This window comes from Gymnodraco acuticeps, unplaced genomic scaffold, assembly GCF_902827175.1.
Source record: "Gymnodraco acuticeps unplaced genomic scaffold, fGymAcu1.1, whole genome shotgun sequence".
NCBI lineage: Eukaryota > Metazoa > Chordata > Actinopteri > Perciformes > Bathydraconidae > Gymnodraco > Gymnodraco acuticeps.
Genome location: NW_022990116.1, coordinates 9,523 through 81,611, shown reverse-complemented (window position 1 = coordinate 81,611; position 72,089 = coordinate 9,523). Strand labels below are relative to the sequence as shown.

At 41.1% G+C, this 72,089-nt stretch overlaps 1 protein-coding gene across 1 annotated transcript; it reads right to left on the bottom strand.

The window, feature by feature from the left end:
• Positions 1-45,005: 45,005 nt before the first annotated feature.
• LOC117546349 (netrin receptor DCC-like) lies at positions 45,006-65,507 on the bottom strand. Its single transcript, XM_034216559.1, has 6 exons — positions 65,435-65,507; positions 64,317-64,479; positions 62,711-62,934; positions 62,311-62,427; positions 50,499-50,647; positions 45,006-45,139 (listed from the first exon to the last, which is right to left on the bottom strand). The coding sequence occupies exons 1-5, from the start codon at positions 65,505-65,507 to the stop codon at positions 50,547-50,549; spliced, it is 678 nt and encodes a 225-aa protein (XP_034072450.1). The 3' UTR covers positions 45,006-45,139; positions 50,499-50,546.
• Between the last annotated feature and the right edge of the window lie 6,582 nt (positions 65,508-72,089).

Below are 72,089 nucleotides of genomic sequence, written 5' to 3'. Positions count from 1 at the left end.
CCGGGCAAAGCGATGCACCTGACTGCTGGACAACGGACCAGGTGCAATATTTTTGCAAGACCAATGCATGGCTCCTTCTTAAAGATAAGAAGCTAGGATGTCGGATATGCAGAGATGTCAAATCTTTGGGAATACACACTGGACAAGGACTGAAACTGTCAACTGAATGGGGTGAGTGTGCAGTGTCTCATTTCGGTGTTGACAAGGGCAAACAACAAGCTAGCCTGAGAAAAAAAATCAAAGAACATAAAGAATCACAAGCCCATGTAAAAGCTGCTGACATCCTTACATCTGCTTCACGTGAAACTATTCAACATCAAGTGCAGTCTATGCATAAATCTGAATTAGACACCACTATCAGAGTTTTTCGAACGGCATATAAAATTGGCAAACATTGCCGGCCATTCACAGACATGCCAATTGATTTGAATGTACAGAAACTGAATGGGCTGAACGTGGGCAGGGTTTTGCACTCCAATAAAACCTGTGGCGAAATCATCAACCACATAGCTCATGAGCTGAAGAAAAAAATGGCAAAAGACATTACAGAAAACCAAAGAAAACTCTGTGTTTTAGTCGATGAATCTACCACTATTAGTGGTAAAACGGTGCTTGTTGTGTGTCTACGCTCAGCATTAGCTGATGCTGAGCCCGAAACGTTTTTTTGGGAGCTGATCGAGTTGGATGGAACAACGGCTGATGACATCACAAAGGCGTTAATGGAGTGTCTTGGAAGATATTTTAACGAGGACTTTTTAGGTCAGTGTTTCGTTTCTTTTGCATGTGATGGGGCTTCAGTCATGCTAGGGAAGAGAACAGGCGTTGCTACCTAGTTGTGTAGTAAATTCCCAAGCCTGTTTGTGTGGCACTGCTCCAATCATCGTCTAGAGCTGGCAGTTGGGGATGTGGTCAAGGAGGTCTCAGGGCTCAATCATTTCCAGATCTTTTTTGACAAACTCTATTCCTTGTTCCATGCCTCCCCCAAAAATCAGAGGCAGTTAGCGCAGTGTGCGCAAGCAGTCGGACAGCGTCTCCTGGTGATAGGGCGTGTTTTGTCCATCCGCTGGGTGGCTTCAAGTGAAAGGAGCGTCAGAGCAGTCTGGGAAAACTACCGAGTGCTTCATGATCACTTCACAAATGCTGCAAACGACACGAGCAGGGATTCCAGAGACAGAGCAAAGTACAAGGGCCTGGATGATGTGCTCACATCTGCAACGTTTGTCAGCAATCTGGGACTGATGTACGATGCGCTCACAGAGCTCAGCGACCTCTCTCGGCAACTCCAAAAAAGAGAGATGACACTGCCTACAGCAGATAGGCTCTTAACTCGAGAAATACGAGTTTTTGAATCCATGGTCACCATGCCTGGCCCACACATGACTACAGTTCATACAGCTCTAGCTGAGAAGTCCTTCAAGGGTGTTGCCCTGCGTGAGAATGGCAGGCTTGTACAGATTCATGCAGGTCAGTTTTTCCGCAGTATGGTAGAGAATCTGAGACACAGAATGACTTCCACAACCTCCTCTCATGTCAGCACAAGAGAAATCCCATTACATGGCCGGGAGGCCCGGGACAATCAGCTAATCCAGGACATGAAAGTTATCCATCCTGGAAGTTGGCCTGAAGAGGAGTTAGACGTACAGTATGGGGACGTAGAGGTGCTACGTTTGTGCGAAGTGCTGAAAGTGGACAGAAGAGAGACTGTTCAGGGCTTTGGCGAATACAAGGAAACCAGGGCATCCCGTACACCTGCTGCCATGGAGCCTCTACTGAAAGCAGTCCGAACCATCGCTGTCTCCACTAGTGAGTGTGAGCGGGCATTCAGCTGCATGAACGATATCCTTACTGCAAAAAGGAATGCTCTCTCTGTCAGCCGACTGTCCAGCCTGGTTTTCATTAAATGTAATGGACCATCACTAGGACAGTTCAATCCGGAACAGTATGTGAGGTCCTGGCTGGCAAAGGGAAGGAGAAGTGCTGATGAAAGAGCCTGTCCAGCTCCAGCCCCTGATACTGATGTCCCCAAGGCCTTCTGGAGCCTTTTCTAACAATGTGAAGTATATTGCAAAGCAGCTCACCCAGTGAGAAGACTTTTGGCATAATGTGCCGATTTGTACAGATCCTGGAGATAGAAGGACTTCAGACCAACCAGGGAGTTATCTGATCAGCTTGGTGTTCAATGTAACTCTTTACCATGGCTCAGACTTTGTTACTTGCAGTTACAGTTTCTCATTTTAGATTGTGCAAATGTTGCATTTGTTTTTACATGTTCTTTGTTCATGCTCTTTATCATTTTTCTGAGTTGGAAAGTTAGATTGCATCATAGTTTACTTTATACATATTTGTATTCTTCAGTGGTGAAGTATATTGCAAAGCAGCTCAGCCATGACTTTTGGCACTTATTTTCGTTTTTCGTTTTCTGAGTTGGAAAATTAGATTGCATTCAAAATGTACAGAAATACTTAATTTTGTTAAAGCTTTTTATAAAAAATGCTTCTGACCAGAGCTTTGTTTCCTTGTCATTAATGTTGAACACCACCAGAGGGGCTCTCACCTGAAAGGTCTCTGCTTCATGTGTCTTCAGCAGAAGATCTAGACTTTGATTGCTATATTTTCAGTTAATATTGACCTTACTGAGCTTTAGCCATATCCGCTGCCTATCATAAAAAATGTTAAGTACAGTGAACCTTTCTAAAATATACAGTAGTAAAGAGACAAACCCACCAGCATTATAGTAGCCAAATTCTTGTTTGTGGGCTGTATATATAAAATTGACTTGAAAAAGTTGCTGATTTTAGAGTACTGGCACCTTTTTCATTCCAATTCAAGCACTGGACATTAGTACTATGTTGTTTCAAACATTGCAACAGCATTATGTTTTAAATCAATAACATATTAATTCTTAATCAAACAAAATAAATGCACAGAAATACAGGACAGGATAAACACATTTCATGAATCTAATGAACATGAACAGCCCAGCTGCTGGGGCAAAGGCAGGAACACGTGGTCAAAGGCTGTTTCCACGGCTGGATCATGTTCTCTCTTTAACATGACACCGGTCCACTGCTGACATCATGAAGAGGTGATCTATCTAATACATCTAACATTTTATATAATAATAATAATTATAATATTAATAATAATGATCAGATTAAAGCAATGGGAAGGTTTGGAAGTGCCACCTCATTGTGTTCATAATAAATACGCTGTTCAGTGATCTTCCTCACTGTCACACACTCTGACGTCGGAGAGCATTCTGTGTGTGAACCCCTGACCCCACATACACACACACGGTGGACGGAGAGATGGGAGTTTAGAGGGCACTGCATCCTGATCTTATCTCTACTCGTCTTCTCTTCCTGTTGGTCCAGAGGCCAGACTTGAGCTCAGGATGTTCACAGAAGTTTTCAGTGTGGTCAGTGGGTTACATGGTGACATGAAGACGCCCTGAGAGTGAGACAGGCCACGTCTGAATGATCAGAAACACAGAGAAGAAACTGGGGTGTTGAAGCTGCAGTTTGTTTCACCAGTTTCAGAGATCAGGAATCGAAAGACATTCTATATGTGTTCTGTCATCCAGCGAAAAGACCAACACAAACGATATATCCCCCCACTGAGTGTGTATCAAAGCCTGATATGGCTTATGTTCTGTCCCAGTTACATGAAAATAATACAGAAAAAGACCCCAGGAAGTTTCCAGTAAATGTCCACATCCTTTATGTTATTGTCCGTGAAGTATTCATATATATCAAAGCCATATGTTATCTTATAACTATGTGCCATTGAGCCCCACGTTTTGTTTAAGCGTATCAATGAGCCTCACTAGATGAAATGCTCTTTCATGACCATGAACACACACACTGAACAAAGTCTTACTTGAGTAATGGATAAATGGCTGCCCTGCCTCTCTGGATGATTCAGCCAACACAAATATGAAAGACTCCTCCCACCCTGAACAACCATCCTCTGCTTCCTGGAAGACATTATGTCTATCACAAATTGAACAAACAGACTAAAAAACAGTTTTTCCCCAAGAGCAATAAGAGAACTGAATAACTTGAGAACACTAAACTAGCTCAACAGCGCATACAAACACACATTTATTTCTGTATTCATTTATAGAATGGAAATCAACTCACTCAGTATGCAAATGTGACTACCTGTCTGTATCTGAACACTGTGATTTGAACTCATACTAATGTATGTATGCTTTAATGTCAAAGTCAACTTTATTGTCAATATCTCTGATTGTCCTGGATCCTCTATCCTGAGTCCTGGATACTCTATCCTGAGTCCTGGATCCTTAGTCCTGGATCCTCTATCCTGAGTCCTGGATCCTCTATCCTGAGTCCTGGATCCTGAGTCCTGGATCCTCTATCCTGAGTTCTGGATCCTTAGTCCTGGAACCTCTATCCTGAGTCCTGGATCCTCTATCCTGAGTCCTGGATCCTTAGTCCTGGATCCTCTATCCTGAGTCCTGGATCCTCTATCCTGAGTCCTGGATCCTTAGTCCTGGATCCTCTATCCTGAGTCCTGGATCCTTAGTCCTGAGCCCTGGATCCTTTATCCTGAGTTCTGGATCCTTAGTCCTGGATCCTCTATCCTGAGTCCTGGATCCTTAGTCCTGGATCCTCTATCCTGAGTCCTGGATCCTTAGTCCTGAGTCCTGGATCCTCTATCCTGAGTTCTGGATCCTTAGTCCTGGATCCTCTATCCTGAGTCCTGGATCCTTAGTCCTGGATCCTCTATTCTGAGTTCTGGATCCTTAGTCCTGGATCCTCTATTCTGAGTTCTGGATCCTTAGTCCTGGATCCTCTATTCTGAGTTCTGGATCCTTAGTCCTGGATCATGGATCCTTAGTCCTGGATCCTCTATCCTGAGTTCTGGATCCTTAGTCCTGAGTTCTGGATCTGAGTCCTGGATCCTCTATCCTGAGTCCTGGATCCTTAGTCCTGGATCCTCTATTCTGAGTTCTGGATCCTTAGTCCTGGATCCTCTATTCTGAGTTCTGGATCCTTAGTCCTGGATCCTCTATTCTGAGTTATGGATCCTTAGTCCTGGATCCTGGATCCTCTATCCTGAGTTCTGGATCCTTAGTCCTGAGTTCTGGATCTGAGTCCTGGATCCTTAGTCCTGGATCCTCTATCCTGAGTCCTGGATCCTTAGTCCTGGATCCTCTATTCTGAGTTCTGGATCCTTAGTCCTGGATCCTCTATTCTGAGTTCTGGATCCTTAGTCCTGGATCCTCTATCCTGAGTCCTGGATCCTTAGTCCTGGATCCTCTATTCTGAGTTCTGGATCCTTAGTCCTGGATCCTCTATTCTGAGTTCTGGATCCTTAGTCCTGGATCCTCTATATTCTGAGTTCTGGATCCTTAGTCCTGGATCCTCTATCCTGAGTTCTGGATTTGAGTCCAGGGCTGCAGTCGAATAGTCCATTTAGCTTAGGAACCTTCCTAACGGAGTGAAATGACCCGGAAGTCCCTCACTGGCAGCCATGATAAGTGCCGTTCCAATTCTCCAAATGAAAGGAAAGGAGGTTTCAAACTTCCTTTATAACCTCCTTTAGCTTAGGAACCACTGGACCTCCCTAACCGAAAGGAGAGGAGAAAATGCTGCCCCACAATGCCTTGCAGCCGCAGCATTTGCCGTCACACAACAGTCGGCCGTTCACGGAAACAACCGATTATGACGGAGAAATTATATCATGAAAGTTACGGTGCTGATTAAGCTTTTTAAGTTGCCAAAGTGCTTTGTTTTGAACGTTCATCAGTATTATAATCAAAAAGAGAAATATGAACGTTAGTTTTTACTGAAATGATCAAATAAAGTCAACATTGCACAGTCTTTACTGAGCTGTGTGGAGTTTGTTCAACTTTTAAAAGATGTTTGAATGGTGATATACACAGTGATAGATGTTAAGGACTAACGTTTATAATAAATACATTTGTATTGATTTTAAGATATTTTCATCAATCATACGTATTGGGATCATTTGTATTAATGTGGACCGGAGGGACGTGTTGTCCACGTTCATAAAGCATAAAGCAACAGCATCAGAGCATGGTGCAGAGTCTCTAGATGAGTTTACAGTAGTCCCTAGTTCTTATCCAACACGTTCTCACTCCCAACCCGTCACATGTTGACGGTCGGTCAGGGCCCCTCCCCGTCACTCTATTACATACAGGGTACCCCTTGAGAGTCAGTTGTCAACGGGCAGGGCGTCCCATAGATCTTCATAGACCTCCCATAGCGTTGATAATAGACGCCATGAGAACGCTCCCCGACGGTCGGTTGTTATTGTCAATATTAATATAATAACTATTTATTTTTTAATGGTCACACTCGATTTCGCCAATTTTCTTGTTGCCCCAGCTGGTTGACACCTCTTTTAGCAGAAACAAAGGCTACATTAATGTATTAAATCGATGTTAATCCATGTGTGTGGTTGTGGAATTAATGGACGCCGTTGTGCGATTGCGTTGACAGGCAACGCAATTTACTACACACTTTACACACTACAACCCTAATTATATTTAAATACATTTTAGAAGGCCTTACGAAATACTTTAATGTACATTTAAATGTAAATGTGAAGGGATGTGTGTAATGTGGTGATTGACATTATTCACCCACGGATCAATGGGTATTGTTTAAAATACCCATAGATGTTAAACATTTTTTTTTACAAATAATACTTTATTCCGAGTGTGCTTGCTTTTCTCTTTGAAAGTCATCACATAACGGCATTGTAATACACGGTTCGGCTGCATTAAATATTTTACATATCTGCCGTAGTTCTCTATTTATAGAGCCCTGATGAGAAGACTTCTAGACAAACAGGAAGAACTGCCTCCAACACTGAAAACGTGACGTGGATCATAAATATATCAGCAATTAAACAAAATCTTCAATTTCTCTTCACAATATAAGTCTCCTTGCAGTATCAACACTAATTCGGCTGACTTTTATATTTGATCCAATCGGTATATTGGTATATTTACACCATAACGGTGCACAGCTGATAGAAAGGGACACCTGGTGGTTAAAGCACGTTATTGAAATGTATTCTTTTTATTATTAGATATTAATAGGAGACACAGACAGACAAACTAATAAGGCTTTATTTAAACATTAAATAATACTTTAGGTTAAGGTCTTATTTTGAAAAAGAAAAAAGCTTTGGGGGTATAAATATTAAGCCTGACAAAGTACTAATATATTGCTTTCCTGCAATGTTAACTACTGTATGTTTAAGCACTTATTTTAACTGATCTTATACATATGTATTATACTTTTATAAGATGTATGTAGATAGTATAATAAATGTGCAGAATAGGACAGTTTAATGGTGGAGGTACACACATATTGATAGATGTCTTGTAATGCACTGTTGAGGAACCTGCGACCCAAGTTGTTAATCTCCGACCTTGTCAGGTATTGAACAATCAATAAATAAAGAACACAGAATTATTAAATATAAAACACAGAATTTGTGTGATTATACTAAATGATTTACAAATAAACACCACTGCATATTTACAACTGTTACACATGCTGATTTAACGCAAATGTTTCCAACTTGGGATCAATAAAGTATATCTTATCTTGAGATGATCGATGGCTACTGCCATATTTGCAAAATGTGCCTCTGAACCTTGACAAGTGCATGTTTCAGGCTTATCAATTAACAACAGGAGGGGTCACAGACATAAGACCAGCTGTTAAACAAAGCTCTTCTGACCTTAACTGTCATGTGGGTATATATTAATGCTGCCCATTATGGGCACAAGCAATTTTCACCCATTTATTAATTATATGTTTTAAATGTGAGTGTTTCCTATCCCCTAAACCTCCAGGGATGTACACAGTTTAATACTGGCAACTTCTTATTATGGGAAATACGAAAACGTCTTTTAAAACTACAACTCCCAGTAGAGACGTGCCATAGAGCATGTTGCGAAACACACAATAGTGTGTAGTTACTACACAGTTACTACATGTGTAGTTCTGGGGACGGGGTGGGGGACGGGGTGGACCCGTTCAAATCCAGTTTAGGACAGTCTGCCGTGGTTCCATCCCATTTCAAAGTGCTGTTCGACGCTCGGCGTAACCCTCGGAGCACACTCAAACATCCAATCAGAGCTTGATGACTATCACGGGGTTTGTCAAGCGAAGCGGAGAGAATACTTACTTCCGGGTGTAAAATTCTCTAAAGCCCTGACGGACTCCAACTTGTGTTTATTAATCAAACAAATAAATAAACACAAGGATAATGATGTGTTATTGTTGAGTAAATAACAGTGTGGTTTAGAAAATAATACAAAATTAGAAGGAAAAAACGATGAAACAATACAGATTTCAGTTTTCTGAGCCCCTACTCTCCCCATAACTGACGGCAACAAAAGTCCTACATTATTCAATTAAAATAAAGAAGTAAACACAATAAGTTTGGCTTGACATTGAGTAAGAAAAAGGTTGATAAACGTTGTGAGAATGGATCTGCGGAGAGCATTTCGCCGCAATCCCAACTCGTCTATTACCAACGTTCAGGGAGCTCTATGCAAGTCAATGGGACGCCCTGCCCATTGAAAACTGACGCGCAAGGGGTACCCTGTACGTAATAAAGTGACGGGGAGGGGCCCTGACCGTCCGTCAACATGTGATGGGTTGGGAGTGAGAACGTGTTCTCATATTAAACATCCATGTTGTAGTCTGCTGTATAGAAAACTGTAGTTTCCAGTTTCCCCACAGCAGCAGACGCACATTCATGACGTCCGCTGGCGCATCATAAACACGTCGGATAGTGAAAGTGCAGTCGGATTCTCTAAAGTACCGCAGTCTCTTTTCCTAAGTCCTTTTGAATTCTCCTATCCACTTAACCCTGTGACGTTTCACTCAGAGGTCAAGGAATAGACAATAGGGTTAGACGTTAGGAGCTGATTTTTGGATTATCCGACCGCAGCCCTGGACTTCGAGTCGTGGCTGAACCTGTCTCTGCGGTCCTGCCAGACTCATCATACTACTTCCCTGATGGCTCCCACAGGATTGCTGACATCCTCGTGGATTCATCTTCTTATTATAGACACATGCATTTCCAAACATTTGGTCTACCTACGCTGTAAAATGTATTATCTCTTCGATTTACACACGGCATCTATTGCACGTCTGTCCGTCCTGGGAGAGGGATCCCTCCTCTGTTGCTCTCCCTGAGGTTTCTCCCATTTTCCCCTTTAAACTGTGGGTTTTCTCCGGAAGTTTTTCCTTGTACGATGTGAGGGTCTAAGGACAGAGGGTGTCGTATTGTCATACTGATATTCTGTACAAACTGTGAGGTCCACTGAGACAAATGTAACATTTGTGATATTGGGCTATATAAATAAACATTGATTGATTGATTGATTGTGTTACAAACAGGGTGAACAAAATACAGATATATATATATATATATATTAGTGCTGTCAAAATTATCGCGTTAACGGCGGTAATTCATTTTTTTAATTAATTGCGTTAAAATTAGGGCCGGGACTTTAACGCGTTAATTAAGATTAATTAATTACACAAAAATTAACGCGTTAAAAAAATTAACGCATTTTAATCGCACTTATTTTTGCACCGCGGAACTTTTCTCACTGGATGAGTTTCAGGCGTACCGATTATACTGGAGCACCAACTAACGTTCATGACTTCAGACAACAACAAACCACAGTGAACAACAGTGGGATATGTTGTTTTAAAAAACGGACGGATGGAAGCGTCGATAAGAGCACGGTTGTGTGCAAATTATGCAAAAAGGAATTCGCATATCACCGCAGCACATCAAGCCTCAAGTATCACCTCAATGCAAAACATATAGCAGCTAGCGTGGAAGCTAGCGTGGACGTTAGCCTCTTTTATCGCGTTCACACCAAAAAGAGCCGGTACTAAAATTAGTTCATGAGAACCTTTTTACCCCCACGAAAGTCCCTGCTAGAGAGCAGAGAGCTGCTAGAGAGCAGGGACTTTCGTACGGCTCTCTTGTGAGAAAAGAGCTATATTTCTGATTGGCTGGGCGGATTGCAAACCACGCCCCGTAAAACTCCCAAAAAGTTTTGTGAATTTTATTATCCTCGCATTAGCATTATTAGCATTAGCCCGGCGCAGAAACGCAGAGAGACTAATTTATGGCAACACAAAATAAAACATGGGAGCGGTGGAGATGAGGAGGTGTCGGCGTTCTGGCGATTTACTCGGAAGGCTGCTGGGACTCCCAGCAGCTTCTACTGAAGCCAGTCCCCAACTCCGGGGACTTTGGGCGGCAGTATACGCCGTGAAGTGGTTTGCGGCCTGCCAGTAAACCCAAAGCAGAAGAAGAAGAAGTGACGTCAGCGGCTTCATTTGCCTAATCCACCCCCAAATTCAAAGAGTTCTCATGAACCTTTGTGGGAAAAGTACTGCGGTGTGAATGTGCCTAATGGTATACTAAAATCCATGTGAAAAAAATTGCTTCTCACTGTTCTCAGGTCAAATATTTATATGTGATTAAAAATGCGATTAATTTCGATTAATTAATTACAAAGCCTCTAATTAATTAGATTAATTTTTTTAATCGAGTCCCGGCCCTAGTTAAAATATTTAACGCATTTAACGCATGTGCAGAATGGCCCGCCCCATACGTGCCACCAGTGGCAGCGCCAGGGTATGGCTGGGGTAGGCTACACCCATACCAAGAAATGGCTAAGCCCCACCATGAAAAATGATGTTAAAGGAAGCAAAATAAAGTCTGCCAACTCGCACGGAGTAAATTGCACAGACAGCAGTTAGTAAGATTGATTTCAGTAGCCACGGTTTTGAAAACTTTTGTCACGTAGTGATCGTCTTCTCAATAGAACATCTTTGATAACGGCGTGGTGTTGTTGCAGGAAGTCACGACGGAGAATACTTTTGCTGTAGTACAGGGGTGCACATAACTGGTACGCAGGTTATGTGCGTAATCTCTCTGAAATGCGTACCGTCACTTGTGTCACAAAGCGCATTTGCGTACCGACGTACTTGTGAAGCTTTTCCAGAAGGCGGTTAGATCACCGGACGACAGAGTCGGTCTCCGTGTGCACAGAAAGGGCTGCTGTTAACGTCGGTCTGTTAAACGGAATTGTTCCAAAACTACGCCAACCGGCTGCGGAGGGAGACTCCCCCCCCCTTCACTGCAGAACTGCGCTAAAACAGCTGATCACAACGTTCACACTCTGTGGTCACGAAGTACTCCACTAGCCCCCCCCTCTGTCGACTTTCCTGAAGTACTCCCCCGTTGATAGAAATCAACACGTAATGAATTAAGACCCCACGCTTTGATGATTGATAGGTGTGTGGGTTGTCTTTCATTTTGACACGCAGAAAAATGTTATAATAAACATAGATACTGTATGTTAAATGGATATATCCGCCTTCTTTCATTTATCTTTCCATTCCCACAACAATATACATAAAGAAATGGCATATTTTGGACATAGTTCGAATGGTGATTAATCATGATTAATTAATTTTTAAGCTGTGATTAATCTGATTAAAAATTGTAATCGTTTGACAGCCCTAATATATATATATATATATATATATATACAAACATACACAAAATGTATGCATGTAAATATTTTTTGTATTATTGCTTGTTGATATGTGGATATGCACTGACAGGATTGCCTTTTAATTTAGTTGTACCTGTACAATGACAATAAAGATATTCAGTTCAATCTCTGGCTTATATAGAGAGGCGAAGTCACGCCCATCTACTTCCGGTCCATGGGACCTTATTTCGGAAAAATAATGTATTGAAGTCAATGGAGAGAGAAAACGTATCTTTCGATCCCGTTTGAATTGTGCCATGAATTACACATATGATGTTTGTCAATCTTAAAAAATTATTTCCATGTCAAAAAAGTCACAGTTTGTCATAAAACTGTTGAAATATAAGACTATGAAAAATACGCAACTAGAAAGACTACAAATCCCAGAGTTGCGTAAGTGATGTCACAATTGTTTTCCTCCACTAAGAGATCGCTAAGATTAGCGCCATATAGATATAATTTATCTAGCAAATCAAATCAAGTTTTATTTATATAGCACATTTATAAACGATCGAGCCAAAGTGCTGTACATATAATAAAAATAGCCTACAGTAGAGACACTTTACAGCAAATACAACAGCACAGATTGTTCAGAATATCAGTATGAGAAAAACGACACCCTCTATCCTTAGATAGCTATATGGCGATGGCTAAAATAAGATAATTTTAACAATATGCCTGTGTGCTTAGTACCAGGTTGTTATCATACCAGCAATGGGTCTTGCTCGTTCTTTCGCTTACCGTCTGATGAAAGGACCAGAGGCCTGTACTACGAAGCTGGTTCAACCTAACCTGGATATGTTTGAGTTAGCCGGTTGGCCTAATCCAAAACATATGCGCTCTCGCTAAACGGTACTACGACACGGGTTATCAAGTGGATCGCTCAAGCCAGCCATGTCCTATCTAGTTAGGTGCGCGTTCACATGAAAGGGGTGGTATTTGGAGCATTCGACCAATCACAAACATGGAGAAGCATACTGACAGCGCAGCGTCATACTTCCTGAATGAAAAGTCAACTATAATATTAGACATATGAAGAAGTTCAACTTTAAACATCCATGACTTAAACACTTGATCCAGGATCAAAGCCACATAGCTGCACCTGCAAGGTGAATACAGCTGGTAACAGAACAAGTGTTTGAATGCGTACATTAACAGGTTTATGATATCACTGCCCCGTCTAAAACACGAGTGGATCTGACTTTAATTACATTTGTCTCGAGTGTTTCGTCAACTTAATATGTTGCTTAAAATAATACTTCTGCATACAGTTTGTGACACTGAGTGTTGCACGGCCAGATACGGCTCAGCTGACTCAGATAAGGAGATATATGATACATTATGAAGTGATATGCCGCGGACTGTACTTAATGTTACTCTGATCCGGTTACTTATGTTGTGGCAGATATTTAAGTAAACTTTCTTAACGCTAATGTTATAATAGTCAGATTGCTCTGAAGATGGGAGGTGATATTCTATTAATGTTCACGTTCACACAGTCGGTGATTTTTGCCGGCCGTCTTTCCTGCAACGGCAGCTTTTCTGTATTTTCTTTCTCCTGTAATATGACTTGATCGCTTTAAACTCCGCACACTGAGCTCTGATTGTTCAGCAGGCAGTGCTTTCACTGAGTTGAGCTCTTAGCCTGCAACCTAACCTGCTCCGGAGCAGGTTAGCCGCACAGCATAAGTTACCATGGAGATCTAGCTGGATCAAGTTAGCTACCTAGCTAGTAGCTAGCACATTAGTTAGCATTACAGCCTTGTCATTTTTATTAGCCTTAATATGAAGTAACATTAAGTAACCCAAAATGTTAAACAGTAAGAGTAGTAGTCATATTTCGTGAACCCTTTGAAGAGTACTGTCACCGGTGTGATCATTCTATAATACACAATTTAAGCCCGGGGGAGAAATGCTAACGCTAACGCTACATTAGCATCTGCGATCTTTTCTACTTCATGCTATCTGCACAAATGGTTGACATTAAACATTAAAAAGACCAGGCAGTTCAGAGAGAATCAAAGGAAGGCAGACAGGCAGCTTTGCATGACATTCTTCTGGAGGTGTTTCATTGTGGTGATAGTGAGGGTAGTCAATCGTTTTGTTGACAAGACAGTAGTGACGGCCATCTTGGTGACGTGTGTTGTTGTGCGAGACCAGAGATGTAGTTCATTGAGCGTTTCACACAAACAAATGTGTTACTTCACAGTTTTATGACACATTTAAAAAATGTTGACTTGCAAAATTATCTTTTAAATTGACAAACATCATATGTGTAATTCGTGGCACAATTCAAACGGGATCGAAAGATAATCTTTCTCTCTCCATTGACTTCAATACATAATTTTTTCGAAATAAGATCCCATGGAGGTCCACCGGAAGGGGAGGGACTTCGCCACTCTATTCTGTGTCCCTGACATTACAACATCATAACAGCTCCACTGTGTGACACTCATACAACTCACTCACACTGTTGCAGTCCATTCATTAGCTGTGTGTGTGTGTGTGCATGTGTGTGTACATGTGTGTGTGCATGTGTGTGTGTACGTGTGTGTATGTGTGTGTATGTCTGTGTGTGGTCGGTGTGTGCATTATAAGGCTCATGGGGAAAGACTAGATCAATTACAGAGATAGAACAGCAGATGAAGAGAAAGACCTGTTGACCTTTGACCCTCTCCCCTCCCTCCCCTTCTCTTATCTTCTGTTCCTCTCCCCCCCTCCAATCCTCTTTTCTACCTCCTCCCCTTGTCTCTTCTTCTCCTCTCATCACGTCGTCCTCCCTTACACATCATTCACTTCTTGTCTCACCCCTTTTCTGCTCTCCCCCTCCACCCTTCCCTCTATTGTTGTTGCTACGGCGACACCTCTCCTCTCATTGTTTTGTCTCCCTTTCTCACCTCCTCCTTTGCCCACTTGTCTCCTTGTTTCTTCTTTTCCCCTCCCTTCTTTTATTGTTTCCTCCTTCCCTTCTCCTCCTCTCATTTCCCCCTCTCTCTTCTCTTCTTGTTGCCGTGGCGACGCCTCCTCCTGTCCCATTGTCATTGAGTCAGTATGAATATTTAACACATCCCGGCGTCCCTTCACGTCATCTCCTGTCGTTTATCTCTCTGCCTGTCACCCTCTCCTCCCAATCTTCTCTTTTTTTCCCCATTTTCATGTCTGCACCGCTGCTTCCTCACCCTTTCCTTTTTTCCTCACTCCCTTCCCTTCCTGTATTTCCCTCCCTCATATTTGTCACTCCCCTCCTTCATCCATATTTCTTATCTCATTCTCCCATTTCTCATCTTCCTCTCCTTATCTAATTTTCCTCCACCTCCTTCCTCCCATTTTCTCTGTCTTATACTTTCCTCTTCTTCCATATCCTTGTGTGTCTTTCTCCTTTCCTCCACCTCTTATTTAGTCACCCCCCCATTATTTTCCTACTACCTCCACTCCACACTTTTCCACTCCTTCCGTGTCCTTTACGACTCCTTACCTCTCTTCTATCTTCCTCCTTCTCTTCTTCCTCTCCTCAGTCACAGTCACAAATGAACTCTGTTTTATTCTACAGCTGAAAGGCCACCAGCACACTAAAGAGTGGAAACAGTGTGTGTGAGTGTGTGTGTGTGTTCCACCCTCTAACTGCTGTTCTCTCTATTTGTCTCTCCTTTTTTCCTGTGTTCCCTCAGCTCCACCAGCCTCCACCTGCAGACCCTGTCAACATTTCCCCAGGGGAGAGCTGCCCCCCCCTCTCTGCCTGGTGTTTCCTCTTGGAAAGACACAAGGTCAGAGCCTAAATGCAAACATATTTACAGTGGGGCAAAAAAGTATTTAGTCAGCCACCAATTGTGCAAGTTCTCCCACTTAAAAAGATGCGATAGGCCTGTAATTTTCATCCTAGGTACACTTCAACTATGAGAGACAAAATGGGGGGAAAGAATCCAGGAAATCACATTGTAGGATTTTTAATGAATTAATTGGTAAATTCCTCGGTAAAATAAGTATTTGGTCACCTACAAACAAACAAGATTTCTGGCTCTCACAGACCTGTAACTTCTTCTTTAAGAGCCTCCTCTGTCCTCCACTTTGTTAACTGTATTAATGGCACCTGTTTGAACTCGTTATCAGTATAAAAGACACCTGTCCACAACCTCAAACAGTCACACTCCAAACTCCACTATGGCCAAGACCAAAGAGCAGTCAAAGGACACCAGAAACAAAAGTGTAGACCTGCACCAGGCTGGGAAGACTGAATCTGCAATAGGTAAGCAGCTTGGTGTGAAGAAATCAACTGTGGGAGCAATTATTAGAAAATGGAAGACATACAAGACCACTGATAATCTCCCTCGATCTGGGGCTCCACGCAAGATCTCACCCCGTGGGGTCAAAATGATCACAAGAACGGTGAGCAAAAATCCCAGAACCACACGGGGGGACCTGTCAATGACCTGCAGAGAGCTGGGACCAAAGTAACAAAGGCTACCATCAGTAACACACTACGCCGCCAGGGACTCAAATCCTGCAGTGCCAGACGTGTCCCTCTGCTTAAGCCAGTACATGTCCAGGCCCGTCTGAAGTTTGCTAGAGAGCATTTAGATGATCCAGAAGAGGATTGGGAGAATGTCATATGGTCAGATGAAACCAAAATATAACTTTTTGGTAAAAACTCAACTAGACGTGTTTGGAGGAGAAAGAATGCTGAGTTGCATCCAAAGAACACCATACCTACTGTGAAACATGGGGGTGGAAACATCATGCTTTGGGGCTGTTTTTCTGCAAAGGGACCAGGACGACTGATCCGTGTAAAGGAAAGAATGAATGGGGCCATGTATCGTGAGATTTTGAGTGACAACCTCCTTCCATCAGCAAGGGCATTGAAGATGAAACGTGGCTGGGTCTTTCAGCATGACAATGATCCCAAACACACCGCCCGGGCAACGAAGGAGTGGCTTCGTAAGAAGCATTTCAAGGTCCTGGAGTGGCCTAGCCAGTCTCCAGATCTCAACCCCATAGAAAATCTTTGGAGGGAGTTGAAAGTCTGTGTTGCCCAGCGACAGCCCCAAAACATCACTGCTCTAGAGGAGATCTGCATGGAGGAATGGGCCAAAATACCAGCAACAGTGTGTGAAAACCTTGTGAAGACTTACAGAAAACGTTTGACCTCTGTCATTGCCAACAAAGTGTATATAACAAAGTATTGAGATGAACTTTTGTTATTGACCAAATACTTATTTTCCACCATAATTTGCAAATCAATTCTTTAAAAATCAGACAATGTGATGTTCTGGATTTTTTTTCTTTCTCATTTTGTCTCTCATAGTTGAAGTATACCTAGGATGAAAATTACAGGCCTCTCTCATCTTTTTAAGTGGGAGAACTTGCACAATTGGTGGCTGACTAAATACTTTTTTGCCCCACTGTATATATTTTTGCACATTTTACAGACAGAAATGTTTTAATGTATGTCTGCTTATTAGTGCTGAACGATTAATCGATTTTAAATCGGAATCGCGATTTTAAATCATGCGATTATGAAATCGCAAAGCCTGCGATTTTTTTTTCAATTTTTTTTTCTTCAATTTTTTCTTTTTTTTTTGTGTGTGTCAGTCATCCACACCAATCAGAAATGCTGTGCTCCACATGTACCAGCCATTGTTAATCAATCAGAAGTAGCCCATGATAGAAGGTGATAGACAGATTGATCCAATCACATGTCAAGTGCTTTTGAAAGTGCCTGCCCTTTCCAAATGGCTTCCAATGGAGCTTTAGATGCTTTGGTGAAACCAACCATCTGAGTCAGGTTAGTAATGCTCCATCACATGCTTCTATTACAGGGTGAATCTTAAACTAAAGCTTGACTTTAAAGCAACCCAACAGAAGTTTCATGTAAGTTTAGTTATTTCACTCGTAGCTCGGGCTGCGGGGGGTGCTAGAGACGGGAGTACGTTGATACGACCTTCCTAGCCGGAGTTATGGCCGCATTTTACAATAAACTTCCGTTGGGTCGCTTAAAAACAAATATAGCAATTCGAATCGCAATATTTGTCAGAAAAATCGCAATTAGATGTTTTCCCAAAATCGTGCAGCCCTACTGCTTATATTTTTATTTTCTTAATCTAGTATTTTTCTTATTTGTTTGTGTAGTTTCTTAATATTTAGGTGCGGAGAGCTGAGCGTAAGAATTTCATTGCACAGTGCAACTGCCCGTTAAACTGTACATATGACAATTAAATATCTTGAATCTTGAATCTGAGCTGTGTGTCCATGTTTGCTTTCATGCCTCCTAAATGTTGTTTTTGTTCAAGTCTGTCTTTTTTCATGGTTTGGGAAACTGCATTATACAAAAAGCTGCAGATTGATTATGTTTTTTAAAGTATACTTGCATTTGAGAGAAAACCTTGAGTGCATCTGTTCCTCACTCAATACGTCACAAGCTCAGAGACAACTCATAATCAATTAGTCACAACTGCTGTTTCTGTTCAGTGTTCCCATGGCAACAACATCAGTAAAAAGCAAAACATCTTCAGAAATGATGATCCAAACCATTGTGATGCTCCTAGAACAGTATATATAACAATATAGTATATACACCATGGTTTACAATGTATACATGCTTCCAACAGTACTTAGGATGTATATTGCCAAGTGTGGAAACCTCTACAAAGTGAAATGTAGTTTAGAACATGTCAGAGAAAGCTGTCAAACAGACAGTCTGTGGCGCAGTGATACAACAGGAACACAACTTGTCTTCCTACAGTATTGTGCAGACTCACGTTGGCAGCTGAGTCCTCTGAGGGTCTGCTCCCCCCCTCCTCCTGTAGGTCTGGCGCTGTGGGGACGGAGACGGGCAGCAGAGGGGAGCGCGCCTTACCCGCCTGACCCAGAGACGCTGTCTTCACCTGGGGCTTCGGAAGGCTCGAACCTGGGGGAGAAAGACAGAGGGTTCCTGACATAATGAGACAGTTTGAACAGAAAATAAACCTCAGAGACATCAGGGACATCGGGGACATAAGGGACTTCAAGGACATAAGGGACATAAGGGACACCAGGGACACCTGGCTCCGGTTAAAGTGTGAGGGAAGGTCTGCTTTATAGTCTAGTTGCCAGATCATTAGGCGCATTCACACCGCAGTACTTTTCCCACAAAGGTTCATGAAAACTTAGTTCATGAGAACTCTTTTGTTGCGTTCACACCAAAAAGAGCCGGTACTAAAATTAGTTCATGAGAACCTTTTTACCCCCACGAAAGTCCCTGCTAGAGAGCAGGGACTTTCGAGCAGCTCTCTTGTGAGAAAAGAGCTATATTTCTGATTGGCTGGGCGGATTGCAAACCACGCCCCGTAAAATTCCCAAAAAGTTTTGTGAAGCCGCCATTTTATTATCTTCGCATTAGCATTATTAGCATTAGCATTAGCCCAGAGCAGAAACGCAGAGACTAACTTATGGCAACACTACATAAAACATGGGAGTGGTGGAGATGAGGAGGTGTCGGCGTTCTGGCGATTTACTCGGAAGGCTTCAGTAGAAGCTGCTGGGAGTCCCAGCAGCTTCTACTGAAGCCAGTCCCCAACTCCGGGGACTTCCGGCCGGGGACTTTGGGCGGCAGTATACGCCGTGAAGTGGTTTGCGGCCTGCCAGTAAACCCAAAGCAGAAGAAGAAGAAGTGACGTCAGCGGCTTCATTTGCCTAATCCACCCCCAGGGACTTATTCCGGTGTGAACGCGATCTGTACTTAGTTCATGAGAACTAAAGAGTTCTCATGAACTAAGTTCTCATGAACCTTTGTGGGAACAGTACTGCGGTGTGAATGCGCCTATAGAGTCCTATTGTGGACCCAGAAATGAGTACCCCAAAGTTTTATGTTAGAAATGTATAGTACGGAACACCAAAACAAAACGGGATTGAAATGAACTGCAAATCGAAAGATAAGCATTGAGATCCTGCTTCTCAATGCGTAGTGATCGCTCTAACGTTCACATGCAACAAAGTCCACCATTGATGGACTCCATCCCTCCATCCATCCCTTCATCTATCCCTCTATCCATCCATCCCACCATCCATCCATCCCTCCATCCATCCCACCATCCATCCCACCATCCATCCATCCCTCCATCCATCCCTCCCACCATCCATCCATCCCTCCATCCATCCCTCCCACCATCCATCCATCCATCCCTCCATCCATCCCTCCATCCATCCATCCCACCATCCATCCATCCCACCATCCATCCATCCCTCCATCCATCCATCCCTCCCACCATCCATCCCTCCATCCCACCATCCATCCCTCGATCCCACCATCCATCCATCCGTCCCTTCATCCATCCCTCCCACCGTCCCTCCAACCCTCCTACCGTCCCTCCAACCATCCATCCGTCCCACCATCCCTCCCACCATCCCTCCCTCCCACCATCCATCCGTCCCACCATCCATCCCTCCCTCCCACCATCCCTCCATCCATCCCTCCCTCCCACCATCCCTCCATCCATCCCACCCACCATCCCTCCATCCCACCATCCATCCCTCCATCCATCCCACCATCCATCCATCCATCCCTCCCACCATCCCTCCATCCATCCGTCCCACCATCCATCCATCCCTCCACCCATCCCTCCATCCATCCCTCCCACCATCCCTCCATCCATCCCTCCCACCATCCCTCCATCCGTCCCACCATCCATCCATCCCTACCACCATCCCTCCATCCATCCCACCATCCATCCCTCCCACCATCCTTTTACTATAGTAACAAGTCTGAGTACTTCTTCCAGCTTCCTTTAGCATCCATTCAGCTATTCTATCATCTGTAATGTATTGGATTAAATGTCATTGATTGTCACAATGCTCAGCAGCAAAACAAACAAGTGAATGAAGATGAAAATAAATCAAGAAATACAGTTATCTGTGTATTCCCTATTATACTATTCTGGAAGTCAAATGTAAGGAGGCTTTTTAACAAAGTGAGAGAGAAAGAGACAATGAGACAACATGGATGAAAGTAAAATAGGAGACAAAAGAGGAATGCCGAACCCTCCCCCCCTCCGATTCCCTGAACAGCCTTGTAATGTCTGAACGCGTCCTCAGGCATCTGCTACCCATAATCCCCTCCCTCTTTTCCTGCGCTGCACTCCTTCACTCCCTGATCAATAGACATGCTTCCCCCTGAAACAGAGCACCGGAACAGCCTCCATAGACCCCTCCTCACCAGAGGACAGGAAGCAACATCAACAGCCTTCACCCCCCCAGTGAGACCTTCCACACTGTGAGGGAAAGACAACTTCTCCAAGATAAAACTAAACTTTGTCAACAAAAGTCCTCTGAATGTAACAACAGAAAGAGTCTCTGCTCTGCCATCTCTTGGTTTAGGTTTGGTGAAGCTTTGGAGGAAGAACTGCATAGTTCAATGAGAGAAACATGTTTACTTAAGTAAAAGTGGCCATAACGCAATGTAAAAATACTCAGTTACAAACAAATGTATTTCATTCAAATTGTACTTAAGTAAAAGTAAAGAATGATTAGCATTAACAAATATTTTAAGTTCTAACTAAATTACTTTGTTTAGCCTGTTTTTCAGGTCTCAGGCTCGAAAATGACATTCCCAGAACAAATGACCATTTCTTCTAAAAGGGTTAAATTAATAATCTTTTTTCTCAAAGTAATGATAAACCTGTGAGTTGGATGTAGAAAAGTCAGAATCAATATAGATGTTTTTTATTTTAAAGAAAATTCAGATTGAACATGTCAATTATAGTGTCCGTCCAAAAATTATTTTTTACTTATAGTGAAAACTAACCTTGGATGATGGTAAGGTAGACTAAAAGCTTTAGGAATCCAAAGTACAACTTATAATAAGTACCCTGTATCAAGATTGATGCAAAACAAGTTACATTTGACCTTTTTAGAGAGGTTTAGTAAAAAAAAACTCCACCTCTGAGGTGATTTGGGTGGAAATGGGGGTTTTACCGTTTCTCTGGAACCCATTGGTCGATTTTGGTGATTGACATCTCTTTATAACCGTTAGAGCCAATAGAATCGAGGGGGAATTTCCCCACACACGGTAAAATAAAAAGGTGAGGGCTTTTCATATATAGGTTTGCACCAGAGCGAACCTATCTCTAGCTCTGACATCTGGAAACCGAAAAGCAGGTTTATTGCTTATGGATTATCAGAAATCATTTCAAAGGGACACAGACACATTGGATTAACCTATGGATTAACATCAGCAGCGTTTTTATCGTTTTAATGCCATTGAAGACCACTTTTGACCAGACTACGACACAGGTGAGCCATGTTAGCGTTTTTAGATACCTAGCGCCACATGTTTTGATGTCTGTTTTTGTTTATAAAGTCGCGAGTTCTTATCATATAGTGATAATGTACCCATCGATTCTGTGTCACCTCACGATGTGAATCGATGTGTTAGATGTGCAGAAAAGATAAATAATAAGGTGTTATGAGTGAGTTTCGGTGCAGTAATCTCTTAGCATTTTTCGCTCGTTGCTAATACAGAGGCTCAGCGTTAGCATTGTGTTTTTTTTTTTTTTTTTAAATAAATAAAAATGATCAGTTCGATGAGTTTCTTCCCGTTACATGGATATAAAACATTCATAGTTTATTACATGTTAAGATGCCCTCAGACACTGTTTCCTGCAAGATGTTGCGGGAGGGCCCCGGTACCGGGGTCTCTCGGGCTTAACAGGTTAAGAACAGAACTTTGGTAAATGTACTTAGTTAAATTGCATCACTGCATAGTTGACAGTACTTTGGAAAAAGGAAACAAAGCCATCAGACAGAGAGTTGGAAGAGTGAATGGACGGCCATCACAAACAATCCTAGATGCTAAATGTGTGTAAGTATTGTTCTTATTTAATGATTCCATTTAACTTTGAAACAAAAAAGGAAAACCATTGTTGTGGAGATGAGGGAAGATTCATGTCTGCAGCTAAGAGTATCTAAGACCAAGGAAATTAAGTTGACTGTAGCACACACAGATACTCAGTGGGAGTAGTACATATACTGTACTTCAGCAATGTCTTAAGTCATGGGGTTCATCCTCAAAAGGACCAAAGATACTATGCACCTGACACTGACAGAAGTTGGCAGCAGCAGACAAATATAATATGATGTTAATGAGAAATGAATGTTGATATTAGGGCCATTAAAAATGACCAGATTTAGAACATTGACTAATTTGGAGAAACATGTTGTATCTGCAGGTCTTCTGCTCATGAAACTCCATCCACAAAGCTGAAGTTTATTTTGTCGTTAATTAAACACATGTTGCAAATTAGCATGTGACCTCATCTCGACATCCAGAAACCTTTCTGCTTCTTTCCATTGCCAACAGACACCCCCGTCACCTGCAGATCTTTGCATTTAGCCCCACCAGTACTAAGGAGGACTATCTACATTCATTTTGTCCTGTGGAGCATCGTGGCCTCACAATGGCTCAACAGGAGTCTGTGCTCCACTCTCACAGTAACACTGACCTTGTGTGACCCTGAACGCCTGAAACAGAATTCCCTGGCAGCTTCATCTCTGAATAAAGCAGAAGCAGGTGTATGATTGTGAGCTGTGTCACACTGTAAACACAACGAGCCACAGCAGAGGCAAAGCAAAGGTTACACTTCCACAGTGAGGGGAGCCATGAAAGAGAGCTCCACGCAGCCTGGCTCCCCCTCTGGGGGTTTGTGGGGTTGGGGGTCGGCTCGGATAAGTGGATATATTTACCAGACAAGCAGGAGTGGAGGGTGTTTCTGGGTAGAAGATTTAAAGAGAGAGGAGTTGAGGATGGGGGGGTTGGGTGTTATTGATCCATAGGACGGTTTGAAGTTAAGATGAAATGTTTCTTTTTCAACAGACATCGTGTCTCTTGGGGAGAGAGACAACCTCTCAGATTCACACAGGGGAGCGAGTTCAGTCTGTCTGTCTGTATACTCACTGTAAATCTAAATTGTGAATTTTGACCATAAACAAGATAATAAGAATAAATCAAGTTTTTGAGCGCTTTAATTAAAGGTGGGGTAGGTAAGTTTGAGAAACCGGCTCGAGATACACTTTTTGTTATATTCCATGGAATGCTCTTAACATCCGATAGCAATGAATATCTGAAGTGCTTTGACAAAAAATCCATAAAGAAATATCATCTGTGGAAGCTGTAGTACTGTAAAAAGCACGACCAATCCTCTGAGCCGGCCCGGCTAAAGTAACTGGATGGCCTACCTGCCTGTCAGCCTTCCATCTGTGCACAAACTTATCTCGTGCCCTCATTGGTCATGTGCGCGTTCGTGTGTGTTGGAGGAGGGGCTCTGTGAGGAAGTGGAAGATTTTTTCCGGCTGTGTATTTTCAAATTCTAGCGCACTCGAGCTGGTTTCTCCAAAATTACCTAGCCCACCTTTAAGTAAATCAAAATGTAAAATGAGGTAATTGTCGTTAAACATTACGAGACAGTACGTAAAACATATTTGTAATATCTATTTTCCTTTTAATATGTCCTTATCCTTAAACCTGTAACCTGAATAATAATTTGGATAGTGAAAGTAGAAATGTTGACTGGTTTGGATTATGCTGTAGTTATGCATATGTATCTTTTAGTAGTAACATATACATTTAATGCCTTACAGTTTAGACTCCCCTGTGAAATGTTTGACTTAAGGCCCCTACACACGGTGGCGTGCGTTGACTCTTCAACGCTTCTGCCCATTCACTTTGAATGGGGTGACGTCACATTTTGCCAAACTGCATTGTGGGAGCAAAGCGTAGCTTCTCTCGCGGTGCTTGCTGCAAAAGTAGAGCAATGTTCTACTTTTGACGCTTCGACGGAGGCGTCAGCCAATCAAATCCCGCTTATGCAAATCTGCCAGTACAAGCGCTAGCCAATCAAACCGCGTGTATGCTGGGAGAGCCAGACTGCAGTTCATTTCCTCATATGCCAAAAAATGGAAGAGAAAATAATCGTAGCCGTAGGGAATCACCCGGTGCTTTATGATCAGTCTCTGTTCATCTACCGGGATACAAACCGGAGGAGCGAGGCATGGAGGGAGGTGGCAGAGACAGTGGGTGAAACTGGTAGGTGTTCGCCTGTTTGGGGAGTTTATATCCAGTGTACTTCGTTTGAATGGACAGCTAGCAGGCATAGACAGTATTTAGCCAGCATGGAATGTTGCATAAAATAGCACCATAGACATTAATGTCATAAATGTTGATCATATAAAGTGTGAGATGTAAAACCTTTTATGCAATTGACAGGAGAGATTCATGTGATTGGTTGTTGGTCACGTTGCTTGCGTACAGATGGAGCGCTCCATTTCAGACGCCTACCCGTGCGGGTCCGTGATCGGCACGGGGTGGGCCCCTGCTGAAAAGGAAAACCCCTCGCAGGACTTGAAATGCCCCCTTGATAAATACATTTAACTATAATGAAACCAGCTGCAATGGATAATGGATCCACCAGGGGGAGCCGTGATTAAAAAGCTGCCACACTGGAACTCATGTGAAATAAACAGCTGATAGATCTACAGGTATCTGATATAGCGGATATTTGTTAAGATCCATATGTCACGGATAGGATCATATTCTGTGCTAAATAAGAGACATGTAATTATTTACTAAACATCCCCATGTTTTTATTTAACAAAATAATGTTTAATTCACGTTGGCGTAAGTACAAAACCATCGCTATGTTTTTAGATCAGGAAATGCATCCAGGCTCAAACAAACGATTTTCAATCATCATCCTCACGATCATTTAATGTATCATATGTTCGCGAGTTGAAATGAATGCACTAATACATGTAGTTTAATCCACGTGAGTTTACAACAACAAAAATAATCGCTTTGTTTTTATATCACATCCGACCGGAGGAAAATGCAGCACGGGTCTCACTACCGATCATCCTAATCCCACGGGCAAACAATAATATGTACAGTGTTAATAGTTTACTGTATTATTAGTGTCTAATATTACTGGGGATTTCGGAATGGTACTGGATTTTGATTTATTGTATCGGCTTCATATCGCAATATATTCCCGAAGTCTGAAATGCAAAAATGTCCCACATTAGGGCAATTCACCCTACATGTAATCATTCATACAAAATCATATTTAGTTTATTTTTAACGAAATAAATGTGGTGTAATCCACATAATTTACTGTGTTAATTGTTTACTGTAGTATTGTGCACATTACTTTTCGCTGCTTGTTGAACCCCTGGTTGGAAGCTAAACTGCATTTCGTTGTCTCAGTACCTGCAATATGTGCAATAACAATAAAGTTGAATCTAATCTTGAGCAGGAACAAATGTATTTAGGCTACTTAGTACATATCTGACATAAACGATTAAACACATTTGTGCATTCTTTAAACCGAGTCAAGCCGAGTCCGGAGGTGGCGGCACATTAAAGTGTGCACCTGATTGTTTAACTTGAAGGTGCCTAATGACATTTAATCATTCAAACAAAATCATATTTCGTTTATTTTTAACGAATTAAATGTGGTTTCATCCACATAATTTAGGCCTACTGTGTTAATTGTTTAGTATTGTTTAACTTGAAGGTGCCTGATGTGAACATTTCCAGAAGAACTCTAGCTTGAATGGCCTTTGTATGTATACAGTAGGCCTACACATAGGCGGCGCGTGAGGCTCAGGTTTGGGAAGGCTAAATAACTTTTTTTTTCATCTTACGCTGCCCGCCTCCGGCGTCTATAGAAAAGAGATCAACTCAGTGAAAGCACCGCCTGCTGACCGATCAGAGCTCAGTGTGCGGAGTTTAAATCTATCAAGTCATATTACAGGAAAAAGAAAATGCAGTTTAAACTGCCGTATGCAGAGAAGACGCCGACGTGTCGCACTTATCATTCATATCACACTGACATCACATCATCAATCAGATCATCGATCTCACATCGATATCACAATATGTCCTTATCTGAGTCAGCTTCTCGAGCCGTATCTGGCCGTACAACACTTAGTTACATTGTCACATATACTGTATGCAGACGTATTATTTTAAGCAACACATTAAGTTGACGAAACACTCAACTCAAATGTAATAAAGTCAGATCCCCTCGTGTTTTAGATGGGGCAGTATAATAAAACTGTTGTACGCTTTCAAACACTCGGTAGTTTATTTTTTAACGAGTTGTTCTGTATTCTCCTTGCAGGTGCAACTATGTGGCTTGTATCCTGGATTATATGTTTAAGTCATCATGGATGTTTAAAGTTCATATTTGTCTAATATTAGTTTACTTTTCATTAATGAAGTATGATGTTGCGCTGTCAGTACACTTGTCCCTGTTTGTGATTGGTCAAATGTAGCTAACCCCGCCCCTTTCACGTGAACGCGTTCTCAGCTGGAGAGAGAAACCCTGGCTTGATTTACCGAGTTGATAACCAGCGCCGTAGGACCGTTTAGCGAGATCGCGTTTGTTAGGGATAGTTAAGATAACTCAAGCATATCCAGGGTCTGTTGAACTGGCTTCGTGGTACAGGGCACAGGTGGCTGCATAGCAGCGCTAATGTCAAAGACATTATATTTTTATTTTACCAGGATGCAGTTACACAAATATTTGGGAAGGCTTAGCCTTCCCTAGCCTACAGCACCCGCCGCCCCTGGGCCTACAGTATAGCCCAACCATGTACACCTTCCTTTTTTCCCGTCCAAAGTTTGAATTGGATAAAGGTAATGGTTATCGATGGTGCTTTTATAGCCTATTGTATAATAACTGTGTGATTTATATTGCTTTTCAAATGCATATGGCCACCCATTTACACTGCTCTTCCCGTCAAGAATATGAATAGAACTTAGTTAGATCACTTTACATTTCTGCAAATTAATTTTTAATCACACACGTCTCCCCGTCCCGAAAATGATAAATAAAATAAAAAGAGGAAACCATTTTCAAGTTCAGTTTTCAACGTTTTATTTAAAATAACTGACATAACAGTACACCATACTGTAGGCCTATCTGCTGCGGAAACCAGGACGAGCTATTTCGGGATCTGTTTATCGGGGGCTCCTCAGTCTCTCATTTACCCGGCTCCTGATTAGGACACATCCTGGGGATTGTGTTTACAAACATTGACCAGACCGTTCACCAGCCCCCACCCCCCATGTTGCCCATGCTGTCCTGTGTTGCGAACTCTTTGTTTAAAACGAATTGGCCATCGGAATGTGTGGAGGAATTCTCCCAAGGGTCACATTCCACAGCCCCCCCCCCTCCCACTCCTGTGATCTCCCATCCCCCAGTCTGTAGGTTTGTGTTTGCATATTTCTATCCCGTAATTCATACTGGTCCTCTCACGCACATACATTCTCCTTACAGTATACATACATAGGCTATATGAGTCCGTGTATCTACGGACCATTTGTTTTTCTTTATTAAAAAAGTTAACGGAAGAGCGTCTGAGAGGCGTTTTTGCCCGTTTGCTTGTTACCTTACTAAATGGTCTAATGGTCAGTGGAGCGAGGGGGGAGGCCCGCGAAACTCACGGAAGTGATTTCAAAACAAAAAGCACTCGTTTGCTTGGAACAAAGAAAACGGCCAAGACACACATTGAGTCCAGAAAATGAATGTTATTAAGGGCTGTAAATATAATAAGCCTGTGTCTAAAATTGACAACAGGCTTATTATATTACAGCCCTTAAGATACACTTTTGTGTTTAACAGCTGACCACTACCATGACATACTTTGTTTTAGTAGATTTCGCATGAGAGCAAAATGTATAAATATGAGCATTAAATTATATGAATATGAGAACAACATGCATGAATGTGTGAGTGACAATATATGAATGTGTGCATTGAAATATGATAATATGAGAGCAAAATGTATGAATGTGTGAGTGTAAATATATATGTGTGTGAGAGTGAAAATGTATGTATGTAAAAGGAGAATATATGTGTGTAAGAGTGAACATGTATGTATGTAAAGGAGAATCTATGTGTGTGCGAGTGCACATGTATGTCTGTCCACGGCGCATATATGTGTGTCGCGTGCCCCTGAAGTCTGTCTGTAACCCGGAGCATATCTGAGTGTAGCGTGCCGCTGTAGTCTGTCCCCGGCGACTCTACTGTTGTGTAAGAGTGAAAATATGCTGCATTTTTGAACTGTCCGATAGGCCACCATTTCCACCGGAAATATCAAACATTTCATAAAAGTGAAAAACAATGAACAAGACTTAACGTATTCATCATAATTCTTATATTATTTCGTTTGGAGTAGGATTTTTGACTTTATTTAGAGCAGTGATCTTCTACTATATGAACATTTTGGACCCAAAATCACACAAAAACGTAAAAAAACAGATTTAGAAAATGATATTATTTTTTCATAGGTAACACAAACATACACAACGAAACCATTTAAAAGCTGGAAATATATACATGGATGTGTCACTATGATATGTGAAAGTTTGATTGAGGGGGTAGCATGGGATTTCATTCTGATAAGGCAAAAGTGTTATTATAAATATAATACAAATATATATATACACATTATGTACAAAAATCAGTTTTTTCTGTCTTTATCTGTGCCACGCTTCAAAGCGGTTTCTGTCAATACGACACAGAGGGCAACATCACAGATTCCTCCTCCTCCATGTCAAAACACAAGCTTAAAGCTTGACTCATGTTCAGAGTTCTCTTCATCATAGTTGAATCTTCAAAACTCTAAATCTATCTAACTATATCTAAATTCTCAATGTTTGTCTGTCACTTTACTTCAATCGCAGTCTCCCGCCGTCTCGTTTCGTATCACTCCGTTTACCTGATTACCTCACCCCCTCCCTGGTAAATACATCCTGTTGAGCAGAATCTACAGTTTCCAGTATTTTCCGTTTCGTAAAATGATAAAATACGGTGAAGATATTAAAATATGTGCTTCCATTATTCATACTTCTGAAATATATCTGTATTAACTTTATATCATCGTATGTCCGTGTTTATTGGGTCTTTTTGCATGAAACAAAGACTGGGATATAGTTTCAAGCCAGTACTTTCGACAGAAACACACGGCAATGTTGTCCGGACTGATGTTATTATGCGGCACAGGTCATGTGATCTGATCACGCCGGCGTGACGGTTGACTCCAAAGGGTTAATATTAAATACATATAAGTATTTTTACAACTTGTATTTAGAAATACTCTGTTGTAATTATTGATGCATAAATGTGTTCATCCATTCAATGTGGCATCTGCTATAATGGGGTTAATGTATGATATTACTTAATAATACAATACATTATAATACATGATATGATAATTATATTTTAGTTTTATTCATTTCTTATTTCATAGTTTCTCATTATTATTATTTTTATCGCTCATCTTATTTTTGATTTTATTAATCTGTGTGAATCTGTGCTGTCCTGTTTTTCACTCTCACCCTGTTGCTGTTTGAACTACTGAATTTCCCCACGGGATTAATAAAGGTCCATCTTATCTTATCTTAATGTATAAGTTGATTTACTTCAATCTACTGTACTGTGTAAAAACACCCCAACAATATTACAAGAAATATACTGCATAAAGCAAACTATATACTTTATTTGATCTAAAATATTGATGTTTTTTCATTATAGTAGCTTGTGAAAACCATACAGTAACACATAAGTGATTAAATGCTACAGTATTCAGCAAACACAACTGCAGAGCTGCAAACATTGCAAACAGTTGTCTTTGTGTATTTTGTGAATGAAGCGCCATCTCATGGTTAAATCCTGTAATTGAACAAATGGGGAAATTGGGCAACGCCCTCTAGCAATTTGGCAACACCCCCAGCCACTGGCATCCGCTGGGCTTTTGACTGGGACACACCCATCTGAGTCTGATCTGGAGTGCTTCATCTGTATCTGAAATATGTTATGAACATAGTTTAGACTCTCTACCTCACAGCCTCAGCATCTCATAGTCTAGTTTTAATACGTGCCATTGTGTCTTTTTTCACCTTCTTTTGTCTTTTCATGGTAGAAATGTGCTTTCATAAAAATGTGAAAAGAGCAGCATTGATCTCTGAGATTTGAAGGTGTAACATATGTATTTCCCATTCACAGTCCGGTCTGCTGAGCTTTCCTCGGCTCACACCTGAAGAGCTTGGGCAGTGTACAGTATGTTGCAGCCTCTATCAAATAAAATAGTCAAGTAATATATTGGGATGACTATAAAACGTGTCTTACGTGGTTGTCAAACATATGATATCATATTTTAAAAGGATCTTAAAGCTTGTCATTGTGTGCAGTGTGAGTCCAGATACACACATCCATCAGCTGCAGCTCCACGTCTCTTTTCCCACTCAGACCATCCTATTACAGCTTCCAGCATTAAGCCACACTTTCAGGTCAATTTAGTTGAGTAACTGGCCCCCATCACACTTTACTCTGCGGACGGGCTTTGGAGACTCCATTTAAAAAGAGAAGAGGTTCTCTTTAAAAATGGATACAAACCGAAGCTGAAAAAAGAAGCTGTGACAGAATTCCTCGCAGCAACACAACTGTGCTTTCATTTGCTTTTCTTCAGATAATTATAATATTCATATATATATTATTACTACTAATGGCTGCTACTTGGTCCTTTCCACCAATAATCTGTATGTTAGTATGTAAATATATAATTCTATTTTACAACTGCAATCTGGCTGCTACCACACTTCATCCGACAATGTCAAACTTATTTTATGAATACTGCTTACTTACTCATATTCCCTGAATGTGAACTGTAAATGGTAACCTTTTAAATACTATGTGCATGCCTTTTCATTTCATTACATTGCATGTCATTTGTTAGACTAACATACATTCAGTACTGTGGACAATCCCCACAGGACCAATTTGGGGTGAAGTGTCTCAGGGACACAACGACATGCTGACTGCAGTGGGACTCAAACTTGCTACCCCCTGATTCCAAGTCCAGCACACTACCCACTGAGCCACAGCCTCCCGCTGTAATAATAATAATAATACATTATATTTATAAAGCGCTTTTCCTGGTGCTCAAAGCGCTTATTATAATAATAATAATAATAATAGTGTGTTATCTAAATGTTTCATCTCTATCTATACTTTTGATTTAACAATGTACATTTCCCCTCCATGGGCCGAATAAAGGAATTCTGATTGTGATCTTTTTTTATTCACTGTATTATAATCTTAGTTTCTGGCTCATGTTTAGATTACAAAGAGGTGTCAACCATGTCTCTTCTAAAATACGTGTTTTTTTATTCAGCATGAACACTGCTTGTTTCCCTTCATAACGTCCTGCTGCTCATTGGCTGTGAGTAAAGAGGTTACATGAATGTACTGCCGGTTAGAGATGGCAAATCCGGATCCTTTCACGGACTCAAGGTCTTCTGAGTCAGTCATTGAAGAGATCCGGATCATACTAGTCCTTTGAGTCATAGTCACCAAGAGCGTAGAAATCCTACCGGTGAAACAGGAGCACATAGTCTCCAACTTCAAATAAATTCAAATTTTAGAGCTACTAGTGAGGGCGGCAGTCCACTGTTTGTGTATTTGTAATTTGTCACTTGAGATTTGCATTTCACGAGGATATTAAACTAACATTATATTAACCTCCGCTACACAAACATGATCCAACAACGTTTGTCTCTTAATGCTTGTTTATTGCAGTATTTGGCTTCTTACACTTGACAGGGTGAAGTCGTCAAATTGTCTGTGCACAGTATGCATCTATGTTATCACAAACAGAGCTGACACTCACTGAGTCTGAAAACCATGACGAGTCTGAAACCGTTTGCTGTTCCGCGCTGTGTGGAGTAATCCACTCATTCAGTCCGCTCACCGAATCTGAGTCTGCTGCTGACTCGCGCATGATGAGTCTAGATCTCTGGATCTGCTATGGTTACGGCTCTGAGTCCGCACAAGTCTGCTATGTTTTGCACAGTGAAGGAAGTTCCCTTTATTCAGTCAGTCAGGATTTGCGAATCTGAGTCTGCTGTTGACTCGTGCATGATGAGTGTGAGACAGCGACCCTTTAGCGGTTGGATTTTCAGGGAAAGAATCGACCACGAGAGGAGGTATAGTTGCAAACCATGGTGACTTTATTCCAAAAACACCACAACACAACAGTAGCCAGCATCTAGGTGTTCACCCCTCTCTGTACAGGTTCACCGCTCTCCTCTGACTGAAGACTGGCTCATTTTATAGAGGTTCTTCAGAGGATTTGATTGGGAGGAACCATTCACAGGTACACTTAATAAATACATGTTTCATTATCATTATTATAAAGAAGATCCATAACATCATTCACATAGCATTATTAGTTATTCATAGCCATCTGTTAATTGAACACAAGAACAACATGATAACTATCCACAATAAATATAAATACATTCCCAACTAAAACAGAAACCCCTACGCCAGGGCTATTCAATTACACATTCAGTTGGGCCAGATTTTATAACTACAAAATTCAGCTGGGCCAGACATTCAGCGGCCTGTAAAAAGCGGGTAATGACACATTTTAAACCAACACATATTACTGCGATGAAAAACATGCCATTTTTATTCATTGTTCATCTAACAAAGGTACGTCAAAAAGTGCATAAAAACACAACAAATTAGCATTAATTTAACAGAATCTGAAAAAAGTGCACAGTTGTAGCATTACATTTGTTTGCTTTAGAAGTCAAATATTCAGGTTATGTTTTTTTTAACCAGGCACATCACAAAGTGCATTTAACTGAATACAATAATAGCAGTCTTAATAAATGTCCTCACATACAAAATCAAATTGGATACATAATGACACACGCACATCAAAAAGTGCATTAACAAACAGTTAAAGAGCTCCAATGTAACAAAAAGAGGTAGTAGCCTACTATAGCAATACTATTTTTTCACTTTTCAAGTAATAACAAAAAAATCATACGTTTTGGTCACATTTGACACATTACAAAGTTCATTTAAATGAATACAAAAATAACTGTCAAACCCGCCTAGTGGAGGTATCGAGTCCCCACAGGGTATACAAACCCATAACAAGGGATAAGGGTAACTATGAATGAATACTACACTACACGTCTACTATAGTAAACTAGGTGCTTACTATCACCCCATTTGTGATTTGTCATCGCTGACTTTCTCAATGGGAGAAGGGACATTTTTAGTTTTGAACAAGAGCAGTGATTTTTGGCTCATAGGATGTCAATGCAATCCTAAAACATTGGTGAAGAGTGCTGTCAGTCAGGGAGCAGCGAGTGCTACTTGTTATTGAGTTCATGTGTGAAAAGCTTGATTCACATTTGTATGTTGATCCAAACATACTGAGCACACAGATCGCTACTTTCTGAACGTTAGGGAACTGCTGTTTGTTGACATCACTCCAAAACTTCGCTGGCCCGTTAGTGCGCTGCTCTTGTGCCATGGTTACGGATGACTGCATGTCAGTACATTCCAGTGTACATTTCCCCTCGTCGATGCAGGGGACCACTTCTTTGGCTCTGGTTGATACGTCCCCCTCTATTGCAACAGTGAAGGGGTCTCTGGCAAAGCCCATCACCTCTGTGGGCAGAGCAAGTCCATCCAATCGACCGGCAAAGTTCTCTTTCAACCTCGTAATGAAATATGTCATCACATCCGTGATTTGTGCCGGGGATGTGATGTGTTTGTGGAGCGTCGGAAAATGCAATATCCGACCCGTACTCAAGTCGGTCGCGAAAAGGTCCAGCTTGACTTGGAATGCGCGCATCTGCTCCACAAGATCAATGACCGTTTTGTCTCTGTTTACGCTTCAGAGTTGAGAGAGACATGTTTTAGAGTTGCCATCATCACCATTACTAGCAGCACCACGAGATGCACTTTCAAAAAACGTGCTGCGTTGTGGTTTAGTGGTTTCTATGCAACGCGGAGTGGTTGCGTTCATGGTCTGTACTAGTGTAGGAATTTGGCTACGGGAGGCTGGGCCACTCGGGAGTTGGTTCTGGGCCGCATCTGGCCCCGCGGGCCGCCATTTGAATAGGCCTGCCTACGCCTATCTCGCCACTTGGTTCGTCCCGGAACCTTCTTTGTCGGTGCTTGTTCCCCCCGAGAACCTTTTGGCCAAACACACTGGAGCGGACACAGGACGAAACAGCATGGGTAAGCGATGGACGTAAACTTCACACAGTGTTCACTTCTACAATGAATGCAACTTAACGTCATGATATATACACGCTCAAACATATTATTTGCACACAATGATTAATCTCAACCGCTGTCAATTTTACACAATCATAAACACTTTCGGCGTTCTCGTTATAACTCCCCTCTCTTTCAGGTGGAGCCGAGGACCCGACCAGCATCTGCCAGACGACATTCCAATTAATACGGTTTAATCATTTAATAAATACTACATCAATAACTAGTATAAATTATATAAAAATGTGCAAATATGCAATGCCAAACTGTACTGTGCAAATCACGCTAATAAAGTGCAAACTGTTCACTAAAGTGCTGAGTGACATTATTACTGTGCAAAAGGAAGTTGTTTCATAAAGTGCAAACCCACATGTACAATATTACAAAGCCCCAAAGCCGTCAGTCCATAGTAATGAAGTTACCTTTGTTACAATGAGTATGTATCTGCTATACAGTCACGGTTCTGAGTCCGCATAAGTATTCTATGTTTTGCACAGTGAGTCAGGATTTGCGACTCTGAGTCTCCTTTTGACTTGTGCAAACCTGGAATTATGCATTTGGGACTTTTTTTTGCTTTTTCTTGTTGTCCCAAATGCATAATTCCAGGTTTGTTTTTTATTTATTTTGAACAGTAGTGCAAGTTTCAGTTTAAAAATAAGGAACTCTAACATTTTGAATAATTAACTTTATTACACAGTTACAGTGGCGAGTCGTCAGGGCCCTCTAGGCCCTCTGTGAGGGCCTAAAATATTCTAAAACATAATATTTGAAAACATTAAAAAAATGCTGGCATCGGACCGTTCTCTTTTGAACCGTTAGAGCCAATATAATCGAGAGGGAGTTCCTAAATCCACCTACACGTTACCATTGAGGAGTGAGAGTGATGCGCACGCAGTTTGCCCAAACCGAAAGCTATGTTACGCTCTGAAAACTGAAAACTGGGCTTATTGCCATAAATATGATGATGGATTATCAGTAATCATTTCAAAGGGACACAGAGACATAGGATTAACCTTCTGCAGCGTATATGTGTTTTAATGCCATTGAACACAACTTTTAATCAGAAAACAGCAAAGGTAAGACGTATTTGCCGTTTTGCCCCCGCAAAGTGAAGTTGTGTTGTCTTTGCTTGCCTTCCCTGCCCTGAGCTTTGGTCGCACAGTGATAATACTTATACCATTGGAATCTGTATAATCTCAGCTTTCATATGATATCTTGTTTGTGCAGATCCGATTAACTCTACCGTGAGTTATGTGCTAAGACATGCAATCTGCATGAAGTATAAATATGTGACCCGCTCTATCGAAATCAGTCGGAAGTCGCAACGGCTCATTTCAAAATAAACGTGGATTTGCCCGTTTTTTCGGGGTTCGGGTGTTTTGTTTGATTTTAAATAAACAAAGTCTTGGCTTTCAGAATATGAAACTTTTATTTCCAAAATCACACGATAAATACATTTTTGAAGCTTGTAAAGGGAAGATGACAGCTCTCACTCGCCACTCTGCTGTTCCGCAGCGCCGCCCCCCCTCCCTCCGGCTGAAATTATGAATGTAAGCGTATAGTAATCATAGATAACACGGCAGGGTCCGTTACAGTTTGTTTTCATCTGGTTTCAAATAAACAAAGTCTTGGCTTTCAGAATATTAAACTTGTTTCGGCAAATTCAGATGATAAATACAACTTTGAAGCCTTTGCATAATTACAAGTGGAGAACGGAGTAACTTGACGTCACAGCAGGCATAACAACAGCCGGTGTTTCTCGTGAGTGTTTTCCCCGGGAAACAAACAATACACACAAAAGCAAAAATACACAACCACACACACACATTCGCGACCTTCCCACAGACCAGTAATCCAAACGAAAATATCTTCCCCCCCGTACTATTTTGATCATTTGCTAATAACCAATCAGATCGATGGATTCCAGAGAAGAGGAAACTTTTAAGGCCTTTTTCTTCAAAATGATGACTCGGTGACAGTCATTATATAATGTGACATATTTCGCTTAATATTTGGAGTACAAAAACAATCCTGATATCGTTAGAAAGCTCGGAATATCCTCTTTCCAACAGTGTATACAACTCAAAATGTGTCTTCGGGTCAATGTGACTGGTTTCGATGGAGCAGGTCACATATGAAAAGCTGAGAGTCCACAGATTCTATTGGTATAATAGAATGTGCGATCAAAACTCACTGTTAACCCTGTGTTCTAGTATGATAAATAAAAGAACATTGTACCTTGAAAATCAATGCACTCTAATAGCGGGTACATTTTACCCGTTGGCGGTTTTAGGTATACAGCGACCCCTGGCGGTTCTAGTGTTAAACACAGCAAACATCTCATTCTTCTTCCCAGGGAGTCATTCAGGCCTGGATAAACACACAAACAAGAGCAACGCTGAACATCAAGCGCCATCGCACACAACTCACTTTTTCTCCTCCTTGAGAGAGGCGGGGAGGGGGATGGCTCTGAGGCTGTGTGTTGGGGGGGAGGGGGTCACAGGAGGAGGGGGGGTTCTCTGGAAGTCAAGCTGAGCGTTGCCGCAGGCTTGCTATTTCTGAGCAAAAGGTTTCTACTAGCTGAAAATCAATGTTAATCTGAGGCCACCTGGGCATATAAACAGAACCATAATGGAAGTATACACACACACACACACACACACACACACACACACACCACACACACACACACACACACACACACATACAGAGAGGTGATACACACCTACAGAAAGAAGGAGCACACAACATACTCCTCCACACACACATACTGTCCAGAGCTGATATTAACTATAGCAGAGTTTGTTTCCTGCTCACACTGCTGCAGGTGATCAGAGAGAGATGAGGGGATGTGAGGGAGAGAGAGATAAGGGTAAGACACAGACACACAGTAAAGAAAAGAAGACAAAGAGGGTGTCCTGGCTTCCTTCCTTTGTTTCAACTAGACGCCTTAATCAGTTCTAACGCGTTATCTTTACTTTATTAGTTTTACTTACAGTTTTGATTAATTGTTTGCCTTCCGATGATATGATAATATTCTGTGACTTGCATTTAATCAAAAATAAAATGATCAACTTTTCATACATTCAACAAGGCAAGGCAATTTTATTTATATAGCACTTTTCAGCAAGTGGCGATTCAAAGCGCTTTACAGATTAAAAGCAAAATACATTTAAGAACAAATACAGCATAAATACATTATTAAAAAGGCATTTAAAAACAGGCATAATAAGAAAAGGTAATGAAAAAAAAAAAAAAAATAAACACAGCAGGTACAGAATACATGACTGAAAAGGCATACTGTAGTGTGAGTATGGGCAGCTCAATTAAAAGCAGCGGCAAATAGGTGCGTTTTTAGTCTGGATTTAAAAATAGGAAGTGTTTCGGCGGACGTGCACGATTTGGATAGTTTGTTCCAAATTGTTGGGGCATAATAACTAAAAGCTGATTTTCCATGTTAGTGGTTATTCTCGGAAACAGAGAGCAGACCCGACCAGAAGACCTGAGACTCCTGGATGCTTCATAGTGATGGAGGAGGTCGTCTATATACCTCGGTCCCTAAGCCATTTAGAGAATTAAAAAACTAGCAGTAGTATTTTAAAATCAATTCTTGGCAGACTGGAAGCCAGTGTAATGATCTCAGAACCGGAGTGATGTGATCCACTTTTCTAGTGTCAGTGAGGACTCGTGCAGCAGCGTTCTGAATCAGCTGCAGCTTACTGATAGATGTTTTAGTGAGACCTGTGAAGACACTATTGCAGTAGTCGAGTCTACTGAAAATAAAAGCATGGACAAGTTTTTCTAAATCCTGCTGCGACATTAGTTTTTTAATCCTTGATATATTCTTCAGGTGGTAGTATGCAGACCTAATAACTGTTGTAATGTGACTGTTAAAATTCAGCTCTGAGTCCATCACTACACCCAGATTTCTGGCTTTGTGAGTTACTTTGTAGTCTGCCGACTGAAGCTCTGTGATTACTTTTAATCGGTCCTTCTTTGCTCCAAAAACAATGATCTCAGTTTGTTCAGTTGGAGAAAGTTCTGAGTCATCCAGTCAGTGATGTGCTCAATGCACTTGCTCAGTGTTCTAATCAGAGAATAGTCTCCCGTATAATTTTAAAATAAATCTGGGTGTCGTCTGCATAGGTGTTGATAGCTAGATCGCTGTTTTTAATAATTTCAGCCAGAGGTAGCTTATAACTATTAAAAAGCAAAGGTCCTAGATGGAGCCTTGAGGAACCCCGCATGACGTATTTATCAGGGTTGATTGTAATTGCCTATTGAGAAAAAGTTTGTTCTGTCCTTCAAGTAGGAACTAAACAGTTTAGAGCTGTTGCTGAAACTCCCACCCAGTTTTCAAGACGGTCTAGCAATATGTTGTGGTCAACAGTATCAAGGCAGCGCTACGATCTAATAATACTAACACTGATATTCTGCCACTGTTTGTGTTCAATGAATGTCATTTAAGACCTTAACAAGTGAAGTCTCAGTGCTGTGGTTTTGGTCCGAAGCCCGATTGAAACACATCAAAACCGTCAGTTAAAAACATGAAATTACTCAACTGTTGAAAAACTGCTTTTTCAATCAATTTGCTTAAAAAGGGAAGGTTTTGATATTGGCCTGTAATTATTCATTATGTTGCGTCTAGGTTATGCTTTTTTAGGAGCGGTTTTAATTATTGCAGTTTCAGCGCCTGTGGAAATACACCTGATTGAAGAGACTTGTTTACTATGTGTTGTATATCTGAGGCCAAGCAGTCGGGATGATGTCGAGGCGGCAGGAGGAGGATTTCAGATGTTGGATAATGTCTTCCAGGTCTTTAGCATTTATCAGACAGAATTGTGACATTGGTGTCTGGATTGGCTTTAGGTGAACACAGGGACAGTAACATTGGCTGCACCTGATGCAGATGGCACTGACTGTCTGTCTAATTTGCATGATTTTGTCAGTGAAGAAGGCAAAGTCATTGCAGGCCCTGGTGGATAGAAATTCTGAGGCTAACGACACTGGGGGGTTTGTTAGTCTGTCGACGGTAGCAAACAAGGCACGTGAGTTGTTTTTATTTTGGTAATGATGTCAGAAAAGAAAGATTGTCGTGCCTTCTTATTTCCTGATTATAGATGCAGAGTCTCTCTTTATATATTTTCCAAGTGAACCTGGAGATTTGTTTTTCTCCACTGCGTTCAGCTTTTCTGCACTCAGTTTTTGCTGTTCTCACAGTCATGGATTTTCTCCATGGAGATATTTTCTTGCCAGATACTTCCTTATTTAATGGGAGCGATGGTATCCATGACATTTGTTATTTTAGAATTAAAATGATCAACTAGCTCATTTACTGAGAAGTTAGCATGGGCAATTGAGGGAGTAAAAATCTGGGCAAACATTTCCTCTGCATTTTCAGTTAAGTGACGTCTAGTGGTTACCTCTTTCTTAACAGTTGTATGGACGGTAATAGAGCTCTCAAAGAAAACACAGGAATGGTCGGAGAGCGCTACATCAGTCACCACAAGCTTAGAGATGTTTAGACTAGGGCTGTCAGTCGATAAAATATTTAATCGCGATTAATCGCATGATTGTCCATAGTTAATCGCGATTAATCGCAAATTAATCGCACATTTTTTATCTGTTCTAAATGTACCTTAGAGGGATATTTTAAGTTTTTAATACTCTTATCAACATATGAGTGGACAAATATGCTTTATGGTAATGTTTATTATCATTTTATCAATGACAAATATTCTAATGACTATTAAACATAACAACCTCTGCTGAACATTAAAAGAACCGCCTCAATTCAACCTGGAACCTCTCTCATACAATACAGTGTGTGTGTGTGTGTGTGTGTGTGTGTGTGGGTGTGGTGTGTGTGTGTGTGTGTGTGTGTGTGTGTGTGTGTGTGTGTGTGTGTGTGTGTGTGTGTGTGTGTGTGTGTGTGTGTGTGTGTGTGTGATGGATCGTTGGAGCTATGTGCAACTCAAGGCATCTGCTCGAACGGGAGCTGCCTGGACGCTGCAATCATGTTGCGCACTATCCGTGCTGAGTGTGCTGACTTTTCGTACAATGTCCCACTGTCTGGCTTCCTGCATAAAGTTAAGTGCTCTGCGCAGTTGTCGGCGAAATGTCGCTCCTCTGTTTTCATTGAAACAGCTCCTTATATCCGTTAGTGCAGCTAGCTAGCACCAGATGCTAACAACAACAATACACGTAAGGTGTGCACGTTCTCGCTCTCTCGCTCGCGCCACACATACACACACCCTCCCGGTCCTCCCGATGGCCAGTCGGTGGCCTGCGGTGAGCGTGGAAGTGTGGTCTGCAGCAAGCGGGCGGCAGGAGCGGGGCTGTCAGCATCAGCTTTGTAGATGGTATTTTAAACTCGATGCACTCTGAAAACTACGGGGCGGCCCGAGGACAAAAAATACACATGCGTTAATCGCGTTAAATAATTAGTGGCGTTAATTTTTTTTTTGCGTTAACGCGTTACTTGACAGCCCTAGTTTAGACCCTTTGATACAATTAAGTCCAGGGTGTGCCCCTTATTGTGCGTCGGACCCTTGACATGCTGAGTCAGTCAAAAATTGTCGATAACACAAACAGTTCTTTAGCCCCTCTGTCCTGAGGGTTGTCAACATGGATATTAAAATCACCAACAATGACTAGACGGTCAAAGTCAATACACACTATAGACAACAACTCGGTAAAATCATCAAAAAGCTTGCACAGTATTTGGGTGGTCTATAGATATTTAGGAAAAGAGCTCGAGAGGAGCATTTCAGCTGAAGGGCCACATATTCAAAAGAAGCAAAGTTTCCATACATAGTCTGCTTGCATTGAAATAAGTCATTAAACAAAATAGCTACTCCACCCCCCTTTCTTATGTAGTCAACAGGAAAAAGGCCTTTACAATAGTCAAACTAATCAAAACAAAAAAGGAAAAACTCAAATAAGATAACTATCAAATTAGCTTGTCCCTCTCTCTTTCTTTGTGTAGGCTTATATCATTTTAAACGATAACTTAACGATTAAAACTGTGTCTCAGCGGCGTCTTCCACACAGGATGCCCATCTCTGCGTCTCTATAGAGGCTGGCGCTGTGGGAAATGTAGTCTTTATATACTTCTTTGCCTACAGAGGTCAGGATAGATGACAATATTTGGCCTTTTTTACAAAAACTAAAGACTGGCTCTTACAGAGGGAATAAAGAATATCTTTAGAAGGATTGCGCTATCCCTCTAAGGTTTTATTTTCTAAGTTCTAATTGTGTTTTAATAAGTAATTGCCTTGAAGTAAATCTTTGAGATGTAAGCTGAATTTGAATTTGTGTTTGATGAATGAGATTAACTGAGTGATAAATGATAAAGGTCTTATTTTTGAAACATATATTCTGCTATTATATTTTTGTATTCCATGTGTTTATTGTGCTTTTGACAAATGATGCCAAACACTGAAGAGAGATGATGTTTCTATTATGGTTGACTGTGTTCATTCATGGTGATTGAAATGTTTTCAGTCTTGTTCTACTTTTTGATGTAATTGATGTATGTGAGCCCACCCAACTCTGAAGACGCTTATTGATTTAAGTATTGACTGAAATATTCTTAGACTAATGTTAATTGGTTATCATAAATTGATAAAAAGGGAGGACTGTGAGAGAATATTTTAATCCGATCTGTGTGTTTAGAGATTCTCAGTCTTTCTTATAAACTGTTGCTTAACAGACGTGCTTTTGGTGAGTCGCATGTGCTCCTGCTTGTAACTTGGGGGAGGACACAGGTCAAGAGGTCTTCTGCTTTCCTGTGGGGGAGAAGTTTGGCTCTTGTGAATTTGTAATACAACCAGGCTTTTGTTCCAATGTCTGGTAATGATTAGGGGAAAAGGCGGGCTGTTTAGATCCCTCCTTTATTGGGATATACAGATCTGTGTTTCTGCCTTTGTCTTCAGAGTTTGCTTGGTGTCTCATAAAGAAGTTGTGAATATACCTTGTGAATTCTCCGGCCGTAATATACTCTCAATAAATGTCTGTGTTGGACTAAGGCGAATCCAGCTTCCATTCCTTTCACGAGCATTGGCTCAGCATTGATAACAGAAGTTTTCCTCACACTCACTGTGGAACAATAACTTACTAAATACTTTAAGCTGGGATTTATGGAAATATAAACAGTACAACAACCTGGGACAACAAAATGCATTGGATCGCCCCAGGTTTATTAAATTAATTTAAGAGGATGAAATACATATTCATAAGAAAGTCGTTTTGATTCTGATTGAACAGCACTGGTATTTGTTGTCAAAGCTCAGTCATTGGCTAACAGAATCCTCAAACTCTGATTGGTTAATGGCTTCTCTAACATACGTTCAGAGGACTGCTTTCATCTGTAACTAAAGTATCAGAGAGATGGACTTTCACCATGATGCTAATACTTCATAAAATAAATAAACATAATAGTTACATAATAGATGAAAATAAATAGAGAAAGGTAAGGATATTGCCAATGTCCATTCTGTTTATCCTCTGGGCACCGTGACTATTTGATCAAGTGATGTTTGTCACAATGTTTCAGTAGGAAGTTGTGCAGACTGATCTTGATCAAATCCCACGGAGTGCAGATCACATCCAACCCCCGGCTAATGTCAAGGCCAGTTACAGTACACTGCCTCAGGAACACACACAAACACACACACCCATCCACCCACCCAGCTGCTCCTGGGCTGTTTTCGAATACTTAAATGAGATAATATGTATACATTTGTCACAAAATTAGCCCCTTTGTGAATACGTCTCATTGCTAACCCAAGTCCATTCATATGATCAGTGCTAAGAGTTACAGTAAAATATGAATGTGCTTTATATCGGGTCTGCTCAATTAGTTTCGAGAGGCAGTGACAGAATGCAATCACTGTTGGTTCTTGAACAAATAAAATAAAACGTCCCTACATTCCAAATTAAAATAAGGTTATTATAGAAATGAATAAACAAATTGTGTTTTACTGTCCCAAATCTTATTCTTCCATTTTTCCCTTTCCTCTGTATTTGTGGGTTTGGATAGAAAGGACACTCTCCACATCTCAACCACGCACGGCCCCTCAAGCACACAAACGTTCCTCTGCCACATGAGAAATTGCAATCAGATGAAAAATATGACCAACTGTACTGAGCTGCAAAGTGTTATGGCGTGTTTGTGCTGTAATATCATAATGACACATGTCTGTAAGATCCCTTTGTCTCAGCAGATGTTTGTTAGTTATGATATCAAATGTTTACATGAGTCTAAAGGAAAGAACAATTCAACACTTTAGTCGACAGCATGATGAATTATCACAATCCTAGCTTGAATCATTCTGCTGATGTTTTTTCATTTAATGTCTCATTACGTTATTTTCATATAACGATATGTCTCTTTATTCCATGATTTGCCAGGTTGCATCTATCGTTTTTCAAACTCAGTTTTAGATTAAACCAAGCCCACTTCTGCATCAACTAAGCTCCGCACGACTCTGTCCCCATGGTAACAATGCTCAGCTTATATCATTTCTACTCTAGCTTGGGGAGAAAAACCCGATATGAGCTGTTTTTTAGAACACAAATAATTAGCTAACCGCCTCTCTCCTAGTACCGCCCCCTCACTTCCTCCTTCCTTCGCTTTAGAGACAACTTGACTGGGGGCTGAGCGGCTGAATGCAGCTATAGCTCCTCCCATTGCAGTCAGTGCAAGCCGTGCAGGAAATCGTTACGGCGGTCCTGGGCAAGCATAATATTTAATATAACCTGACTGTGTTGGAAAGTGACAAAGTACATATACTCAAACACTGTAAAAAGAAGAGATTTAAGGCTACTTATTGTTTGCAAGTGTATTACTAATAAATCCATGGTGAATTCATAAATAAAAAAAATTAAATAACATTAACTAGCCCTGCATAACTGTGATCGTCTTTCATACAAAAGAAGAGCTCTTTCCATCAATGTACTTTGAAAAAGATATATTGATCATTCGGAAGCCGGTTTGGTCAAATCTAAACTGGGTCGGGGACCGAAAGACGCTGCCAGGTTGTGTAACTTCACGGTAGAAAGAGGTTTAAGAAAGCGTGTCTTTATGTCTGTTTGTGATCAGATGTTACTCACTCGACTGCGGCAGCATGGAGGTGTACACTTTTGGGTCGATGGTCCCCATGGGGGGTTGGCAGCAGTGGGTTGGTGAAGCTCCGAGGGGGTGGGTGGGCCGCACGCAAGGCTGTGGGGATGGTCCGCCCACTTCCTGTCTGGACCTCCTCTGGGGCGGCAGCAGCAGCAGGGGCCCCTGGGATGGCAACGACCCCAGGAACATGGTCCCCGGGCGGGGCAGAGGACCCGGGGAGGAGCGGAGCCACCGGCTGGGGGGGCGGCTGCTGCTGGAGCAGAGGGTTGGTGGAGGCCTCTGCAGTCATGGCTGAGGAAGAAGAAGGAGAAAAAAAGAGGATGAAAGAGATGTGGGATGTCAGAGATGGATATTGGGATGGGAGGAAAGAAAGAAGGACAGACAGAAAAACACTTCATATATTTGAAAAATACAGCTTCAAGCGTTTAGCCTGCATATCGCTTCTTTGTGTGTCTTGAAAAGCGCTATATAAATTAGGTGTATTATTATTACTATTATTATTATTATATCCAAATGCACTTCTGTGTTTATTTCATAGACAGTGTCGGCTCAGATGTTTCCCCTCAATAAAGGTATTCTGATTCTGATGATGTTGCTGCAGGACGACCGTGTGTCAGTTGCATTGATCCAAACCACTGTGCAGGTGAGCTCACACTCCCTGTCAGAACAAAGCAGTGTGTCCTAATTGTACATAATGCATGTAAGGGCAGCTGCAGGATGTACTGAAAGGAAAAGGAAAAGCATGGCGATTTGTAACAGACTCTGTTTTTTAAAGTTGTGTTCTCTATGCCCAGCAAAATAAATATCATATGTTGTCTTGTTCATACTGAAAGGCCTATGGATATTTAAAATAGTATATTCCTCAACTTTATTCAAATATCAATCGTATCTGTTAGGGAATAATTTTAACTCCTTTACTCCTAAGATATCTAACCTTTTTGTCCTTTGACGTTTATGACCAACCCTGACTCTGTTATCTTCCTTAAGGGGACCTATTATGCTATATTTGAAACATATATTTGTAGGGCCATACCTATATAAAGTATATAAATATAGTTTTTTTTCAAAATACCAAACAGATCCTGCATTTTTAGCCATGCCTCATTTTGCTCTATTTGCTCTTTCCAGCCCTGTTTTTGCAAGGGCTGATTCTGTGAGCTGCAGCTGACCACGCCTGCAGCTCACACTCTCCCGTGCTGAACCTCTGGCTGCTGTGACTTGTGATGTGAATCCTCCGGCCGATACTAGTAATAAACCATCAGTGTTTGACATCAAAGCTCCAGCTCTCCTCGTGTCTCTCTGAGTCCTGACTCTCCATTGCTGCAGAAGTTTCCCTTACAGTATCCACAAACATGAGAGAACCCTGAGCTCTGCGGTTGTATTCTTTTACTTTCAAGTCTCTCGCTGTTCTTTCTGTACTTATATGTAGACTGAATGTCTTCACAGGTGAAATCCCAATTGTTCTTGTCAGAGTTACATTTAAAGAAAGTTGTAACAAGAAGAGCTTCCTGCTAAAGAAAAGAGAAACACTTCCAGAGTTACTTGTGCAGTAACACGCTCAGATGTGACATGAAGATGAAACTCCTGGTGTAGCTCCAGTCAGCCGAATCACAGCCAACATGGCAGAGCAGACAGATGTGACTACATGTAGTCCCTGTGAGTGCATTAACCACAGAAGAAGAGGAGAGCTGCTCCCCATGGGAGAGGAACGACAAAGAGCAAAGGAAAATCTCAAGTGAGCCCAAAGGAAAGAGGAACAAGAACTCTGATCTAGGACGTTCGGCAACCAAAGAAAAAATCTCAAGGAATTTGACTTTTAGAGTTTTCATCACGGAAGAGAGCTCTTTTTTCTAATCTTTCAAGCATATGCAGCTATAACCAGTATACCTTTCAATTGAAATCCAGACTGACACATTGTGGATCGTTGGATCTAACACCCCTATCAGCAGCATATCATTTGTCAGTGCCTTTCACACATGCATTGTCAAATGTACAATGTGTTAAGCATGGAGGTATGGTCCAAAGAAACAGGGGGCAGTAATACTGGCTCCATACAACGTAGTCATCAGTTATTGGAAACATGTTTAGCACACACCAACAGCTGCCTCTCAGGCTCACTTCAGTAGACATCTCTGGAGCATCAACACTGTAACCTCTGATGATTATGTACAAAAAAAAACAGTTTAACCTAAATTCGAGCCAGTCACACATGTCTGGCTTAATGTTTGGTTACATTTAGAAATGATATGGTGTCAAAAAAAGAACATGGTCAGTGTTACGTGCTTGTGTTGCTTTTCTCTGTCTCTCTGCTGCGCAGGTACACCTGGTCCACCATTGGCTCCACCTCCCCCAGGTGTCCTAATGACATTCAGCTGGGGACTTTAAAAGGAGAAGCTGGAGGAGAAGAGGCTCTCTTTTCCTGCCCTGATGCCGAGGGATTATATCCGTGGATTTCCTCTCACCCCACGTGTGGATCCATTATTCTTTGCTGTCTTATACTGTGTGAACTCTGGAGGATGTTAGTGTAGGACTTTTCGCGGCTTTGTTTTTTTCCCAGTAGGTTGTGTTAGATCTCTGGGTAGAGGAGGGAAGTCTGGGTCCTACGGCCCATGGTGTGGCTGGCCCAGGCCCCCTTCTTGTTTGTTTATTGCCGTCCTCCAGACTTGGTTTCTTTTTGCCGGTAGGCATGTAAGTTACGGCTGTGCTGACAATAAATGCCCGTCCTTATCGATATTTTTTGTTTGGCGTGGTTTGTTTTTAAGTTACGGGTCTTCCCATGAGCCACTACCGCTTGGTAGGGGGACGGGTCGTAACGGTCAGTGTTAGGCAAAGTGCTCTGTCAGTAGGATGAGCAGTTGAGAGTTAGCAGAACTAGCCTTCTAACTGTTGCAACAGCCAGTCCCAAAGGAACACTGAGTTAGTTTACATACATGTCCGTGTGCAGTAACTCCTACTCATTGGGACACACACTACTAGTTAGTCTCAGATCACTAAACCACAGAGATCAAAACAAAACATCTCCTACATCAACATACTTATTTGACTTTTGTGAAAAAGTCACTCCTATCAACCCCTAAACTTCTGAGTGGACTGGGAATGGACACTTCACTAGTAATGGTGGTTCGGGCAGACTTTCACCAATACATCTGTCAACATGGGCATGAACAAATGTGGCTCTTTGAATGACCTTTTAGTCTGATGTAATCAGCACATTAGCAAAGACATATCACAGTTATCGGACTCTCCAAGGATCAGAGGATGGATACACTTCCGAAATAATTTCTCTTTGAAAAACAACGACAGAATCAGAGGAAAAAAGGGAACACTTCAAGCAGGAAGTGTAATAAACACAGACGAGTTGTTTGTTTTGCTGAAGCAACAGTGAAATGAGCCTTTCTCATTAAAAAGACAAACAAATAATGATCTATCTCTGGGATCATATCTGCCTCCTCTCAGTCTTATCACCTTCACATTTAAACGAGTGGAGTTCACGGTCTCATTGTCTGTGTCCCTGCTAAGTTGGTTTGTTTACTTATTAATATTTAAAGTATATTATTAGTGTGTGCTAATTATTATTATTATGTGTCCCTCATTAACTGTTGTATGCATCGTACGCAATTTGTCCAGTTTGATTTTTTTTTCACCACTTAAAATAATAAAGTTTATTTTATTGATAAAGATGCCAGAGCCCTTCCAGTTTACAGCTTTATTGACAGCAGCACGTTTGTCCTCCAGCTGCAGAAATCTCTCATCTAAATATATTTTCAGATGATTCAGTTTAATTTTTTCACTGCAACGTTTTTTCACTTTTTCCTCAAATTCATTCTTCAATTCTCTCCAGACTCTTTGATGCCATCCACAGCAATATAATGTCATATGTCAATGTCAATGGACCGTTCCTTCATAACGTGAAGCTTTTTACTCTTGTTCAACACTTCTGTAGAAGTATTTTTCTGTTCCAAACAATTCACACACTTGTGGACATAATCCTCAGTGGAGTTGTTTGAACCCGTGGCATGGTTTTTGTCCTCAGCCTTACAGGCCTACTGGGCCAAAGGAGCAGCGGGACAGAGCTAGAAATGTCCACTAGATCAGTGGTTCCCAAACGGTGTGCCGTGAGGCAATTCCGGGTGTGCCGTGGGATTTTGTGACAACCATACGTTATTATTGCAATATACAACTACACAAAAATAATATTTTTTTTATTTACTATAGCAGTACTTTGTAGGTTTATATGTACGTAATCTGCGCGACTTGCGCGTCCACATCTCCACGTGCAGTGCTGCATAAACATGGCTGAGTCCAGCGATAACTCCTCGGGGGTGGAGGTATGGCCCATTACTTTGAGTTCGTCCGAAGAATAGACAGGAATGTGACGGTGAGGTGCAAACTGTGTCCAGGCCAGAAGCTGTTATCCTCTGCTGTAAACACCACGTCAAACCTCAACAAGCACCTGCAAAAGAACACATGCTAAGGTGAAGCTACCGCACACGCTATTTGTTGTCTGTTTATATCACGTTGTCTGTTCTTCTTCTCTGTCTTCCGGTTGTTGCCTGTTTTGAATGACAAATACACACTACCGCCGCCTGCTGGTAAGGAAAGTTATTGCCACTCACGCATGCGCAGTTCGTACGTGCTCGGTGAGTAAAGTAACGAGTTACTTTATGTAGATGGTAAAAAAGTAGTGTAATATATTAAAAACATTTAGTAACGACCCCATCTCTGGAGTTGGCGTTCTCTACTCTGATGAAGAACAACAGGAGGTCACGGGACTCACGGCTCTCTGTTGAACAGGACTTGCGAGTGGCCCTCTCTTCAGTGCCACCAAGGATTACAAAATTCTGCGCGCCCCGACAGGCACATGTATCTCACTAATTTGTAAGTCGGCAAAATATTTACAATAGCACATGTTTCAATGCTGATTGCTGAAATGTTAATGTTGTGACCTGTCTGGTTTAAAGGAGTGTGTTGCTGCTTTGATGAAGCCTAATTTGATAAAGTTTCAAATACATTTCTGAAATATTTCGTTCATAAATATTTCATGAGTAATATAGTTGTCTTTGTCACATTTTATTTGGCATTAGTAAATAATTATGCACATTTACAGATATTTTACATGATATGAGTGATAACACGTGTTATAAGGGCTATTTTGCACAATAGGTGTGCCTTGAGATTTTTACTTGTCCTTTGGTGTGCCTTGGGCACAAAACGTTTGGGAACCACTGAACTAGATAATAACAATGTCCACGATTCAGCTGTACAGTGTAAGATCACATATAGACAACAGCAGGCTCCCCATTCCACCCCCCAGGGGTCAGTGATTGAAATGACCCTACTGAATTCCAGGTGACTTGTTTAAAAGATGTAGCCCTTGGAAAGCCTGTACATGGTTTTGCCTGAAAAATGGGGCGGGAAAATGGGGCTTCGAATCAGGGGGTTAGTAGTTCAATCCCACCCTCAAAATGTCAAGTGTCCTTGGGCAAGATACTCGACCCCAAATTGCTCCTGTAGCATCACTGGATTGAGTCGCTTTGGGTAAAAACATCAGCTAACTAGCATGTAGTGAATACAAATCCTGCCAAAAAGCCTTTGAAATATTGTGTTTTATATGAAAATGATATTAGTGCTGAAGGCTGCTCACACCCACCTGGTGTGTATCCTCGGTCCACGGTCAGGCTGGGGAAGGGCATGGGTCTCAGGCTGAACTATTGTGTGTGAAGCCACAGGAGGGGGACGGCAGGATGCCCGGGTACTGAGAGGAGTCCAGGGCCGGCACCGGGATGGCACTGACCACTGCTGTACACACACACACACACACACACACACACACACACACACACACACACACACACACACACACACACACACACACACACACACACACACACACACACACACACACACACAATATTTAAAAAAGAAAAAAAAAATTGAAATTAAAAGAATATTATTTTTTAAATTATTATTATCCAGTTTTTCCCACATAATTTGAATGTATTTGTAGGTGCAGCGCTCTTCCCCCCCCCCCACCATGCAAATGAGCCATAATCTCATTAAATATGCGCATATTTTAATACATTTCGGAACAACAATCTGAACATTGGATAAAGTCAGGAATCATATTAGAATCTAAAGTTTTTACAGAAGGGATTTTTTATCACTCCATAAATCATAAAACAACTGTGAAATATCAATTTTCACCATGTTTTAGGTATAAAATGTTCTATAATTCAGGGGGGGGGGGCAGGATGCTGGCTCCTGCTTCCTCTTGTTTTGAACAACAGGGTCTGATTGTATTAATCTCTGCTCAATGACTGTATGGGGTCAAATAATTGACAATTTGGAGGGCTGTGATGCGCATCTGTAGGTGTGTGTGTGTGTGTGTTGTTAAATGAAGTGGTGCTGTGATTATTTCAAGAGAAACGCGTTTGATTACAGCGGCGAGACGAGCAGAGATGAGCAGATCTGATCAATACTCACATCGACACACACTGTGTGTGTGTGTGTGTGTGCAAATGTGTGTATGTGTTTTTTAATTTGTGAGACAAAAACATAAATGTAACACAAGATTTAAAAAAAGAAAGAACAACAATGAGAAAGCGATTGATTAGAAAATGGACAGTGGAATAGAGACACAGTAAACATATATAAGCAAACAGAAGTCAAAAGAATAAATGACTTTGGAACAAAGGGAAATGAAGAGGCAGCGGGTTTAGAATAACATGAAATTAAGACTCAGAAAAAGATAGATAGTAAAAAAACAAAGAAGAGGGCAGCAGAGAGAAGTGAGAGAAGAATTGAAGAAAGCTTCATTAGAAAATGTGTGTGAGATAAAGTCAGATAGTGAGATAGAGATAAAGATCACCAGATCCACTGAGCTGCAGATGCAGGCAGGAAGAGTCTCTCACATCCACACACTGACCCACTACACCTGACTCCACAGACTCCAGGTCACTTCCTTCAATGTTTGTAAATCAAATTCAACGTTCTGCTGCAGTATTTTGGTTCTTTATAGAACATTTAACTTATCTCAATTGTTTGTATTGTGTATTTTTTTGTATGTCTTTTTCTACTACTGTAGATACTGTATATATGCTTTTAATGTTTTTATTTTATTATGTATATATATATTTATTCCAACTTTTAAATATTTGAATACCTGAACACACTGATGTTGTAACAAACGAATCTCTCAATTTGGGATCAATATCCAATATCTATATATCCATCTATATCTAATATTACACCATAACAAGTCAGAAGAATGCTCATCCATTTATCCATCCTGACCGTGCATCTTTTATAAAACACAGTTATCAATAAAGTGCAGTGGTTTAGCGTGCTGATCTTCAGACCAGGGGCCCAGGGGAGACCCTTCCCACCTTAACCCCTACTGCAGTCAAGAAACATCCCCCTACAAGTATCCAGTGGGTATTGTCCACAGTATTCAACGTATTACAGTACATCTACGTCGAATATATGTCATGTAATTGAGCACTTGGAAGAGCATTAAAATAAATACCACACATGATTATTGTTATTATATTAGCATAAAAATAGGACAGTAGTCCATTTCACATCAAACGTGCCCCTGGACATTGAGATATTTCAATTTGTCCATGTGTGAAAGTGTCATATATGAAAAGAGATCTGAAACTGGGCTACTTTTAAATGACCTGCTAAATTAAAACCACAGGGGGTCGTCCCGTCTTTCTGAATGATCTGTCCCGGTCCTAAGAGAAAATCAAGAATTTGATTGAAGTGAATATATTTATATTTAAGTGAATGCATTGTTAGGAACATAAATATATAAACGTTTAAAATCCTCTCTGTCTGATAGGTTTTATTGTGCTTTTATTTAAAGGCAGAAATGTAGTAGGTATGTATGTAAGTAGATATTAAAACAACATCACTGTGAATATTGTGAAGGAAGAGAGGATCAACGCTAACTGTACGACATGTAACACTAACATACTCATCAAAGGACCTCTCTTCTTTATTGCTCTCATTTCTTCTGACAGGAACACATACAGTATTTGTTATGTATGTTGTCAATGAAAGCACACCAATTACAGATAGAATGGGTGAGTATTGTACTGGCCATTTTGTTGTGCAACAGGAATGGTCCAACCACTGCAGAATACCTTTTAAACAAAACAAAAGCCAAAAGGTGAAACAAGGAAAGAAGAAAGACTGAATGAATCCTTATGAGAGGCCGTCAAGCTCACAACTCATACTTGGTCTTACAAACAATATCAGAATCTCACATGTACACCACCAGACTCTTTCACACACAGTATCATACCGTCTTTAACGTACTGTCATTCCTTCCTTCATTTACTATCATACTATCATACATAAATAACGTTTCTCTCTCACACACAAAAACAACATCTCTTAAACGCACCATCATACTCTCGTACACACACCACTATCGTCTTTCACAAACAACTATAATCTAATAGAACATTATAATAGTGTATGTGAAAGAGGATAGTAGTATGTGTGTAATCGGTAAACAATGTATGTAAGACAGAATAATAACCTTTGTAAGAGGGAATAGTATTTCATGTTAATAACAATAGTCATATATGTAAAACAGAATAGCAGTGAATGAAAGGCCGAATAATAGCTTATATAAGAGGTAATAATAGTTAATGTGAATGACTATAGGTATGTATACAACAGAATGATAGGGTGTGTGCATAAGAATAGTTATGTGTGTGAGAGAGTATGATTGAAAAGGAAGTTGGACTAAATTCTCAGTTCCTGATTGGCTCTACATTTTTGTTTGATGGACACCGCCCACAATGGCAGTAGACTACTACTAATTTTCCCTATGCAACCTGAAGAGTAAGGGTCAAGTCCGTCAGAAAGCAATGACTGTAAGTGTAAGCCTAACACTTACAATAGGCATACACTGACTGTAAGGATTAGTAACATGTATTGTGTTTATGTGATGACATTTGGAGATGTTTCAACTGCATTAAAATGCGTTAGCATTTGCGCTAGCATACGTGCTAGCGTTAGCCATACTAGCCTGTATACCAGTGTTTCTCAAACTTTTTCATACCAGGGACCACTTAACCAATAAAAACACACTCGCGGACCACCTAACTCCACAAATATCCAAAAACACATCGTTTTTCTAGAACAGATTACAAATCGCCTGAAACTGGTACAAAGAAGTGGCAACATGTGTGGTGAAGGTGTTGCGCTGGGCAATATGATGCAATTGAAAGTTAAACTTAAGCTCGCTCCATTGCGGAAATATTCGCGCGAGAGTGCGGAAAACTTTAATTAATTAATTAATTTCAAATGTGAAATGTTACCAATATACTCACGGACCACTAGGGGGGCGCTCACGGACCACCAGTGGTCCGCGGACCACATTTTGAGAAGCACTGCTGTATACATGCTTATTGCACTGCTAGCATTAGCTATATTTACCTTGTTTACACTAAGCGGTCCTATGTGTTAATCTGTGTATGTTACACTTGCATGTATGAGATCATTAAGTGCCTTGTAACTTCTTTTTTTATAGTTTCACTCCGTTTGAATGTCAGTGGACTGCTAATAAGTCAATAAAGGAGCATGGCTGCTCATTCCCTGGCTCTCAAAAGAGTTTGGCTGGCTGTTTAATCTATGTTCACACTGAGACAGTACAGCACATAGAGAGAACAGTAGGCCTACACCTATTGTGTAAGTACATACAAGCAGGTCACACAGTATGATCACAAATAGATATTTTTTAGATCAAATATGATCTATTCTTATGTAACAAGACATTAAACTATAAGTGTTAATTAAGTCTAAATAACTCAAAATTAGGCACTACTGTCTTATTAGGCCCATATTGAGCAGAGCAAGACCAAAACTCATGTACAACAACTTCCTTACTTGCAATAAATAAGCACTAATTAGAGGGTTATTGAGGAAAAACTCAACTAATGGCATATTACTTGTAGAATATGGTCATGTAGAATAAGGCATTAATAAGTGTTTTATAATGACCAGTGTTGGGATTAACGCGTTACAAAGTAACGCGTTACTGTAACGCCGTTATTTTTGGCAGTAACTGGTACTCTAACGCATTACTTTTTAAATTCAGTAACTCAGTTACCGTTACTACATGGTGCGTTACTCCGTTACTGCGTTATTTTTTTATATATAGTCAACAGCCAGGAGAACAGAGATGAGAACTGTACTTAAGTACAGTACTTGAGTAAATGTACTTTGATACTTCATGTGTCACATGCGGAGATGGGCTGTGGGCGTGTTTGTGTTGTTTACTAACAAGACTATCATGGCGGCGGCGGAGCTCAAGTCTAGTTTCTCCACCTGGAGATATTCTCACTATTTCACTTTTGTCGAGCACAAAGAAAAGAACGTTTTAGTTAAATGTAAGTTGTGTCCTGGCGGGTCAAAGATCCTATCTACTGCCCAAACCAGTAATTCAAATCTCTTAAAACATCTGCAAAAACAACATGCTGGGACGAAGCTAGTAGCTAAGACCACAGAGACTCAGCCGACGCCACTCCACCTCCACCTAAGCAACAGCGGCTGGATTTTAACCAAAGGACTGCTGGCCAGGGAAAAGTCGATAAAGCCATTGCACGGTATGTTGTAGAACACATGCAGGCTATTGCTACAGTGGAGTCACCCGCTTTCAGGGAGCTAGTTAGCATGATAGCATGTCCGGGCGGCACACGGCATATGGGACGGAAAACTTTTTCCAACTATCTGGAGAAAGAATATACAAAAATGGAAAGCCAGCTAATATCGATGCAATCCAGATTGCATATAATGCCAAGTTGATCAACAGATTGTATTATTCTCCAATGCAATAACAGTACTGAAATGAAGGCTATAAGCAGGGCTGCACATAACTGGTGCGCAGGTGCACCAGTTATTTGCGAGTTGCATATGGACTGGTAAGAAAAAAATGTCGAAGAAGCAAGCCACGTTGAGTAGTTACTTTGGTACTCCACCCCCGCCCAAAAAACGTCAGACTGAACCAGCTCAAACAAAACGTGTATTCGCAGAGAAGTGGCTACAGGATGTAGGCTGGCTCCAAACCGATGACGAGCGCACTGAGATGTGGTGCAAAATATGCAGAGAAAATCCGAATCTTGCTGATAAAAGCAACGCCTTTTATATAGGTTGTACGAATTTTAGTCATCCAGCTTTTGAAAAGCATGAGAAGAGCAAAGAGCATGTGAAGATAGCTGACAACCAGGATAAGAACCCCAATCGTCCCCTCGACAGGTGGCAGGATACACTCAATGAAGAACAGCGCCAAGCTCTGAGTAATATGTTTCTGTTGGCCTTTCACAAAGCCAAACATGCACGTCCTATGCGTTCATATGAGGAGGACATTGCGCTTCTCAAGAGGCTTGGCGTTAATGTTGGGACTGCTTATCATTCGAGAGAAGGGGGATCCCGCATCATGGAGACCATCGCACAGGCAATCAGTTCAGAGTTGTATGAAAAATTGACGGCAGCTGCATTTTGGGGTGTGCTTTTTGATGGATCAGAAGACATAACAAAAGTGGAGCAGGAAATGGTGTACATTGTGTCTGTGGGTAGCGAGGGAGAGTTTAGCTCAGATTTCATTGGGTTAATTAATTTGGGTGTGAAACGAACGGCACAGGACATAACAGACGGGCTGGAGCAACTCTTCCATGCTTGTGGCTTAGGAGATGAGTGGAAGACGAAGTTGGTGTCTGTATGCACAGACGGAGCTGCAGTGAATGTCGGAGTTTACAACGGGGTAGTCCCCAAACTGCGTAAACTGGTGGCGATTGGGGATTCCCTTGTGCATATTCTTTGTACCGCCCACACCCTCGAGAACTGCGCCAAGTCAGCTGATCGCATGGTTCCATACTGTGAGACATTTAATAGCTCCGTTGTCAAGCTTTTATTTACAGAAAGGGGGCGCCAAAAGAACAGAACAACTTAAGATGATATGTGATGAGAATGGCATTGCCTTTGTAAAACTAGGAAAGTTTCACAACATTAGATGGTGTGCATGGAGACAAGAGACTCTTTTGAAAATATGGAGGCTATTACCTGCCATTCAATCTCAAGTGGCTACAAGTGATGACAGTGACCTAAAACATGTCTGCACAGAGCGTTTTAAGTGTTTCCTAGCCAACATGCTTGACACTGGAAACATTTTACAGTTCACCTCCCTCAAGTTCCAGCAAGAGAATTTGACTATTGGTGAATGCAAGGATGAGCTCATGGCAGCTATCGGACAGCTGACACTTCTGCTTGACAGTGAAGGCAAGTACAGGAAAGAGACTGTTTCAAATGCTGATTCTGACAGGGACAAGGTTGATGTATTGAGAGGTCTAATTCAGGAGTTTGAAAGCAGATATTAATCCCTCAAGTCATGTGATCCATTTTTAATGTTTGATCCTTCAACTTGGCCTAAAGAAAAAAAAGATCTCCACAGTTTTGGCAACACAACACTGACTGACATTCTTCAGAGATATGAGGCCATCCTGTCTATCGACAGAGACTCCACTGTAAGAGAATGGATGCTTTTAAAGCAAGCAGGAAAACGTTTGGCAGCGTTCTCTGTGTATGACTTGGTCAACATAGTGAAGACAAGCAATCCAGAAAGATACTCCAACATTCAGAAAGTCCTGCTGTTGTCCCTTACACTGCCCTTGAGCAGTGCTTCATGTGAGAGGGGATTTTCACATCTTAATATAATAAAAAGCAAGTTCAGATCCTGCCTGTCAGACTCGCGCCTCTCATCCCTGATGCACATCCACTTGTCTAAGATGACAACAGAGACTTTCGACCCAAAACCAGCTGTTGACTTGTGGATGCAAGCAGCTAATCGCAGACTCAACCAGAGAGAAAGAAGTAGGCCTACATCATCAGCTACCATGTCTGACAGAGAGGAAGACAGTGAGGAGAACAGTCAGGAGGGTAGTGATGACAGCTTGTAGTATTACTGGTCGTGCTAATGTTGTCTTGTGTTCACCTCTGCATGTGTGTTCTGTGTTCACCTCTGCATGTGTGTTCTGTGTTCACCTCTGCATGTGTGTTCAGTGTTCACCTCTGCATGTGTGTTCTGTGTTCACCTCTGTGTGTGTGTGTATTCACCTCTGCATGTGTGTTCAGTGTTCACCTCTGCATGTGTGTTCTGTGTTCACCTCTGCATGTGTGTTCAGTGCTCACCTCTGCATGTGTGTTCTGTGTTCACCTCTGCATGTGTGTTCTGTGTTCACCTCTGCATGTGTGTTCAGTGTTCACCTCTGCATGTGTGTTCTGTGCTCACCTCTGCATGTGTGTTCTGTGTTCACCTCTGCATGTGTGTTCTGTGCTCACCTCTGCATGTGTGTTCAGTGTTCACCTCTGCATGTGTGTTCTGTGCTCACCTCTGCATGTGTGTTCAGTGCTCACCTCTGCATGTGTGTTCTGTGTTCACCTCTGTATGTGTGTTCTGTGTTCACCTCTGCATGTGTGTTCTGTGTTCACCTCTGCATGTGTGTTCTGTGTTCACCTCTGTATGTGTGTTCTGTGTTCACCTCTGTATGTGTGTTCTGTGTTCACCTCTGCATGTGTGTTCTGTGTTCACCTCTGTATGTGTGTTCAGTGCTCACCTCTGCATGTGTGTTCTGTGTTCACCTCTGCATGTGTGTTCTGTGCTCACCTCTGCATGTGTGTTCAGTGTTCACCTCTGCATGTGTGTTCTGTGTTCACCTCTGCATGTGTGTTCTGTGTTCACCTCTGCATGTGTGTTCAGTGCTCACCTCTGCATGTGTGTTCAGTGTTCACCTCTGCATGTGTGTTCTGTGTTCACCTCTGCATGTGTGTTCAGTGCTCACCTCTGCATGTGTGTTCTGTGCTCACCTCTGCATGTGTGTTCAGTGTTCACTTCTGTATGTGTGTTCAGTGTTCACCTCTGCATGTGTGTTCAGTGTTCACCTCTGCATGTGTGTTCTGTGTTCACCTCTGCATGTGTGTTCAGTGTTCACCTCTGCATGTGTGGTCTGTGTTCACCTCTGCATGTGTGTTCAGTGTTCACCTCTGCATGTGTGTTCTGTGTTCACCTCTGCATGTGTGTTCTGTGTTCACCTCTGCATGTGTGTTCTGTGCTCACCTCTGCATGTGTGTTCAGTGTTCACTTCTGTATGTGTGTTCAGTGTTCACCTCTGCATGTGTGTTCAGTGTTCACCTCTGCATGTGTGTTCTGTGTTCACCTCTGCATGTGTGTTCTGTGTTCACCTCTGCATGTGTGTTCAGTGTTCACCTCTGCATGTGTGTTCTGTGTTCACCTCTGCATGTGTGTTCTGTGTTCACCTCTGCATGTGTGTTCAGTGTTCACCTCTGCATGTGTGTTCTGTGTGCACCTCTGCATGTGTGTTCTGTGTTCACCTCTGCATGTGTGTTCTGTGTTCACCTCTGCATGTGTGTTCAGTGTTCACCTCTGCATGTGTGGTCTGTGTTCACCTCTGCATGTGTGTTCAGTGTTCACCTCTGCATGTGTGTTCTGTGTTCACCTCTGCATGTGTGTTCAGTGTTCACCTCTGCATGTGTGTTCAGTGTTCACCTCTGCATGTGTGTTCTGTGTTCACCTCTGCATGTTCTGTGCTCACCTCTGCATGTGTGTTCAGTGCTCACCACTGCATGTGTGTTCAGTGCTCACCTCTGCATGTGTGTTCTGTGTTCACCTCTGCATGTTCTGTGTTCACCTCTGCATGTGTGTTCAGTGCCGTGTGTCTGGCAAATAAAGTCAAGACCCCCTCAAAAGTTACGGTTTATTTCATTTTAAGGATGAGCACCAAGCAACATCTCCAGGTGCTCCTTTGAGAACCAGGGCAAACAAGTTATGTGCACCCCTGCCTATAAGGGCATTAATGGGAGCAATTTTTTTAAGTAACTACAAAGTTACTTTTCACAGTAACGCATTACTTTTTGGTGTAAGTAATCAGTAAAGTAACTGAGTTACTTTTGAAATGAAGTAACTAGTAATGATAACTAGTTACTGGTTTTCAGTAACTAGCACAACACTGATAATGACTAATAAAGAGCCAATATACTGCTAATATACATGTTAATTATCAACTAGTTGATGGTGATGGTGAAAGTGTTTATGATGCGCCAGCGGACGTCATGAATGTGCGTCTGCTGCTGTGGGGAAACTATGGAAACTACAGTTTTCTATACAGCGGACTACAACATGGATGTTTAATAAGAAGGAGGGACTACTGTAAACTCATCCAGAGACTCTCCACCGTGCTCTGATGCTGTTGCTTTATGCTTTATGAACGTGGACAACAGAGAAACATATTCTTCATGACCAAAGTTGGAATTGAAATAAACAAGTAAAGTGAAACTTATGCTCGTCACCCTCTCCCTCCGGTCCACATTAATACAAATGATCCCAATACGTATGATTGTATGAAAAGATCTTAAAATCAATACAAATGTATTTATTATAAACGTTAGTCCTTAACATCTATCACTGTGTATATCACCATTCAAACATCTTTTAAAAGTTGAACAAACCCCACACAGCTCAGTAAAGACTGTGAAATGTTGACTTTATTTGATCATTTCAGTAAAAACTAACGTTCATATTTCTCTTTTTGATTATAATACTGATGAACGTTCAGAAAAAAGCACTTTGGCAACTTACCACATACGTTTTAAAATGCGTAATAAGCACCGTAACTTTCATGATATCATTTCTCGGTCATAATCGGTTGTTTCCATGACATACATAAGTGTCCTACACTAATAATACAAAGTTATTATTAGTATGCTGTGTGTACCTTGTGTGCACCGCCTAGTGGTTAAAGCACGTTATTTAATTATTTTTGTTGAATAATGTTATTTTTGTTGAATAATGTTATTTGATGAAAAAAATATTAAGAGTACATACTTTCAGAGGGGGAAAGTAGAAGGTCAATGATAGAAATATAGAATATAAAAAATCAAGAAGATACTGTAAGTGATCTCTACAATAAAACAGTTTAGTGCCGGATGTACAAAGATATTAATATGAGGATGTGCAAAACAGACAAACTAATTAACCTTTATTAACACATTAAAGAATACTTTAGGTTAAGGTCTTCTTTTAAATAAGAAAAAAGCTTTGGGGATATCTATCTACAGATAAATATTAAGCCTGACAAAGTACTTAACGTCTAATATATTGCTTTCCTGCAATGTTAACTATGTTGAAGCACTTATTTTAACTGATATTATACACATTAATTATACTCTCATGTATGTAGATAGTATAATACATGTGCAGAATATGACAGTTTAATGGTGGAGGTACACACATATTGATAGATGTCTTGTAATGCACTGTTGAGGCAATGCACTGTGACCCAAGTTTTTCATTCATTGCATAACTACACCGTAGTTGTGTATATGATATGTCAATAAACCTTTGAAAATCTTGAAATCTTGAAAGGGATGTGCAAAATATCAATTATATAGAGTTTTTAATTAACTATTAGTAGAGAATAACGAGTAATGAATATATTTTATAGAGATCTGCAGATAAATGTTTAGTCTTCTCAAGCACCAACTATCAAATATCTCTCCTGATTGTTGGCACTTGACAATCACCTACCCTGAATTTTACTCAGGTGTAACTAAAGTCTGATTTAAGGGTTGTTTATATTTCACATAATTAATCAGAATCTGCAAAGTAACTCAAATAAATGTAGTGGAGTAAAAATACCAGGTTAACCTCTGAATTGTAGTGGAGTAGAATTACAAAGTAACAATGAGCTGTCATGTGGGTATATATTAATGCTGCACATCATGGACACAAGCGAATTTCACCCATTTATTAATTATATGTTTTACATTTGATAACACCAATGTGTTTAATACTGGCAACTTCTAATTGTGGGAAAAACGAAAACGTTCAGTAGAGACGTTCCATAGAACATTTTGCGAAACCCAATAGCCAGCATGTGTAGTTCCAAAATGTTTTTCGGATTTCATATCGCATTAACACCATATCCCAACGTGCATTGCGGCTAAAACATCCAATCACCGAGCTTAAACCATAGCTGAGGATCTTGGGTAATCAGTTCAGTGGCTGTGTATACGTCTGTTTCCGGTTATTTTATTTAGAAAATGATGTTCCTGGTCACCATTTGCCTCTGAGAAACCTTTAATGATAAAAATAAACGAGACCTCGCCTCCAAGGGTAAAATCATATTAACGTCGATGATCCTTCAGCACTATCATTAAGAATAATTAGCATGTGTCCAACATTTTTGTTCACAACTAAATACCTGCAAAATAATGGAAAACTGACTATTTGTAATACTAATAAGAAAATCAAACAATACTAACACAGTAAACTTGAACCTGATAAAATATAACTGCTGAACATCAGTATAAGCATAACCATTGTTAGCATTTAGCATGTAGGTATCCACACACTCACACACACACGTGTTACTTACGTGTGTTGCTCGGCTGTGAGTCCATAGGAATCATCATTTTGCCTCGTGTTCCCCTCCTGCCGGCCAGCGAGCGGTCCAGGGTGGAGATACAGCTGGAGGCCTCGTCTCCGTCAGCTCCTGCAACATCCACACATTCACATATTCAAACAGGGATTCAAATATTTGCTCTCCGTCATTTAAACTGTTAAACGAGAATTTAAAATGAGTTCCACCGACTCATTTTCTACTGGGAGAAAGTCACTTAAAACACTCATGATCAATCAGGCTTCATTTTACAGCTATGTAAAAAAGATAAAGTATCATAATTATCAAATAAAACAGCTTTACAAAAGTGAATAACTGTTATTTACATAAAATATATGTGAATTAATAAATGCATGAATCAGCATCCTTCTTGTACCTGAGTGGCTGCTCTTACTGCCCATCTGGCTCTCTGATTGGCTGTGTGCCACTTGGGGGAGGTCCTGGCAGGACTGGATGGGCGAATCACGTCCGGACGGAGCGATGCTCGGAGCTTTCTCCATGTTCTTCATCTCCATCTCCTCATGGTGGATCCACAGGTCAGGGGGCCGCAGGTCCTTCTGGCTGCCTTTCCTCTTGCTGGCACTGTGGCTCGCTCTCTTCCTGCACAGAGGACGAGATAGGTGAGGAAGGGAGGTAAACATGTGAGGAAGGGAGGTAAACATGTGTAAACATGTGAGGAAGGGAAGTAAACGTGTGAGGAAGCGAGGTAAACATGTGAGGGAGCGAGGTAAACGTGAGGAAGAACAGGAGACAGACCAATGTAAATGGACAACACAGTGTATTATGGGTGGAATGCTTATACAGTCATGTTACAAAGCAAACATCTAAATTCCAGCAGAGCATGAAGGCACCATGACAGAAACATCAGAGTGCAGCCTGGCTCATGTTTACTGCATTCACAGAAAACACAGCAGCAGACAGGTATTGGTGCATGGAGAGGTGGGGTCTGATCTGTTGTGCTGCAACAAACCTATTAGATTTGTTGAGGTACATTATAAAATATCACTAACCTAAATCATATCATCTAAAACCAGTCAAACCAGATTGCAATAAAATACCTATTGAAACGCCATGAACTGGATTCAAAGATGAAACAGCGGTGACATTTGACAAATAGGATTATGAAATGTCTTGAATTGGATTATAAAATAATACTGCCTGAAAGAACATGAACTGGATTATGCAATAGTACTGTCTGAAATATCAGGAACTGGAATGAACAAACCTGAAATTTGAATAATGGGATTATGAGATGTCATGAAACGGATTACAGAATAATACCTCTACAACAGGATAATACAATAGTACTGTCTGAAACAATATGAACCACATAATAACATATCATCTCTACCTTCATGAACCTGATTATACAAATACTACCATCTGAAATGTGATGAACCAGCATCTTAAATACAACAGATCATGTATCATGTATTTACATTTCCTCTCTGCATAGTAGCTTTGTTTTGGTTCTGGGTGATGGTGTTGTATTTTTGATAAAGAGGCTGCTAAAAGGTGTTGCAAAACCAACCAGGACAGAAAATTAAAAGAATTGTAATTGAGTTTGTGATATAATAGGCGTATGGTGCAGTGGGTTGTGAGTTGGTATTCGGATCAGGAGGTCACAGGTTCAAACCCCACTGCAGTCAGCATGTCGTTGTGTCCCTGAGACACTTCACCCCAAATTGCTCCTGTGGGGATTGCCCACAGTATAGAGTATGTAAGTCGCTTTGGATAAAAGCGTCTAACAAGTGACATGTAATAATATATGTAAAGGACATTGTAAAATGTGAAATAATGCTTATACGATATGTATATAATACGATTACACAACAACAATGACTGAAACCTGATGAATGCGATTGAAATGAAATAAATGAACCAGATGTAATTAGCCACTTAGGTCAGGTCCATCAGGTGTAAGTAAAACAGCATTAGAGATTTGATTTGAACACAGGTTCAGACCGGTTCGGGCCTCTTACTTCCTCTGCTGGGCGGAGGAGTGCCGGGTGCAGATGAGGGCCACGATGACCACCACCACCACAGTGATGGCCCCCACCGACACCACGATGATCACCAGCAGGTTACTGTTCTTCTGAGGCGTGGCGCTGCCGTGGGGGGGGCGCATCTGACCAATGGGAGAATCTGTTAGGTGCAAAAGACAAGAAGGTCAAATGAAATATTAAACTTTAACTTTTGCAAACCATTGTTCATATAGTCAACTTCATAACAGTTGACTTGGACATTTGTGGAACGAAAACCAAACACTTTTGAATGATTACCATGCAGTTGACAAAATACCTTGAATTTCAATCTTTTTATTTCACAATTGCTATTTAGAATTATAATTCAAATGTTGTCATAGTTTATATTTGCATGTACGCAGAAGTTGCTTTGTTATGAAAGCCGACATAGGCTATGTTATAATGACATAAAGACTCAAGATGTAAGTGAGTTATTGTGTATAAAACTCAACTGTTATTTGAATCCCAGAACAAAAACTGAAAAATAAATATAGGTATTTCTCTCTCAAATCTCCATGATGCTGTTCATTCTCTGTATCTCAGTGTTTCATTAAAGTGTACAGTACATATGCAATAGGAAAGAAATGATTTCATACATATTTCTGTTTTTAAACATTAGTGATTTAACAACAAGGAACATTTAAGAAAGCCTGGCATGAAAATACAATGCTTCTGCTACCAGTCAATACACAGTGTGTGTGTGTGTGTGTGTGTGTGTGTGTGTGTGTGTGTGTGTGTGTGTGTGTGTGTGTGTGTGTGTGTGTGTGTGTGTGTGTGTGTGTGTGTGTGTGTGTGTGTGTGTGTGTGTCAGGTGTAAAGGGAGAGAGGGGATTGATGACATGCTCTGTCATTCATTAACTGACCTTGGAGCAGAGAGAGAGAAAATGGGAAACAAAGGGGGAGCATGAAGTCTGGTGAGGAGAGGAGAGAGTGTGAAGAGAGAGGAAGAGAGATGGGGGGGTGATAGATGAGAGAAAGAGAAAGGGCATGACGGCATTCTGAAGAAAGGAGAGAGGCAGAAGATGGTTGAAAATCTGATGAAGGAAAATATGTGAGAGGTACTTTACCTCCCTCACCTCTCTCCCCTTCTCTGCGCTCAGTGGTCTCTCTCAATGAGAAGCACAATCCATCACACTGCAGCCGCACCATTTCTCTTTCCCTGCTTTTAGTTAGATTTGATCCTCCTTTCCTTTTTTTAGAAAAAATAAGTTTCATGACTTTTCTAACAGAACTCTGGCCCTTTGCTACAGCCTTTAAGGTGCTGAGAAAGGTCCTCAGCTCATTCCAATGTGGGGGGTTCTACCTCTGGGGAGGGGATACGATTCAATCTAACTGGCAGTTGTTGAGATATCAGTACGAGAACAACACGCTGCCTCCATATACTGTACACCCCCCCAGCAGGATCAGTTACCCCAGGTGGGGAAAGTACTCAGATCTTGTACTTTAGTAAAAGTAGAAGTACTCAGATCTTGTACTTTAGTAAAAGTAGAAGTACTCAGATCTTATACTTGAGTAAAAGTAGAAGTACTCAGATCTTGTACTTTAGTAAAAGTAGAAGTACTCAGATCTTGTACTTGAGTAAAAGTAGAAGTACTCAGATCCTATACTTGAGTAAAAGTAGAAGTACTCAGATCTGGTACTTGAGTAAAAGTAGAAGTACCAGAGTGTAGGAATACTCTGTTACAGTAAAAGTCCTGCATTCAAAATGTTCCTCAAGTGAAAGTAGAAAAGTATTCTCATCAAAATATAGTGAAAGTAGTGACAGTAAAAGTAGTCGTTGTGCAGATTGGTCCATTTCAGAATAATATATATGATATGTTTTATAATGATTGATCATTAAAGTGTTCTCAAAGCTGGTAAAGGTGCAGCTAGTTTGAATGACTTTGTATACTGCAGGGTAGCTTGTGGATTTACTCCAGGTGGAACTAAAGTCTGATTTAACACTTGATTATATTTCACATCATTCATCCACATCTGTGAAGTAACTAAAGGTATTAGATACATGTAGTGGAGTAGAAGTACACCATTTACTTCTGAATTGCAGTGGAGTAGAAGTACACAGTATAAACAAATTCAAATATTCAAGTAAAGAATGGGTACCTCAAAATGAGCAAATGTACTTAGTTACTTTACACCACTGTATCAACCTGCTATGATCTTGCCAAGCTTGCTACCTGGTCATGTGATTTTACACAGTGAGGGGGTTATTATTTCAAATCAAAATTGATTGGACGCATTTATGTTTGCACACCATAGAATAAGATGAGTCAGCAAAAAGTCAATTGTTTTCGAGGAAAAGGAGGAATTTTGACTTAGCAATACAACTATTTAGCATGTAGCAGGAGACAGATAGAATAATCAACATACGGAAATAGAAGTTGGCAGTTCATTTAAATGTGTCTTTAATGATGACTCTTAGCTTCTGGGTTTTTATTAAATGTTATTATAAGACCTGTGCTTTTCCTATAAACACTGAGAACAGCCTGCCATGTCCAGGGTATCAAAGACGTTCCAACCCCATTGTTCCTTCCAGATTCTGTCTAACAGCTGGCAGCAGCCATGTCATCTCTGTACAGCATAAATGGGTTGTCAAACGATATGACAAAGTGATATTTCATCGACTCATACTCTCCGACAGCTGAATCCAAGGCTTTACGGTCCTGGTATATCAGAACACTCTACTTGGGCCTTCCACTGTGGAAGATGGATAATATAATAATAATAATAATAATAATAATGGATCATTAATAATAACCTCCCAGTAGGTTTCATGGAAATAATGATGTAAACTGGTATGAATTGAAGGGAAAATATTGACAAGGATCGGACACTTAATATTAGAGTTGAGCTATGTTAGTCATGTGTTAATTAATGTGTATAGAGCCTCACAATGCTATTGGGTAGTAAATGTGTGTATAGGTCCTGCCCTCTGGCCATACACTCACACAAGTTCCGAATCTTCAAACGAGCAACATCTCTTTGTTTTATTGGACTGGATTTGTCAGATTCAAGTAAGTAAAATGCCTCAAATATTTTTGTGATTATTACAATGTCTAGAAATGTACATATTTAGTTATTGTGGAATACATTCATCACATTTGATTTTGAGCAGCTTATGTCTTTATCGTAATATTACAACACTGGGTCAGTGTGGTAGTCAAAATAGCATGAGCACCTGTCATGGACCACGCCCTTCTATGTTCACATATAGAAATAAAACACTAATAGAAATATAATGTATTTGATAATTCAATATAACTAAGTTCTAAATGTGTCCTCTGTTAAGATTTTGAATTAAGACCAGAATTGAATTAATTAATACATTATTTCTGATAAAAGAATGTGAAATTATATCTGTAGCAATGTTTTAAACCCTACTTGTATCTCATCAGTTAATTCGTTACAATACATTGAACTCTGGTTCTGGCAGAAACAGGGGTGCATGCATTCCTTTTAGTATGACAATAGGCTAATACTTGTCCCACCACCCTATCTATTCCTTCAGGTAATATATTACAATATAATAAGCATACACAGTAAAATCCGGAGTGTTAATTTAACACTTAAAGAGTCAATTTAGTTGTTCAATATATGTATTCAGACAATGTGAGTAGAAATACCGAAATCCTGCTCCCACCTAAGCCCAACGTTGCAATATTACAACATTTCCCTAAAAAAAAAATTATAATGTTTTTCTATATTTAGGCTTTACAGGGTTAATGGATCATATCACTACATTGTCATAGATATGAATTGTACATGTTGTACATTGTACACATCGTGTAGGAAACGTACTCTTATTTTAGCCATGCAGATCACCATATTAGACAGATAATTGTAGGGTAGGGTTGGGAACCGAAAATCGGTTCCAGATGAGAACCGATAAGAAAATGCCGGGTACCGGGTACCCATACAAAATACACAATTTCGGTTCTGCTTAACGGTTCCTAAACCCTGTATTCCAGCGGTTCCGTCTACGCCGCGGCGACCCCGTGGAATTCAGCGGCGGACTGACCATCTGTGTGTTCTGGAGAATCACAGAACGGCTGGTCGTCAGCGGTTGACGGCCGTTGACGGCCGGCTCGGTTCGCTGACGGCCGGCACCGCCCTTAATTAATAAACGGCATCATGTAAGTTGCGCTGACAAGCGACAGAAGTCCACAGTTGCCCCGCAGCGAGGCTCCCCCCGCCCTCCCGTAGACAGTTCACGAGCTCAGTCACTTCATAACACCAAAGATGGGTCGCGGTAAACTCTAAAGTGAGGCTCCACTACACTAAAAAAGAAAAAGACAAGGCACAGTGTAATGCCTGTTAATAGCTTGCCACAGGCATAGCTCAGTTAAAATAAAGCACAGCTATTGTGCAATACATTTGTATTGCATGTAGGGGTGGGCGATATGACGATATATATCGTCGTGACGATATTAGGTCTCCACGATATGCTTTTTCAGAGATATCGTCCTATCGTGATAAAAAAAAAAAAAATAGCGGGAGGGGAAGAGGATCTCCGTGTGCGGCGCAGGGGGCTATGACAGCGGACGGAGAGCCTCTTACCCTCCCGCTCCCCCAGCCTCACCTACTGATTTTAATTTCACCATATATCAAGCCCGATCGATTTCACAATGTCAGCGCACCTCTGCTTTCGTTCAGTCCGAGTTGTTTGACACGCTCCCAAAGTCCCCGCCCCCTTTCTTTGCAGCGGGAAAATACACTGTTGACAGTCTGCACACACAGCAATAATGGACGGAGAGTCAGATTCTGATGTAGAACAATTAGATTTAGTCCCCAAAAAGAACTCTACGTCTGTGGTATGGAAGTATTTTGGCTATAAGACAACAGACACGGAGCAAACAAATGTCATTTGCAAAATGTGCAAACAAGGACATTTCAAAGTGACAGATGGCAACACGTCGGGCTTACGAGACCACCTCAAACGCAAGCACCAGAAAGAGCATGCAGAGACTGTAAGAGTGCAAGGTCCCCCGCGTGTGAATGCACAATCTACCGCAGCGACTGCACCAAAACAAACTACCATAGGTCAGGCATTTCATAAAGGGGCTCCTTATGAAAAGACTAGCAAACGGTGGAAAGACATAACTGACGCGGTGGCGTTTTATGTGGCCAAAGATATGCAACCAATACAGAGCGTGGAAAACAAAGGTTTCGTGAGGCTGATGAAAACAGTTGACCCACGGTACCAGGTGCCCAGTCGAAAATATTTTTCTACAAAGGCCATTCCACTGAATGCCGAGAGAAGGTACAACAGGAAATTCAAAATGTCCAGTTTTTTGCTACAACCAGTGATTTATGGTCTAGCCGCACGTCAGAACCGTATATGAGTCTGACCATTCATTTCATTCACAAGTGGAAGCTGCAAAGCGCATGTCTCCAAACGATATACTTCCCGGTAGACCATACAGGGGAACTAATCGCACATGGCCTAAGGGACTTACTTCAAGGCTGGGGACTGAAAGAGGAGAACATGATCTGCATGACCACAGACAGTGGAGCCAACATGGTTAAAGCTTTGGATCTTAACGCCTGGACTCGCCTGCAGTGCTTTGGTCACAGACTTCACCTGGCCATCGGTGAGTGAAACAAGTATTATATAGGGATGCACCGAATATTCGGCCACCGAAAATTATCGGCCGAAAATGGTTAAAAAGGCCCTTTCGGGTTTCGGCCGAAAGGGTTTTAGCACCGAAAAAATATCACCGAATGTCAGAACAGGCTTACGTTGGTAACCTAACGTGTTGTTGTGATGACGTAATAAAGACGCGGCGACCATGCTCGCGGCTGGCTCACAGGGGGGGGGGGGGGGGGGGGGGGGAACATTGACCTTTGTCATCGAGATTGCCCTGAGCCTTTAACAAATCGTATTAAATACTGTGATGACAGACTGTAAAGAGAATAGCTGAAATTTTAACAAACTAAATAACTAAGTTTCCTCTAATCATTAACCCATGTTTGTATAATGTAGTTAACTCCGTGTGTTGCTGCTAGCATACATAACACCTGACGTGGAAACGTTACTCGTGGATGGAGCTACAGAGCTGCTAGAAAGACGGTCGAACCCGGTACATTCCTCCGTCTGCATGCGGTGCACTTTTGCTAAATGTTTAGACAAATTGCTCGTGCTTACATGCTAAACTCTTATTGCACTTATGGTAACAAATATTCTCCACATCGAGACGGGTAAAGTTTAACCACACCTCGGAGCGCGTTCTCTCCGCCATCTCCGCAGTGTGCTCCGCTGCATGTAGCAGCTGCGTGTGTGTAAACTGCCCCGCCCCCTCGCACACAGACGGGGGAGAGAGATATCGTCTGATCGAAAATACATCATAGACGCATTTGTTGTCTTTGCATATTAGAAACGAGTTGGCGACACTAAGACTGCGATATAATGTTTTTTAGCAATAATACATGACATATACAAATGTACTGTATGCATTCAAAAGTGCTGAATAAATGTTTTATGGACCCATAATAGTGATTATTATTTAAGTTAAGTTTTGCCATAATCATGTCTATTTCCATAATCAGGTAGCTGAACAACATTGGTAAAAAATGTATACATTATATATATATATTTCTATTAATCATTTTCGGCCTTTCGGCATTCGGTTTTCGGCCAACTGTTTCCTATTTTCGGTATCGGTTTCGGCCAAGAATTTCCCATTCGGTGCACCCCTAGTATTATATTAATATATGACTACAAATGATACATTTCTTCATTTCGTGTGTGTTTGTGTGTGATGCATTTCAAAAAAATATATAAAAATCCATATCTACAAAACAAGAAAAAAAATAGTAGAATTAAAAATATAAATAGTTTAATGAAAATGTGAATCAAAATGTATTGTGTGATTAACCAATTAAGTCCTATTTAAAAAATATATATATTTAGTAGTGATAATAAATATTGCATTCTACAAGCTAGGCCAAACTTTGCATTGTTATGCAAAATAGTTGGCAGAGGAGGTTAAACCAGATTAATAAATCTTCATCTTCTATTTCTTAGAAAAAAGTGCCAAAGACCCTCGAGTTGATCGCACAGTGTCCATCTTGAAGAAAATGGTCAGTGCATTCTCCTTCAGCTGGAAGATAAAGAGGGAGTTGGCTAGGCTTCAAACAGAGATGAGGCTACCTCCGCACAAACTCATCACCGACTCGATGGGGTTCCAAACTCGCTAGGATTGAGAGAGTGTTGGAACAGGAAAAGGCCATTTCTGAGATCCTTAAGGCAGACAAGAAGACAAGGTGTTTGGTCCCTGGATACAACGAAAAGGATGTGATGGAGTCTGTAGTGAAGGCCCTGGGTCCACTACGGGACTTCACAGATGCACTCTTAGGTGAGTTTATTTAAATGTTTTATTATTTATATATTTTTTAATTAGAAAAGTGGCAATACAATCAATACAACTCAATATACAAACATAATTACTATTTGTCCTCTTTTTTTCTTTTCTTTTTAGGTGAGGACTATGTGAGTGTGTCTTATGTAAAGCCAGTGCTTCACCTGTTCAAAGAACACCTCTTAAAAGCGGATGATGACGACACTGACCTCTCAGGAGAAATGAAGATGACCATTCTCAACTACCTCACTGACAAATACAAGGATCCCAAAACTGATGAACTGCTGGATATGGCTTCACTTGTTGATCCAAGGTTCAAAATAAAGTACATTGACAGTGACAACTTAGAGAAGATACAAGCCAGAGCTGTGTCTGA

Coding starts and splice junctions, on each gene's coding strand:
- LOC117546349 (XM_034216559.1), bottom strand. CDS start 65,507: ATGGTGCGGCTGCAGTGTGATGGATTGTGCTTCTCATTGAGAGAGACC. Junction 64,480..65,434: donor GCGCAGAGAAGGGGAGAGAG/GTGAGGGAGGTA, acceptor TGCACCTAACAG/ATTCTCCCATTGGTCAGATG. Junction 62,935..64,316: donor TCCTCCGCCCAGCAGAGGAA/GTAAGAGGCCCG, acceptor TCCTCTGTGCAG/GAAGAGAGCGAGCCACAGTG.